The sequence below is a fragment of the Zeus faber genome (assembly GCF_960531495.2).
Source record: "Zeus faber genome assembly, chromosome: 8".
NCBI classification, from domain to species: domain Eukaryota; kingdom Metazoa; phylum Chordata; class Actinopteri; order Zeiformes; family Zeidae; genus Zeus; species Zeus faber.
The window spans coordinates 9,923,464-9,994,071 of record NC_137195.1 but is presented as its reverse complement, the minus strand read 5'-3'; the positions used below and the strand labels follow the sequence as shown (position 1 = coordinate 9,994,071).

Below are 70,608 nucleotides of genomic sequence, written 5' to 3'. Positions count from 1 at the left end.
AAGAGGAAAAACAGGGACAAAGAATATAAGAGCAGTCACAATTAAATCAAAATGTCATCTGCATCTCCGTTTGCGGCCGCCCCCAGGAAAACCGTTGTTTTTTGTGGGGTTTATTTTACGTCCATGGCGATAAATAAACGTGTTTCAGACCTCTGCGTGATATTGCGAGCGCCTGTGCTTACCTTACCAAATTACGCACTTGATGCTGTTGTTGTTGTTGCTGTTGTTGTTGATTTGCAAGCTACGGGAGGCGAGAGTGTGTACAGTCATTAGTCATGGTTTCACATACAGTCAAGTTTGTGGCTTCGGAGTGCGTAGCGAGTGACTTGAATATCAAAGCCACAATGACACACATCACAGTATGTTTCCACGCCAGTCATCTGGAAACTGACGGTTTTTCTGCAGAAATAAGGAAAGACTTCCGAATAACTCTTTGAATCACACTGTTCGTGTGCGACTCGAAAGCGGCAGCCCCTCGGTTCAAAGGCCTTAGAACAAAAGCTAGTCAAAAAGCTGACGTCATGTCATAGCTGTAATACCTACTATGCCAGTTTAACGCTACCCTACGCTGAAGATTGTGATATAAAAGTGCGATATATAGAATGTAAAATAATAATATTACTAATAATAATAATAATAAGAAGAAGAATTGGCAAGTATTAGAAGCAGTAGTAGTCGTAGTTGTAGCGGTATTAGTATTAGTATTAGTATTAGTATCAGTTCAAATTCAAGTTCAAGGGATTATTTGTCACACACATTATTAGTATTAGTATTAGTATAAGTATTTATATCGCCATTGTACCTCTAGATGCCCTGAAATTAAAGACAAACAATGTGTTCATTGCAATTTTGTCAAATGTTGTTTGTTTATAATTTACACTGGTGACTCTTTTATTTACGATAATAACTTCTAAGATTGTCAGTATAAGAGTTTTGTGGTGCACCTTGTTATGCATGAGGCAGTGAAATATCTGGTGCTCAAGCCGTCGCCGTTGACTTTTGTTCCCGTGATTCCTTCTTTTTAGGGCTTTTTTGAATGTTACGTTGGACTTGAGATGATTCAAATCAACAACACCCGATACGGCCACTTCCTGCAGCAGGCGGACGCCTTCCGTCGCGCGGGCTCCCTGTGCGACCTCACCGTCTCAGTGGGGAGCCTGACCTTCAGGGCCCACCGGCTGGTGCTGGCCTGCGCCAGCGGCAAGCTGGCCCGGCAGTTCGGCCGCAGCGGCGAGGACGGCCCCCTTCGCTGCTCGCTGGACCTCTTCTCCCCCCACACCTTCCAGCAGGTCCTGGATTTCACCTACGGCCAAACCCTGGCGGTGCCTGCGGACGACTTAGCCCCCCTGCTGCGCGCCGCTCAGCTGCTGGAGATGCGGCCCCTGGAGGAGCAGTGCCGGAGGCAGCTGGACGCCCTGGGCCGCGGAGAAACCGGGGAAACCGGGGAAAGTGCGAGGGGGCCGGCGGCCGAGACGAGCGGCGGCGAGGAGGGGAGTCCGGTGCCAGAGGAGAAGCCCCAGAGGAGCTCTCCTCCGGTTGAGCAGGACGGCAAAGATGTTCTCCCCTCATCTGCTGCGGAGAGGCCCACCAGCCCCACCCGGTCAAGAAAGAGGTCAAGACCATCGTACACACCATCAGTGACTTATACCAGAGACAGTGTCATTAGCCACCCCTCCCTCTCTTGTCCTCGGGCTTTGTGTACCAACAAGTGGCACCCCTCCACCGCCCGGAGACGAATGGCCCGGAGCTACTCCAGTCTCCTGGCGGCCCATGCGCTGCCGCCCGCCCACCAGGGGGCAGCGTACCCCCTCGCCACCTACCGCATGTACCCGCTGTTAGCCTCCTCGTTTGTGCCCCAAGTCCGCAGCGCCCTCGTGGGCTACCCGGGCCTCGGCCAGGGCTACCCACAGCCCTTCTCGGCCGGATCCCCGGCGCCGAGGGACACGGTGAAGCAAGATTTGGAAATATGGAAAAACCCGAGCCACAGAGCGACGCTTGGCGCCGCGCCAGCCGGGGAACAAAGGTAAACCAACATCCTGACAAGGGGGATGAAGAGAATTTCATTTTCTCCCCAAGCTGGGACAATTCCCCCTCAGATTCCCCTTATTTGCGTACGGCACAGTAATAGCTGAAGTGTCTGACTCACTGCGGCCCGACGAGAAGCCTCTCTGCTCTTCGTTCTGCCGACAGCACATTCAGATGCTCCATCGCTCTCCTCCAAAACTCAATTATATCACATGAACTAATTTTCCATGTCAAATTAAAAAAGAAAACTCTTGACAAAATACAGCGTGCAAAATATTGTATACATATTGCCCTCGTGGTTAACTGCGGTTAAAGGACATAGATGTCATAAGTGAAAACACAAGATACAGTCATAGGCCGACGTGATAATTGAGAATAATACATAATAATTAGTAATGAATATGGAAGACAAAAACATTGTTTGATATTTTGCGCAAACGTCGTGTACTTTCGGGGCGGCTGGGCATCTAAACTCACTCCACGGTTCTCATTCGTACGTCTCTCTCTCTCTAACTGTTCTATGGCCCCCAGTACAATAGAAACAAGAGCATTTTAAGGGGAGTCCCCTGAAATTCTCCCCTCCTGAGCAAACATTATAATAAACCCACATCACAATGGCGTTACAGTGCAGGTAGATGTTTTCAATGTGAAAATAAAGGTTATCCTCCAGCTTCCTCTTTCGGTCTGAAAGCTCGATAAGTGGCTAAAAATACCTCGAGTGGAAGGAGAAGAGGTGGGGGGTGTTGGGGGGGTTTCGCAGGATCAACATTTTTCGATCGTTTTTTTTCAATAAGTCATTTTGGGCAGAGATAAATGTGCCTCCATGGTTCTGAGAACACGTGTTTGCCGCAGGTACGCCGCGGAGGAGAAAGCCCGGAGGGGGAGCGCTCCAAACTGTCAGCATTGCGGTGCAGGTCCTCACATGCATACGTCAGGTAACCGTGTCGGATCAACACCTTTGATTTGTGACGACTGGACCGACTTGTCAGACACATGAGACACTGACTGGTGTGTGTGTGTGTGTGTGTGTGTGTGTGTGTGTGTGTGTAGGAGGCGGGGGGGGGGGGGGGGGGGAGTTAATCAGGCTGCACAGGACTTATCAATTTGAAGTGTTTCTTCACATTTCTTGTGAAGGATGACCCAACCATAACCCTAACCTTTGCCGGTTCCGGCCGCGTAATGGAAAGTGATAATGAGAGATGTGGTTTTGAGAACACGGTGCAGCAGCAGGGGTAGTGTGGTTACTAGGTACAGCAAATAGTACAGTATGTTCTGCAGTGCATTTGTGCACTGCATATATATATATATATATTTAAAAAAAAAAAATATATATATATATATATATATATATATATACACACACACACACACACACATATATACACGCACACAGAAACTGGTAGAGCACAGTCCAAAATGCAAGATAAGATGTTATTGGGAAAGACAGAGGATTGGGTTGTAAAACACTATGGTAGGTTTTTATAAGTTCTTAGAACATGAACTGAAGTATTTCACATTCTTTCTATAAATTATGTTGTTATAACCTAGTAGGAGCATCATGAATTAGTATTATAAAGGAGCAAATGTTCTTTATATATATATATATATATATATATATATATATACATATATATATATATATACATATATATATATATACACCTGGAGGAAATGGTTGGAAAAAAGTGTCACTCATGCAGACTTTAGGTGTAAGGAAGTGGAGCCTGAACATGCTGTTTGGACAGGAAACGTTCTAATGAAAGGCGCCTCGGTGCGATTAGGGCGCTGGGTGCCTCACTGCTGTGGTTTTTACACGTTGCCCTACTGCAGCCACCATTTTCTGTAACTACAGCATCCTGTGTCTGCATCACGAGGCTGTACAAGCCTCCTGTGAACGGGGAAAAGAAAGAAACTTTGACAATTAACAATGTAGTTCCCGATGTTAGCCCTTATTTCATGTTATTTAAAAAAAACTTTTATTTTTATTTATTTTTTTCCACGCCCTATCCCCGCAAATGCCGTCAAGCGGTACATGCTCGCACGCAATGTCAACACAGCGACCCCTGATCCTGCACGCCATCCGCGCATCCACATAACCCCCTCCCATAATCAGGCTTTGGCCAAAACAAAATCCCATTATGTGTCTTTTTTTGTTGTTGTTGTTGTTTTTTTTTTTTGTTTCCCTGTCCTATGAGATTCACCTCCTTGGCCGTTGCCAAGAATGTCTCGCTGCACAGCGGCGACAGCGGCGGCCAAAAAGTCACTGAAACGATGATGATGACCGTGTGTGCCAAGCCGGTGTCTATTTTCCAATAGACACTTCTAATTTCCAACTCTCACTGAATCCATAGAACACGAATGTCATAAACTCAACGTGGCTCAACAGAAACAAGGTCAACGTAGTGGCCTGCATGTCCTCATGGGGCACCCATAGCAGGTGGACACCGGTGTTGAGTGAAGATGAATAACACCAGTCATTATAAGACACCGGGGGAACACAACATCCCATACACCCGGAAAAATAGCAATACGCTGGCGATATGATGCCAGGACCCAAACACACACACACACACACACACACATGCACGCACGCACGCACGCACGCACACACACACACACACACACACACACACACACACACACACACACACACACACACACACACACACACACACACACACACACACACACACGCACACACTCAAACAAGCACACATTCAGAAACTTTTAAGGGTTCAGAGACTTTCAGGTTCACACCTGCCCTGAATGTCGTAACGTCCTCCTCTGTGGAAGGCGAGATAAAGTGTGTGTGGTAGTGTTGACGTGTGATGTGACGGCAGTGGAGTCCGTCGGGGGAATTTTTTCATTACAGTAAAAAAAAAAAAAAAAAGAAAGAAATCAAAATCTTTTTCTTTCAGCTGAAGTCAAACGTGAGATTCAAACAAAGTCATTCCAAAACGCATTGAAATAGTAGAGAAAATGGACTGAAGCAAATTTATAATTTTGGATATCGAATTTCTTCTCAATGCCGTCATTGACTTTCTGACATATTTTGTGTGCAGCGGCACAAAACAGAATCCACTGGATGGAACTGGGACCTGTTTGGGATTAAAACTCTCATGAGCGTCGACGAACAAATGTCAAGTTTCGTGACTCGTCAAACACAACGCACATTCACATAAATGGAAGTGTATATTGAGGTTCAAGTTTCTATGGTGGTTTTAATTTCTTAAATATTTCCATAAACCAACTTGAAACTAGAGTCAAAATTGAATCCTGAAATTGCTTGGGGAAAAAAAACAAAACTCATTTGAGAGGGTTGAACTAAAAGTCACCTTTTACCGAACCACGCTGTCGACGATTCGCTGACGCGTCGGAATAGGGAGTGCCGAACGGCGGTGTCTGCGCGGCGGAGCGCGCAACGCAGGCCGCAGGCCAACTCGCCCCTGGGGCACCTTCCCAAGATGGCGCCCGGCGGGGCCGACGTGTCTTTATCTGCGTCCTCGTCTGTTCAGGTGAAGTCTGCCAAGGGCCGGGCTGCTGCGGCGGGCTCCAGCGCGTGGCGGAGAAGCCCTACCGGTGCCAGCACTGTCCCAAGAGGTTCAGCCTGAAGCACCAGCTGGACACGCACCACAGGGTTCACACAGGTGGGGTCAGCGAAGCCCCGTCCGTCCCGCCCCCCACCGCGGAGGGGGATTCTGCGTCACGATGCACAAATGAGTCGTGCTGTGTGAAATCAATGTGGCGTCATTTGATATATGGATTAAATATATTTTAATATGTATTTCACTCTTTCCGACGTTTTTCATGGCTTTGAACTTTTATACGCCTAAACAAGCATTTAAATGGTCGATTCAATGGTGGAAACATTTGCATTCGTAATTTGTGTTTTGTGACGCACCAAAGACGAGGTTACTATATTTGTGGGTGGAGGAATATATCTGTTTGTTTGTTTTTTTGTTGTTTATTTTGCATTTAAAAATCGTTACACAGATTTGCGTACCGTAGTATTTTATGAATATTTTTGTTTATATATATATATATATATATTTTTTTTTTAATATTTACTTTATTGATGTTATTATATATATTTGTGGATCCTGACACGGAATCCCTTCCATAAAAGCTCATCGTGACATTGGACGCTTGCATATAGTGACCAGATATTTGAAACCGCCGCCGGGCTGTGTCCAAAACACTCATGCATCCTCTTTTCCCCTCCAAAGGAGAGAAACCCTTCGAGTGCCGGCTGTGTGGCCAGCGCTCCCGGGACTACTCGGCCATGATCAAGCACCTGCGCACGCACGGCGGGGCCATGCCCTACCAGTGCACGGCCTGCCTGGAATTTTGCAGCAGCCTGGCGGCCATGCAGAAGCACCTGAGGAGCCACTCTGCCCAGGACTTCCCCTCCAATTGGAGCATCAGCAGCACCTACCTGTACACCTCACACACCTGAAGCACACACGACACACACCCAAATATATCGACTATGCATATAGAATATATATTTTGACATTATTAACGATTGCTGTGTTAGTGTTCTAAATAGTTTTTGATACAGTATGTAAATTTTTTTTTCTTTGTTTCACGTTTTCTTATAAAATATAATCCAGACTACCTCTTTAATCTGCATTTCCAGGTACCGAAAAATATATGTTTTTAATTTACTGTAACTTAAACAACTCAAAAATCTTGCATGAAGAAACCATTAAATAAATGCCTATTCTCCACAAACAACATGAAAACAAAGGAATCTAAGAAATTAGACATGAATGTGAAGAATGCAAAATCTGAAAGTGCAAAATTCCTGGGGATTAACAAAGTTTCTCATTTTACAGTAATGCTGCTTACATTCATGTAATTCAGGCCTTTATTATTTATTTTGGTAACTTACGCCAGTTTCAACATGAAACACTTTCTTCAGTTCCTGCGTATCGGTGTTGGTAAGAGCCTCGAAAATCTAATGATAGAATTAATAAAATCTCCAAAGTAGCCTAGTGCTATGACTTGCATGAAGGGTTTGTTTTTTGTTTACGGATTTTATTTATTTTCATCTGAGGTCTATTTTGAGGTTTTTAAAGATGTTACACTTGTCTAACCGCCGCGCACTCTGTTGTAATTGTGGCAAAACTCCTACTCAACAGTAAATGTCAGCGCTGCGACACGAGGAGGGATCTCTTCGCCTTCGTTCCACCTCTTTTCGATCAATGTAGGACGTTTCAATCCCTTTTACGGCAGCCGCTACTTCTATCTTCTTTATATTTGCAGGTTTTTAATGAATGATCAATTTGAAGTTGGAGGGCTGGAGCTATCCTGATGTCTTTCTCTACGTCTGAGTCTTAAAACAAAAAAAAATACCTATTATGGTTCTGATTGCTTAGCAAGGTAAAAAAAAGGACGTCTGTACATGAGCACGAGGACATCACACCCAACGCTGCTTCTCCACAACAGATCACGTTAAGTCCAATAATGTTTAGAAAGATAGCTTTCATTTCTTGGTACTCAGTTTAAAGCCCTGTCACCTCATTTTATGGGAAACAAATAAAAGGCCTGCTTGCTTTATTCAAACATCGTAACATCTTTATTAAGCAAATAACATTATAAATAAAAAAGTGCATAGAAAAATTAAACAGTTTTAGAAATATGTATACAATTATTTACAAACTCAAGGTTTATTTGTACAAGATAACAAAGACACATTTAAAGTCCACATATTTTCTCATTTTTATGTCTTTTACACTTTTTATACTTTAAAATAACCCTACTGTATATATATATACATAGATATATATCTATAGATATATATCTATATATATGGATATATATATTTATCATACAACTTTCTGAACAAATTCTGGGAGAGATGGTCATGGTAACTTCAGGTTTTGACTAGTGCTTTGCATCCTTCAACACACACACACACACACACACACACACACACACACACACACACACACACACACACACACACACACACACACACACACACACACACACACACACACACACACACACACACACACAGAGCTATGCAGGACATTAAAAACCAAGCTACTCTTTAAAGTATTATCCTCTTAAATTATCCTCTTTTTGCAGTATTCACAAAATGTCTGTCTAATCAACTGAGGTAGAATCCTTGTAAGAAGTTGAGAGTGACTTTCGATGGCATGACACATGGAACTCCGGGCTCCGCTCCAGTGACTGGACATGCAGGAAGGGGAGGAGACAACGCATCTAGACAACACTTGTTTCTTACAGGAACTTGGCTCTAAAAAGGTTGCGTGACGGGGGAAATCAAATGACGGGGCGTGAGCGGGCACACTGCTTGCTCCTTACCCCCTGTGGATGACTAAGGCTTTTTAAGTATTGTGTCCAAGAAATCTTTCAAACCAAAACCCCAAAGAAATAAAATGAAAAATAAATTAAAACTTGTTTTAAAAGACCTGCTTTAGAATTACTTGTCTGATAAGGTTGCCAATGCAACACGCGCCTGTCCTGAAACAAGATTCAAGTAAAAGTATGAAAAGAAAAATAAATTGCTAATAAAAAATAAAAAAACAAACAAAAAAAAAAAACGGGGGAATAAATCTCCCACGATACTTTCGCTCAATGATTTATACAAAAAGAATTTAAATTTTACCATTCCAAATTTTGAACACGTGAATAAATATGTCTGAACAGTGTTGATTCAATTATTGAACATTGACTAAAAACAATAATTTACATGATGCAGCCGAATGCAGCTCCATTTCAGACTAAAAAAAAAAAAAAAAAAAAAAGGTCCTGAGACACGTCGCCGTAGCAACATCTAGACTTTCTGTACATTATCTCAGGGCGTTGGGGGGGGGGGGGGGGGGGTCTGACTGATGCAGCTGAAGTACACTCTGGGTTTAACATCCAGGGAACATTAACAGACTCCAAGAATATATATTTTGTACGCCGTTGGTGACTACGTATGTACAACTGTCGGGGCAGCAAAGACTTATTGCAATTAGGTAACCAGCAATTCACATGCGCATTGTAAAAAATATATATTTAAAACAAACAAAATAAAATAAGAAGAAAAATAAAGAGTAATAAAGACACCGATTACTAGCTCGGCCACTCTTGGCTTGATTAGTGTTTGCTACATAGACTGTGCATCGACAAGAAAAATAAAAAAGTTCTGAACGAGATACAACTCTTTTGTTTCTGGAAAATTTTGTTTCTGGACACCGTCTCTAGCTCAAACTGTTTACACTGAGTAAATTCTCGTTTTCTAAGGAAGGAGAGGAAACGGGTGAAAGTGGCAGACCTCGACTGAACGTTTGCCTTCTGGTGGAAATGTCTCGAGCGCGAGCAACTTAAATGTGAGTGCAGGTCGGATGAACATGATTTTAGGAGATTAATGGCTTCATGCTGGATGCCTTGGTCGAGCGTTAATGCTGAAAAAGACCCTTTCAGATATTAGCACCATAGTTATCTTATTTGGAAACAAAAAAAATATATATATGTATCTACAAAGAAAATATTCACAAAAAACATAGAAATATGCAAATGACGGATGACTCGAGTGTAGAAATGAGACAAACTAAAACAAAGTGATTTCCGCCACCGCCCAGTGAGGAGTAACATCACCCCCTCTTCGCCTGGAGGATGGAGCGGGCGCGGTCACGCGCGGTGCAGATAAGATGTGATCCGAAAAAAAAAAAATAAAATAAGGAAATGAATCAAACGTAAGAGGAATCTCTCAAAGCCAACTCATAAGCGATCACCGATGATTGAATCAGATAAGGCTTGACGTGTGCGTCAAAGAAAAAAAAAAAAAAAAAAAAAGAAACTTGCAGGGCGCCGGAAAACTGCCGAAACCCCGGGCCAACCCCTCGAAAGACTTAACGCTGGGTTCTCGTGCACACACCCGTACGCCCGCGGCGGATGCCCGAGCCACGGCTTCCCAGTGTGGTCACCTCACTCGCCGGCCCGCGGCCCCGTGCGCGAGGCCGCGGGCCCGACGCGTTCACGAGAGCAGGCAGGACACCGATCACCGGTTTGGCGCCGGCTTCTCTGGCGCGTGTCCCTTAAAGCGACACCCGTCACCGGTTGTCGGCCCAATCCGCTCCCAGACCCAAAGCCGTGCATCCCCCCCGCCCACCGCCGCGCGGATCAACCCCGCTCCCCGTTCCGAACCGTATCCAGTGAAACCTTAATTTAAGGCGCGATTCCAAAAACGGGGAGGGGGTTCAGTTGAGGAAGCGTCGGCATCGCCGCGCCCCGCAGTTACAGCCCAGCTTGCTGCTGGCGTCCTCGATGGGGAACTTGTAGTCGTAGGTGAGCTCCTCGCCCCGGTAGATCTTCCTCAGGGCGAAGATGACGATGTGCTTCTGACCCTCCACGTTGATGACGCGCGAGTAGCAGTTGGGCTCGCAGGAGTGGTTGATGAAACGCGCCGCGTTGCCATGCATGGTCGCGTCCACCACGTCGAAGTCGTCGATGCGGAACATGTAGCAGCCGATGCCCTGCCGAGAGAAACCAAGAGGACGGCGCCGGTGAGTTTGCCGGAAGTGCGCTCACACGCGCGGCTTTAAAACTCCACGTCAGCTTTCGCGACGCGCGCCATTTTTGCGGTGACGCACTCACCTTGCCGTCGTAGTACTTCTCCCTTTTGTCGCTCAGCACCGATCGGATGACAATGCCGGCGTATTCGATGACCATCTCCCCGGATTCGATGTTCCTCTTGCAGAACAAGCCGCGCCCGTGGATAGCAGACCTGCACCGGGGGAGGAGGAGACCACACCTCAGGACCCTGCACAGTGTCATGGTCCTAACGCCTCCACTGAGACCACACTGAAGTACAAACCTGTACGGCGTTTTTTAAAGAATTGATGCTCAAAGCTCGCGGTACACTTAAAAAGAAGTCAAAGTTTTTGACCAAAAGCACACATCTTCAGAACAAGGACAAATAGACGCGGTGATGTGGGTTCTGGCTGTGTTCTCCGGGCACGCCCCTGAGGAGGACTTTGTTTTTCGTCTCCCTCTCGCTCTGAGAGCTCCCCTCGTTGCGATGGGTCCAGATGCTCTTGCGTCATGGCAGGGGGCGGACTTCAACCTGCCTCTCCAGGGAGCTTGTTTTTTCCGGAGCCACAACATTTGGAGTGTGTCTATATATATATATATATATATATATATACACACACACACACACACACACACACACACACACCGTATCTCCTCAAATATAAACTGTTAAACAAGTTTGAATGTGAGTCATTGTGAGTGTTTTGTTTTTTTTCAGCGCCGAGCGCATCCCATGCCCTTGTGTTCCAGTTTTACCGTGTCTATATTTTACATCTATTTGAATTGTTATGGAGCATCCTGCTGACGGTGTTCTGCCACACGTTCTCCGGTGGCTCTGACGTCTTTTGATCTCGCGCTGAAGGCTACCTCCGCCTTAATGCCGCAAACTGACCGCACTCAACTTTATCAGAGCAGTCGATGTAAACAGCACTGCCTCAAAGATAGGAATGGCAATTGTGCATCAATTTCTATATGCTATGATAAATACATTCTGAATAGCGAGTCAAAAAAAGGTTGGGAAGCGCTGTATTTGAGGGATCTCCAAGTGTCCTGACCTGTACACGCCGACAGCCTCCTTGGACGTTTTCTCCAGGTGCCTGAAGCGCATGGCCATGGGCAGCTCCAAGCTGGTGGCTCTTCTACAGCGGAGACCATTTCACAAGAAAGAAAACAAACTCAGAAACAGAACAAGGACCAGGATTAACAACTGTAAAGGCTGTAAATGGAGAGTAATACTTAAAATGATATTTAGAAGGAGAATCTCAATCTGAAGACAAACGTAAAAAATGTATTCTTAGTAAATATTTCTATATACACACCCACACACTAAATACTTAACTTACAGGTATATTACTGACAGTTCATAATAAGCTCAATAAAAAATATTTGAATATAAAGTATTTATTTTATAAGAATTCCCTATGGCTGCAGTGTACAGGGAATTCAGTGTAGCTGCAAATTAAACAAACTGAACTCTTGACTATTGAGTTCTAGTGCGACATCTTTCTGCTTTGGATTCAAGCGGTCATAAATATTGTTACATAATAACAGTGATTTACACCACATTCCAAATTATTATGCAAATTGGATTTAAGTGTCATAAACATTACATTATTTGTTTTTCAATTAAACTCATGGATGGTTTTGTGTCTCAGGGCTCTTTGGATCACCGAAATCAGTCTCAGACACCTGTGATAATTAGTTTGCCAGGTGAGCCCAATTAAAGGAAAACTACTTGAGAAGGACGTTCCACATTATTAAGCAGCCACAGGCTTCAAGCAATATGGGAAAGAAAAAGGATCTCTGCTGCCGAAAAGCCTCAAATAGTGCAACGCCTTGGACCAGGTATGAAAACATTAGATATTTCACGAAAACTTAAGTGTGATCATCGTACTGTGAAGAGATTTGTGGCTGATTCAGAGCACAGACGGGTTGGTGCAGATAAAGGCAGAATGAGGAAGGTTTCTGCCAGACAAATTCATGGGATTAAGAGAGCAGCTGCTAAAAAGCCATTACAAAGCAGCAAACAGGTATTTGAAGCTGCTGGTGCCTCTGGAGTCTGTGAACCTCAAGGTGTAGGATCCTCCAGAGGCTTGCAGCTGTGCATAAACCTACTATTGGGCCCCCACTAACCAATGCTCACAAGCAGAAACGGTTGCAGTGGGCCCCGAAATACATGAAGACAAATTTTCAAACAGTCTTGTTTACTGATGAGTGCCGTGCAACCCTGGATGGTGCGGATGGATGGAGTAGTGGATGGTTGGTGGATGGCCACCATGTCCCAACAAGGCTGCGACATCAGCAAGGAGGTCATGTTTTGATTTGGGCCAGAATCATGAGGAGAGAGCTGGTGGGCCCCTTTAGGCTCCCTGAAGGTGTGAAAATGACTTCGGCAAAGTGTATATAGTTTGACTGAGCACTTTCTTCCATGGTACAAAAATAAGAACCGTGCCTGAACTCACAAGTTAAATGGATGCAAGAATTGCGAAAGAAGGGTCCTATGTTAACAGGGAACTTGGCCTGTTCAGATGTTTTTGATTAAAATAGCTTTTGATTTCAGTAAATATGACCTCCTAATGCTGCAAATTCAACAAATGACCATTTTCAGTTCTTTACAACCTATAAAATGTTTTGAAACTCTGTTGTGCATAATAATTTGGAACAGTGTATTTTGAGTTATTTATTTTGGAAAAAAATACTGTTATCATTGGGAGGTTTGTTCAATAATGTTTGAATTATACCCGAACGGTTGATGACTTGAAAATTATACTGACTGTCATTTGCATCGACTATTTAGGAAAATCAGAGAAAAATATCGTTTGCATAAAAATTTGGAACGCTGTGTATATAATAACGTGACTATTTCGTAAGATAGGATCATTCCACAACTATATGTTTCCATCCAAAGGGCAATTTCAAACCAATTTTGAAATGTCAAAATAAAATGCAAAATAGGTGCATTTTTATGAGCTGAGTTTAGACAAATTGATTTGACTTTCCAAATGTCCATGTTCCGTAGTTCAATGTCAATACAAGTGATGATCTTCTCGAGGTAGACGTGAATTATTACACCATTTAATGAACTATTCAAATTGAATCGAAAAAACAATTCAATTGTTAATCACAGTTATTTGTCTGACATTTAATCTTCAACTAAATTGATCGTTACAGCCTGACTGTGGATGACACATTACACTACTAAAAACTGACTATATTACAACTTGTGTTTGTTTACTGATACATAACTTCCACTTTTATAAGTAGTAATGCAAAAGTTAAGTTCAAGCCAACTACAACCCAGCATCAAATCCTCCCACACACTCGCTTGACCAAATGTTGCTAAGCTACTTACAATTCTACAGTAGTTTCAATAAGCAACAAGTTAGCGACCGTACTCCAAGCTCATAAAAGCATATTTATTATTTTTACACATTATTATGTAAAAATAATTATTACTCATGTAACTGTTATTGTAAAACAAAATGAATCACATTTGTGACCCAATAAATAAAATGAAGACTTGTGGCGAAAGACCCCGTGGCTCCAGAACGCCTCCTCATTTCTGAGCTTGAGAACCACAAACATAACATGAGAAGCGAGAAGTCAGACCTGGTGGACTTAAGAAGGACCTCATCTTCCTCATCATCGTAAGGTCCTATGTCAGGCAGCTGTCTGTGCTGAGAGGCCAGGAAGTTAAACATGTCAAAGGTGGACTTCCTGTAAAAAAAAAAAAAAAAAATGTAAATAAAAAAGACGTTATGGCTGGGTAGATAATAACTATCAGGGCAGAGGCGTTAGGTCTTGTGATGAGTGATGGACATTTTTCTTGGAGTGGATGACATGGAAGTAGAAAAAGAACAGAGAACAACAGCCACATCCTCTGTTTTTTCAGGTGTTTTTAAAAAAAAAGTAAACTACATTTAAAACCTCATGTGATGGAAAAATATACAAGTCCATAAGTTAATGTAATTTTAAATGATAATTGATCAATACTGAGGGAATTTATATTGATAGGAATATTATCCCAACAGAGCCCAGTCACATCAACTGAAATGTTGATTTGCTTCAAGGGGAAATTAACTCCTGGCCAAGATGAGATGCCAGGGGATTTCAAAATGTTTTGGCAATTTTAAGTTTTGAGGGAGAAGCTGCAGAAGAGTAGCAGCAACATCCAAATGCATTCAGCACCAGCCAAAGCAATACACTATATTCTGCTAGGTCCTTGGTCTTAAATGAATGATTTCATAAAAAATAATAATTACAGTTAATTATTCGTTCCCGTTGGCCAGTATGTTAATAGTTCTTTCAACTGGTTTTCAAATACAGTATCACATTCACATATTCTTTTGTGTGTTTTGTTTGAAGGAAAGGAATTGAAATAGCCACGCGGGGACAAAGTCATATTGTTCTGCCATAATTCCTGATTTCACCATCCAAACCAAACTACTGAAAGAACCAACTAAGAAGATGCTTTCGACTACATGAATGAATGCTGCCTGAAATTGAACATGTCAACGGATGGGTACGGGAGAATGTCAAGACCTCAGGTACAGCTCGGAGCGGGCGCAGCCGCTGGGGTTGACGGGGAGATCGTCCTCCTGGGTGAACTGCTTGAAGAAGCGGAAGGTGTGACGCTGACAGCGGTGGGCGCCCTGGAGCTGCTCCACCAGGAACACCACCGCGTCGTGCATGAGGCCCACCATACGGACGCCGGTCATCCCTAGGAAGGTCAGCTGTTTGAGCTGGGCGATGGCCCGCGCCTCCTGCACGCCATCGATGACGGCTCTCCAAGCCACTGCAGGGGGAGAGCAGAGAAATGAGCGCCAAGAGCCTTCCAGAAGAAGGAAAAGTAGGGTGGATGGACCTCCATGACGATCAAACATTGCAAGCATCATAATAACGCCGCCAACTTCAACGGACCACAATTATAACGCCGGTCAAACATAATTTAACCCTTATTATGTAAAACAATCAGATTTTGTAATTTCTTGCTGCATTTTGTAATAACACACACACACACACATTATAATTAAAAGACATTTTGCATTAATACAGCACCATACACAAAGTGTCAAACTTTACCACTTTGTTACATTTTCCTTTGTTTCAACCCTCGCAAAATGTAATAACCACCATTAAGAAATACATTATTGCAATATGCAGTAAATACATTCAAAATACAGGTGTTATTAATTAATACTAGTCATATTTATTACATTTTGGCCATTTATTACAAAATGCTGAATTCTTACATAACGTGTCATTACAAACCTTTGTAATAACACATTATTGTAGAACTTTGTTAGTAAAGCGTAACCAGTGACTGATTTGTTCAAGAGCCCTACCCTCTATGCAGTCCGCCTCCGTGCTGAAACCATCATCGCTGGTTATCTGGAATCGTAGATGTGGCTGGTCTCTGCTGGGGGGGCACTTGTCATCCTCGTTTGATTGAAAGCTTTCATCGTCTGAGCTCGAGGCGGTGCCTGGTGCAGGAGTGGTTTTAGTTTACGGAATAAACACTTTCTTCTTGACTACTCCGGGTGTTTTAACATGGCACAAGAGCACACAACAAACAAACAAACACATAAATAAATAAATAAATAAATAAATAAATAAATAAATACCTGAGTACTTCTTCCAGTCGGTCAGGCCGCTGTGTCCGACTGCATCCCAGGCGGGTTGTTTCCCTGCGTCCCACCGTGACTGAGTCAGACTGTCCCAAGACCCTGACCTGCAGCAGAAAGCACTGTGGGATTTGCAAAGGACAATGCAAAGCAGTGCAACACAAACCAAACAATCCAGAGAATAAAATATATATACTACCGTTCCAGGCCTATTGATTCTTGAATATCTTCTGTACATTATGTAAACAGCTATCTTAAAATATGTTATCTTTTTTGGGCCAATATCCACATCATTATCGATGTTGCATAGATATATACCTAACGGGTGTCTTCACTTAGATGCTATTTTTGTGAGAAACACATAGAAATTATATAAAATACAACGTACTATGCATTGAGAAATATTTCAAAGATTTCATTTGTTTGGTTTTAGTGGAAAACCCATACATAGCAATTATGTTAACAGCGTAAAATCAGAAAAACAAAATCCTGTATCAGATTGAAGAAACAGGGCACTGCAAAAATGTCCACTCTGGCCAAAATATCAGACTCCTTCAAAAGGAGGTAATGTAAGCTTGACATGCACAGTATTTTTAAAATAGTGCTGTGTAGTTTTATATGCTCAAAACTAACACTAAAGTGGTTGCCAAAACTGAAAATATGGTTGCCATTTTTAGTCACCTTATATTTTGAGTAATTAAGATATGATGCGGTTATACGTCGGATTAATAATGAAAATGTGACAAAAAAGCTTTATCACAGTAAGTAGTAAAGTAGTTTTGTTTTATCCGATACTTTACAGAATGTGAGTCTTCAGAGGAGAAGAACCACAAGTCAAGACAGACAAGAACGGTGATAACACCAACTCCTCTGGTCTCCAGGGGTGCAACAGATCACAAAACTCAAGGTTCGGATCGTATCACGGCTTTGAGTCACAGATCGGATCATTATTCGCATCAGCAAAAAGAAAAAAGGGAGATAAATATAACTTTGCTTTCCATTGATTCTGTAAAACACTTAAAGCAAGGATCTTTTGCCCATGGTCTTAAATTATAACAACATTCAAGATGTCCAATGTTTAAATAAAATCTTAAAAATATTCAATCATTAATTGTTAAAAAAATATGACTAGAGCCACCCCCAGTCACTAAATTTAATTCCAGTAAGTAACCAGTATCATGATAAATTGCTCATGTTTTTTAACAAATGTAATGTCATGAAAATCGGTTCAAAATTAAGCGAGTTGCAGTCGATTTTGTACAGAAGTCTGCATCGCTCAGGCGTATAGGTGAAATACAGCAGCTCATTCACGATATGTCGTAAAGTAGCAGCAACATAGCACAACGCACCGTTAACCAACCATTGTGCTCCAGAGTAAAACGCAACACTCATCTGTCTTGTCTCTTATTTTCACTGCAACTCTGCCATCTACCTTGAGGAAATTATTGCTTTAAAAAGTAACAGCGGCAGTTAAACTGTATTTCACTACGATGGCTCCATTTTGCAATTGATCTGCGGTACAGTTTGACCAAATTGACTCGAGAAAAAGACATTCGTCTAAGACCCAAAAGAGAAAAATACCTTTTCTGTATATTTTTATTTTTGTTTGTTTTGTAGGTAGACACTATCTTTTCAGTTAGTTTGGGGTTTTTTTCTGTCTAGTTTTAACTATAATGTTTTTTCAAACCTAGTTTTAGTTTTTCGTTTAAGTTAACTGTACAGGGACGCAAACACATGAATGGTGAAAAAAGGTCTGAAATATACTTAGGGTGGTAGCCAACGGTTTTCCGAGTTCCCATGAACGCATCACTTCAACAGGCATTACAGTTTTCAGAGCCCGTGAACACAGCATCACTTCCTGCTTCGGATCGCTTTCAACCGAGACAAGAGCCGCATCCGTGTCTGTGCTAACGTAATGTATCAGAGAACGGGTGCACTAGTTAATTGAACGCGGATGGTGTCGTTCTCCCAGACAGATACAACCTTTTTTTTTAATAAAATATGCTAAATTGCCCCCCCCCCCCAAAAAAAGACTCTTCAGATCGGTTTGGATGATTCACACAATTAAGTCACCCAAATTGACGTGAACAAAGCTACGTTCACCAAACAGCGAGTTGTTTGCATCTGATACTGTAATAACCTTGCTCTACTGTCGTCCAATAATACAATAATTCACTCTTCGGCTGACAGCAGGCCGGAAGGAAAGATGCTCCGCGGTGCACTGGGATTTTATAACTGAACTATGAGCAGGAGGCACACTTACTTCTCTGACTGTGTGGAAATCGGATGTTTACACATGACAGATGACGAAGAAAGGCATTAAACCGTGAACAGGTGCAACCGTTACTGTCGAAGCCTGTCCTACATTAAATAACTACGAGTACTCTTACCCTGAACTGTCGGAGTCGCTCATACACTCCTCCTTCATATTGTCCAGATTTAACACTCCTTTCACAGTTGGCGTCTTGATGCGAACCCCTAAGGCTCGGCTGGAGATGCTCGGAAAGCTGGGTGTGTGGTGCTCCTCCACCTCCACCGGAGGTTCCGGTTCCAGGAAGTCGCCTTTGGACTTTTTAGTGATGATGCGGTCTGAAAGCGAGGACACTCTTTTCATTCGGACATGGGTCCGAGTGCGGGGCGCCGAAGCCGGTGGTTTCCCATCTGGAGGCTCTGGCTCAATTAGCAGGTCTGGAGGCAGAACCAGTGTGGAAGGGCTCAGCGTTCGAGGCCCACTCCATTTTGGGGTGTAGTTGCTGGCCATCGCTTGGTTGATAATAGCTTGGGCACTTTCAGCAGGAGTCATCTGAGTTTTCTCAGTCAAAGGAGTAGGTAGCACTGAAGTCTTGGCCGACTTGGACTTCCGAGACCCACTTGCCTCCTTCTTCTTCTTCTTCTTCGGCTTCTTTATCTCAGGAGTAGGAGACTCTGATGATGTTTTTGAACTCTTCATCAGCTTATTGACTTCAACAGGTGCCATTGCCCCATTGCTATTATGAGTGAGAAGCTGAGTAATAGTGGTTTGATTCTGAACTACAGGAGTGATCATTTGAGGAACCGTTGTGGCCATGCTGGCCCCGGGAGCTGGGGACATGTGACCAGCCGCTGCCAGGGTAGCAGATAGGGCATTGCTCTGCAAAAGGCTGGCTATCTGAGTGACGCAATTGTAAGAGGGAGAGTTTGGTGTGGGCAGCTCAAAAGTGTTGTTCTCCGGGTTCTTTACGAAGATCTGGCCAAGGCGGTTGACCAGCAGAACGTGCGGCGTAGAATCCACGTTGGGGCCTCCCACTTCCTTCACAGTAAGGATTGCGTGTCCGGGAAGAGCCTGGGGAACCAGTGGTTGTTGGTGCTCTAAAGCAGGCCTGGGGGTGGCAAAGTTAATGCAGATCGAGTGACCGGATGAAGTTTCCTTCTGTAAAGAGGATGAGTTGTAGCCATTTATCAAGACAGGGGTGGAGGTTGGCTGAGCGACGGATAAAGTCGATGGACCCTGCGTCATCAATCCGGCAGGCACCGATGATATGGAGGGAGAAGACGAAACGATGGTGATCGCTGTAGAACCTAATGGCTGCACTTGCGTGGAGAACATGGGTACCGGGACAGATCCGTAACTTCCCCCCGTGTGATTGTTGCTGGGCGACGCTGACATTAACGGGTCATTGTGAGCGTCCACATTCAGTTGCATTTGTGTTACATCCCGAACTGTACTGAGGGATGTTAGCTGGTTACAGAAAGACTCTGGGAGGGCTGAGTTTTGTGAGGATGTCACTGGCTGGAGTGTAACGCTAGTCAGCGGAGGCTGGTTGAGGTCGGGCAACGAAGGAATCATGTCCACAACCACCGGTGAAGGGTTGGGCGTGTCAGTCGGGATTGGAGAGGAGAGCTGGAGGAGATCCATCAGTGAGCACTGTTTATTGACGGTTGAATTTTCAGACGCTTCTCCAGTGTTTGTTGTTAAATGGTTCACGTACACAGTTGACGCATCACTTGATTGCGCAAATTTGCTACCGTCAGCTTTAGAGAACTCCGATTTCTGTGCCTCCACCGGTACGCCTTCTAGTAGTGGAACCAGTTCAGTGAGACGGGTGCCTGGAGAGGTTGTATCACAACTTTGTAGAACAAGAGGTGTCCCGATGGGGAAGGCCAAACTAGAACCTTGGAATAAATCTCCCTGACGCTTGGCATCGGGTACATTTTTATTTTTTGGGTTGGGCGTCCCATCGGTAACAGATTGGGAACAGCACATTTGGATGTCTGGAGGAGTTAGGGGGCTGCTCTGTTTGAGTGGCGTGACCGTGAAAGTCTGTGGAGGAACAAAACTTGTGGCCAGATGGTTGAAATTGGTAATGTCATGTGTTTTAGCCGGCTCCTGTGGAATTCTGTTCATATGAATTTGACTGGAGGAAGAAATGGCAACTGAGGAACACTCGGTAAGCTTGGATGACTGTTTGGGAACTGGACTCTCTGCATCCGCGCTTGGCCCATTTCGTGACGTTTCGGATTCGGGGCGCATGTTGAGATTTTTGGCTGGGATCTGAGCTTGAGTAGAGCCCTTCATTTTGAGAGCATCATCACTGTTGGTTATACTGGCATCACTCTCTGTTCCGTCATCGACACCATCGAGCTGAGCAATGGGCCGGGCAGAAGGGGAAGGCGGAGACTTGGGTTGGTCTCTTGAGCCAGGACAACTCACTATTGTCCGTGAAAAATCAAAATAGTGCTCCATGTCATCATCAGATGACGTGTTCTCCAAGTCACCCTTGATTGAGGCTCTTGAACGCAGGAGGGATGGACCACGAGTCTTCCTCTTGTGCTCCTCTTGGGTTTCCCCCCAAAATTCATCCTGGCCATCGCCCTCCACCACTATCTGACCCCCACAGTTCATCGCCACGCCTTCATTCAGGAGTGTCTCCTCGATCTCTGTCTTGAGATCAGAGCCCAGACTCATATCTGGGTCCTTGTGGAATGACCCGTAGGGGGGTTCTTGGTCTTTGTGTTGGCCTGAGTTCCTCAGTGGTGATGTTCCATTTGCGGTTGAAGGCTCTGGTTCAGGTTCAGGTGAAGCAAGGAAATTGTGCGGTACCTCAACAGAGTCGGACTGGCTCAAGTCGAACGCTAATCGGGGTCTAGGGGAATGCTGTATGGGTGAAGAGAAGGACAAACTGGGCGAAGGCAAACTTCGGCCAGCATCTTGCCATGGAGAATGAGGAAACAATGATGAGGTAGAATGGGCCATTGTATTCCCGGGGCATCGGACAGAGGAAGCACTGCGACCTCCAGCGGGGCGGGGTGGTGGAGAGGTAAGCAGGTTGTCAGTAGCACCAAGTGGGAACAGTGCGGAGGAAGGAAGTGAAGACTTTCCAGCTCGGAGGGTAATCGGCCCAGGCAAGGGTCCGAGAGGAGGGGGTGCGATGTGACTTCGAAGGCCTGAAGTCTGGGAGTGGGGGCTGTGGCGACGAGGTCTGCGTGTCTCTTCCAGATCACTTATAGTTAATATGTGGTGCGGTTTAGACTGCGTTACCCCTTCGAAGAAAAAAATAAAAAATAGAGTTGATGAATTCCCACCTTTTTTGCGCTCTTGATTTATCAACAATCATTTGAAAAACGTTTTAAAAGGAATTCACTTCCCACGTTTACCTGGTGATGGCAAAGGCCGGGACATTCCGCCAGCCGGTCTCCTGGCTTGCGGATAACTGGGAATCTTTGGCTTTGCTCCGTCAGTCTTAGGTTGTGGAGCGGGGTTTCTGAGCACTCGATCAGTCAGGGATTGGAATTCAGACACTTCAGCAACTTGGCCTTCGGATTCTAGAGTAAAGTTTTATAAAACAATACAATCAATACAGGTAAATTCTCAAATTTTCAAATTCAAGGCTGTCATCTTTTCTCTCCTGTACTTGTATTTTCATTAGCCGGGAGACCCTGACCTGATGGTGAACATGGGCTGTGAGCAATGGTATGATTGTCTCCCTGGTCGGGCATCTCTTCAACAGGTTTCTCGGGGACAAGTGGTCGGTCTTCCCGAACTGTGCAAGTATATTTGCACCGGCGCAGTGGGTTCACTGTACTCCAATACCAACGCGAACACCTCAGAAGGAGAGGAGAGTTTTTCAAGTGCTACTCATTCATTGTGCTCACTATGATTTACGACCAAGTGAAACATTGAAAAGATTAACTAAGTAAATAATGTACGCAAACAAATACATAAAAAGAAGAAAAAGTCAACTTACTGGAAACCCACAGGAAATAGGTTTCCTTTGCTAGCTGACAGCTCCGTGAGAACACCCAGCTTGTCAATCAGTAAAGAACCTGGGGAAAAAAGCCAAAGATATTTGGAATTAACAGTCTCTCTCTCAACCTTTATAACACATTACACCTAGCCACCAATGAGTCAAGCAGACAATATAACAAGTTAATTACCGATCATCACGTTGATGGATTCTGGCTCAAGCCCAGTCAAGAACTTTCTGCGAAGATTAATACCCTCAAAGTCCACGTACACTCTACGCTTGACCTCAAATCCTTGAGCTGTTATCATCTGTTGGAATGGAACAGCAAAGTGACAAATGTCTGTTGTTTTAGGTTTTAAGGCCAGGTGGCACACTTCAATATCTAAAGAAGCCGTTGGGAATGACAGTATTCACCTTGCCGCTGATGAGCTGTCTATGTTTGTGGCAATAGACCTTCTTGTCGTCCTGGAACACACAGTGGCGGGAACGAGCACACATGAAGTGGTAGTTGCTCTGACAAGAAGTGAGGCAGCAGCCCACCGTGGCGCCAGTCTGATTACAGCGCTCGCATCGCTGTTGGGAGGAAAATGAGACTGTCAGTTCAGACACCGCTACGTTGAAAGAGCAATTATCTGAGGAGTATTGTTAAAAAACTTCCCATTAAGATGACACATAGGATGGCTTACATGACAAATAACTTTATTCTGAACATAAACTGAGGAACTGACCATGAGGCGACCCCTCGTCACAGCACTGTGCACGTGGAGCAGAGAGCCGTCGTCCTCCTCCAACACCTCCGCTGACCACAGACAGCAGTTGACGTGCGCCCACTCGTTCTGACCAAGGTAAAGCAACCTGCCCGCTTCCTGTGAGAGGACGTGCAGAGGAAGGTGCAGAGCTGTTCAAGGTGCATGGTTGTAATGCATTGTACTGCACACAGACCACATTGTGTAAGACTTCCAAATCAATATCAACTGACTAGAAATTGGAATGGCATAGTTCAAACACTCAACATTGTCAACCACATCATGATGAAAGACAAATCAATATACAACCCTGTCTGGACTCAATATTGATGTCAAATAAGTTGCATGTCTGCCAAGAGTTCCAAACCTAGTGCCCACTCCATGTATCTATAGTAATGTAAATGCTGAATGTTGATGCCGGACAGTGCGACATAATTCTTGCGCTGATATATTTCCATCATCTTTCCATTTCTATCATTGATTATGCCAACTTTTCAAATCATATTAACAGAAAAAAAAACACAGAAAAAGAATCCATTCACTAGAAAACAAAACAAAACAAAAAAAAAAAACAGACTATGAATGTTGAACATGTAAAACCGAAACGTTTTTTAAAAACAATGTAAGTCTGGGGACAACCTTCCCATTTGGCATTTTCAATGTTCAATGCCCGGGCACTTACTTTTTTTTTTTGTTGCTGACAGAAATCACTAAACAATTGATCAAAATCCAAAAAATTTATCTTTGATTTAAAGTGTTTTATTAATCAATTATCAGGAATGAATCATTCTGAGTTGCTCAACTTCAATATAAACATTGAAGCTCCATCACCATAGTGATTCAGACCATTCAAACCAACGCCATCTCCAATAACACGGACAGAAAGCAGCAGGACCCGCCATGTCGCATCCACTGCATAACTTTGTCAGGTATTTAGACAAACAGCCTAAAGGCAAACTTACATTAGGTTTGGCATCGCCATATCTTTGGCACAAAGAACACTGTCTCTCATCCTCTTTAGTCCACCCCGTGTCTGGATCCGCCTTAGAGAGCCTCCCCCTTTTCCCTATGTGAACACACAGAAGCAATGATTTGCAAATATAAAATAAGAAAACAAAGGACCACAGGATGCATATTATTGCACTTACTATTCATTTTTCACAACTTCCTGGGTTACCTTTGTATTTGAGCCTGAAAGCTCGACTGGTCTTGAAGTGGTTTGTGCTGGACGCTTCACTGGACAGCGGAGAGGCCACCTCTTCCTGCTTGACTTGTAGGTTCTGCACATTGGCCTCCCTTAGGACGCCCAGCGGAGCCCGAGCTCGCACTTCCTCCCTTTCCCGCCACTGAGCATAAACATGCTCAGTCGTGGGAGGATAAACGGCATGAGATAGCATTCCCCTATGACAGAAAGTGTGCAGGTAAATAAACTTTTTCATTAAAGATGAGTTCTAATATAAACACTGTCATATGACCAAAACTACAGCTTAGCAATTTGATTCTTCTCTGAAAGTACGGACAACGTTTGCAAAGAAACAAAGCCAAAATCCAATTGTAAACAATCCAAAGACAGGAAGAAATCACTCACAAGGGCAAGTCTTTGGTGCAAGGCTCCCACACTTTTGGATCTTGACTGTTGAACCAATTGAAGACTTCCTCGAGAAGCTAGAAGCAAAAATGTGATCGTGAAGTTTGTACACCATCAGCTCCACAAGGTGTCCACTGTTTACTCAGAACACGAGGAGTCACTTCACACAAACATCACATCACTCTAAGTTAGAATAAACCATCAACTGGAGGCAGGTTGGACTTCATTTAGGGACCTATATATTGTAATTCCTGCTGTCACATGTAGTTATGTATTTTAAGAAATGAAGAAGCTAAAGGAAGAGTACTGACATTAAAGGAGCATGCCATTATTTCAGACACTTATTTTTTCATTGAAGGACTCAGAGTATTGGCTGAAGCCGATGAAATAAATGTTAATAGTCGAGTATTTATTTTTATTTTTTTTAAGAATATGTCCAGATAACTACCTTTAAGTAGTATGAGCGTGCCAGCGCTGTGGGTCTCTCTTCCTCTGGGAGATCCTCCTCGTGCTCCAGCCTTTTCCGCACCACTTGCACCACATCTTCATGGAACGTTTTCTAGATAAATACATACATTTTAAAAGAACACTCCCTCTTAAATTTTTAATTACTCCTCGACTTACTTATTTCTACACCCTTAGCAACCAGCACGGCAAAAGCTATGAGGTATGGTGAGTTGCTTATTTCGAATTTAATTTTGTGAAATTGTGCAACACGAGGAGCGGGGACTGCACTGGAAGAGGATGTTGAAGTCTCACCAAGGTAGTGTAGAGGCCTTTGTCAAATTTTTTCCCCACTGCTCGGAGGTCACAAGCTGGCCGACCTTCTATTCCACTGTCAGGGTCAACCGAGTTTTCACACTGTAGTACAAACATTTTTATTTCTTTGTTTATTTTGATTATATCCATAAACATTTAAATATTGGCAAGATAAAAATAACAATATTAAATTGGCACAGCAGATAGACCTGTGCTTACACTTCCAATGAAGTCTCTTACCTGTGAGCAGGTGACAAGGTGTTGAGTGAGGGTGGAAGACAACAGGCAAGCCAGCACCTTCTCCACACCGGCCCTGAGCTCGATATAAAGCAGTTCCCTCCAGGCGCTGGGCTGGGTGAGACTGCAAGGCCGGCATGAGTACACCACACTTTCTGGCAAGCTGGACAGTATCTCATACAGGTCATCTGAAATCAACACACACACACGCGCACGCACACGCAGACGCAGACGCACACACACACAGTTGACGTTCCATTTCCATGTTCTTGTCTTGTCTCGGTAAGTGAATGTTACAAAAGAAAAAAATCACAATTCAATTTCAGCAACACCTGAGACAACAACCTTCCAACCTTCCTTTCTATTAGCGCGGAACAAAGTCATCATCAGTAGGTACCTACCATCAGGTAGTAGTACCTGTCACGATAACTACTTTTGTTGGACGACAATACATAATTTGTGGATTTAGAAATAACTTTGTCTCTGATCTTCGAGTATTCTTCTTCTGTAGTATTTATTGATCTTTTCAGATTTGTAATTATTGCATTATATGTATTTGTGAGTTCTACCCATCCAATTCCATCCTTCCATAGTGTGTTTTTATAAATTTTAAAACGTACAACATTTTGGCTACATTACATCATTTAGCTGGCACTTTTGCTCAAAGCCATTTCCAAATATATTTTTCCATAAGTTCAAATAAAAGAAGAGTAATTATGGATATAAAAAACTGATTGATGATGAGTAGCAAGTCAGCAAACAGCAAGTCGTTTAGAACGTAAATTCCCACGTGACTTGAACGCAGCATCTGCAGGAGTAACAGTGGCAGAGAGTCCAACAAGGATGTTAGCGTAGATGAAACTCAGCCAGGGACTATGATCGTGGTCACTGTGAAAACTCCAAGAAATAAGGAGGAGAACGCGATTTCGGAGGATTCTTCTGTCTCCGAGGTACTGTTCAGGTTTGTGTCCCGTTGATACTTGGGAGTATCGACGTCAGTCCCCCACGCTGTGGAAAACCGCTTAGCCACTGCGTCCAACAATATAATGGGTGGGAAAACCCTGCTGTTTACTCTGCCATCATGTTGGCTAAAATGTTGGTGACATTCTTATGTAAACAAACACTAATGTAAACACAACTGGCAATTATCGGGGTCAGAAAAACTATCGTGGTCATGTCCATATGTCATACAGTCAATATTGTAATTGTCGCAATGGGCCTAATCATCAGTCAACTATGCACATTTAATTTCTCACCTTCATTCTCATAAACCCCAGGAATGCTCACCTGTTAAATCTTCACACTTGGCATGCACCCAGTGGTTACACGTGCCACACTGCATCATCTGACTGTCATAGTCGTTGTCTTCGTAGCATTTGAAGCAGATCGGACAGTAGTTGCCTAATGAAAAAGACAGATGGGGAGAAAGGAGGTGAAAAGACACGACTAACACGGACCAGATGTCCAGTCCCCGTGCCAGAGGAAGTGCAGGCTCAAAGCTGGAAGTGAGAGCTTCCCCTACCCTGGGTGTAAAGGTTGGAGCAGTCCGGACAAAGCCCTTTGTCGTGGTTCCAGTCGGTGTCCCAGCTTTTTCCAGGAGTCACTCCACAGCTCTTACACCGAATGCACGTCATACACACCTAATGTAGAGAAAAACCAGCCCAATCAACCCATGGATTTAAAAAATAATAATCATGGATAAATACATGAACGTAATAGTTTGCTAGAAACATATTTAAAGCTAACAATTACAATTCACTCCCAGCCTCCTTGTATGCCTCTTCCATTGGACACACACGTACACAAGTTTTATACACAATCAAATGCATCAAAACTTGTTCTAATGAGCTATGATTGATGGTTAAAAACAGGAAGAATATGAGGGCCAGTCAGAGTGAGGCAGGAACTGGGTGAACTGCATAAAACAGTGGTCATTCTCGGCACGAGCACATGGCCTCGCAAACCGTCCGCCCCCAGCACTGTGTCCATTCCACCCAACTGAGTGCACATCCCGTGCACCCCACTCACCCAGGCTTTCCTTTTCTTGTTTTGTTTTGGATAGTTGTGCCCCAGGCAGGAAGCGTGGTAACAGTTTTGGCAACGCTCACACTCCAACAATGGCTGAAAAAGTGAACAGACAATAATCGCACTGACCAGACCTCATCGCAACTGAGACGTCAGACGGAACTGAAGCACGGAAAAGAACACAGGTCGTACCTTGGACTGCTTGTTTTTCTTGCCACACACATGGCAGAACTTGCAGCGGCGACAGCACCAGTTCTCTTTGTTTTCCTCAGACGGGCGATCAGCTGGTTCAAGGCAAAACTGGTGATAGGGCTCACAGCACACTTGGCAATACAGCATCTGCCAGAGAATGACCGCACAGCCAGGATTGCCTCAAATCTTCAGAATTGGCTTAATATTTCACAATAAGTAGACATATCGCAAAATTGTCTTTAGGATCATCATGAACCTAGTGGCGCAACTATAAACTAGAAGAGCGGACCGCAAACTCGGACAAAAAAGAGATTACAGAGGGGAGCAGTTACCTCATGTTGTCCTTTACTAGCACAGAGAAGGCAGACACAAGGCGGCACCAGTGGAACGGAAGTCAGTATGCTCAGACCGCTCATCATCCAGACATTCTCCAGAGTACAGTCCTCCTGTGAAAACAAAAATTATCCTCAACACATTTGGATGCCAAATAACATGCACAGACAAAGGCATGGCCAAACTTTTTTTTTTTTTTTTTAATCTAAAATCCACACACTTGTTCCTCTCCACTAAGGGAAAGACTTTGAGTGTTTCCAAAACATGAATGAGAAAGCATTTGCAGAAAGCTAAAAACAAACACTGACCTCTGGTGGACAAACAAAGACATTTTGTGAACCTGCGTTATAACAGGAGCATAAAGGGCTCTGAATTCATTAAAGCAGCTGCTTATCTAGGATTTAATAATATTGTATGTATACATGGAACTCACTCAATGAAAAACAATCAGATTCAGGTGCAACATACAGACTGGATTTAAAAACACAAAGTCAACAACACCCAAAGTAATTTGATTATGCAAATATGTGGGATTAGAGACCTCAGTGGAGATGTCTATAACGTACATTTAATAACGGACGGGTCCTGGTGGATGAAATCACCCAAAAGTAGGCAAATATTTTATCTATATATAAAAACAACAAGTAGTCACTCACCTTGAAATCTACCCTGATCTTGTGACTAGGTTCAGAAGGCTCCCTGTCTCTCTGCTCGAACCCGTGGGCCAAGGCAGCCAGGACACTCGGGGGCGTCTGCTCCGAAGGACCCTTTGGGAGGAGACTTCCATTATGACTTGCAAATGAAGGCTACAATCTCTGAGCTTCCCTGAAGCTCAAATTAATTTAGAAAAAATTAAGCACTAAAGGAAGTATGGTATCGAGTGTTAAGCCACACAAACTACAACTACATTGTCGAATGTGTCTCCTTCTCCACGACCAAACTGAACTCAGACCAGACTTGTGCCCTCAAAATGATAACGTGCTGACCGCATTTAAGTTCAATCATTTTATGTTAAAAAGGTAATATGTCAATTTCAAGGAATTTTAAATGTTTAGAAAAACACAACAACAAACAGTAGCTACAGCTAGCTTGTGTGGCTAACGCTACAGTATGTCAAAAAGTCCAGGGCTCCAGACTAACATTTTCCACTCATAGCACTGGTGCTCCCTACTGAAGATCTTAGGAGCACCAGGACAAAAAGAAGGAGCACCACTGAAATCGACATGCAACACAACAGATTCATATTTTTTTCAGTTTGAACTGTATTATGCCTGGTTTATAGTCCTGGTAGCCGTAGTGTTGTTTAGTGCGCGCGTCATAATAATACATAAGGTATGTGGTCAGTTCATTACTGTCACTAACAACCATGATGAGAGCCTCAACTCTCCATCTCTATCTCACACACACGTGCCGTTCCATGCACTATTTGTTTTTATTCGCCACCTGAGCAGGATAGGCAATATAAGCAGCCACCGAGGGCAGCATCCCGAGGAGGGGCGCGAAGAGGGAGCGACCAGGGAGCATTTTGCACACCTGTCTCCCTCTCCGTCGGCGCCAGCAATTGGGTGCCTGCAATCGGTGCGCTCAAACAATGTGTTTATTTTAGATATAGATTATTTTATTTGACATCGCCTTATGGAACGAAACAAGCACCGTACATAATGGGGACACTTTCTCTGTGACTCCTACTGATATACGATGACTATTAAAAAAAACAAATAACGGTCTTCAATAACGGTCGCAAAATGCGACTTAATGGTCGCAGTCTGGAGCCCTGAAGTCAGACCTCTGCATCAGTTTTGAACTTTTTCTGGAAAGTCCGAAGCTCCTTACATCTTTGAAATGATGCACCAGTGTTAACTGCTGTTTTGGCACAGGCTTGGTCATTTAATTGTTTGCCTTAGAATGAAGCTTTTGAGTCTTTGTAGGAGAGGGGTCTAACCCTGGTCACTGAATGTTCGTCCGTGCCTGTGCAAATGAAGTCAACCAAGTTCGGGGGTGCGTGCATGCAAGGGAGCACAAGGGACGGGGCTTGAGCAAAGACTGACAAGACCTGTCAATCTCACCTGGGGGTGAGTTGAATCACAAACAGAAATATTCACATAAAAATAGTGGTAGATGATTTGAGTACACAGGAACACAAAACCACTACAAACCAATTATGTTTCAGTTTCTGATCAAACATCTTCCATTTCCACACCGACACAATGTGTGATTTCCATCCGACAACTGTGGTCAAATAAACACAATCAAAGTCATCATGTTGGGCGTAAAGGTTACCCACCTTCTCAACTTTTCGTCGCCCAGGTGGGATCCGGTGTGAACTGGACCTGCGATGCCTGACTTCATCATCCGAAATGTCCTCCAGGAAGCCATCCAAAGACACAAAGTCTTGGAGAGGAACCAAAAGATAATTTCATTAGTTTAGTAGCCAACTGAAAAATGTTATACTTTCAATTTTAATGCTTAACACTACTTTATTACCAGTGACATTGTTGATAAACAAATATGATTTTCAACTTAATTCCAGCCTTTGCCGGATCTGGAAATTGATCAATACTACAATAGAATGCAGTAGCATTGTGTACGATTCAGGTATACTGCAAATGTATGCTTTGGGAGCTTTCGGTTTTGCCCGGTGCACATGCCACATAACAAGAGGATCGAGTTGCACTAATGTGCAGACAAGTAAAAAGGACATTTAGAGTCTTTCCCAAAGAACGCAAAGGTTGTCATTGACCCAGTATGCACGAGTCAGCTGAAGCCATTCTCCCAATAATGGATTAATTTCAAAGATTCTGATGCCAATCACTCAGCGTGAATCCCATTTAGGGCTGAACGATTAATCAAACTCAAACCGACATCGCAATGCAAGAGAACGCAATTTTTAAATCACAAAGGCTGCGATAAAAAAAATTAAAAATTAAAAATAATAATAATAATAAAATTATGTTACACAATCTAACCAATAGGGCCGTCCAGGGCCGGCTCTTCCTATAGGCGATATAGGCGGCCATCCCGAGGGGGGGGGCACGGAGAGGGAGCACAGATTGCACACCCGTCTCCCCCTCTGACGGAACCGACGATGCGCGCCAGCGATCGGCGCACCAGAACTGTGTTTTTATTTTCCGTCTCTCAGAAATCGCGCGTAATGGGGGCACTTTCTCTGTGACCCCCCCTCCCCCCCCGATTGTTCTAACCAAACCTTTGCGCTGTCCCCCGGTGAAAACCGGTGCTCCAGCCAGGGCCACAGCACGCGGTGTGGGCCTTGTGCTGCTGGCAGAGCCCGGAACACCTGTGGAGTCCGGATAAAACTTCTCCCAGAACACTGCGTATCTGTTTTTTATTTTTTGTCTTTTTTATCTTTTTTTTAATTTAATGAACATAAATCTGTCCCTGAAGACATGGAGCGGTGCTTGGGAAAAAGCTCATTCACCTACGCGCACAAAGGGGATGTATGTGGACGTATATGCGCAACATTTTTATTAAAAAAATAATCCATTTCTGCTGAAACACTGCATATTTTTTGATTGTTCATTTTCAGATTCAAATACTTACAAGGCTTGAAATTAAATCAGTCAGTATTCTGTGATTAACGTTTTTCTTATTGCAATTCAATAGTTAAATAAAGATATGTTCATACCAGTTCAAGGATCAATTCATCTCATTTCATCATAACACCTAGGCCTGGCCTACAAGAAAGAGCAGTTTATATGTTGAGTGGATCCAATGTTGTGTTGGTCATACTATAGAAATATCTATTGCTTGTGTTAAGTGAATAATACAGAAGATAAAGGACAAAATAAATCAATAAATAAATAGATAAATAAATATAAATAAATAAACCACATACTAAATCGCAGTATTGGTCTGAAATTTAAAAAAAAAATCGCAATTCGATTATTTTCCCAAATAGTTCAGACGTAATCCCAATGATAAATCCCAATGAAAAAACAACAAAAAAAAACGGCGCTTTCCTTTAACCAACATCAGTTATGTCGCATCGGCATTTTTGTTTGGAAATCATTTGATGAAATTGAAAGATTTTTTTTTTGCACTACAATCATATGACATTTTCTAAAGGTCTCCGGGCAAAACCACCTTCCCCTCTGATCTCTGAACACTTGAGTGAGTTTTGATTGGACCCGAGAACAGACTTGACACGAAAGCACCATGCATGTAGTCAGTCGGCAGATGAGAGCCTTGTCCAATCTAGCTAGACCTGTATGCAGTGACTGTTTTCCTACCTTATTTGCATCATTTGAATAAACACAGCACTACAAGCAAATAAACACTGTTTCTAACATTTGAGTATTTAAAATATTAACATATCTTAATAAAAACTGCATAAATACGGCTGTCTTTTGCATGCTTTCTCCGCTAGAGTGAGTGGCCCGCGATATTTATTTTGTTAAAGCCAATTTAAATTTTGTGTAAACATCAACGGAGGCCAAAAATTGTATTGCCCGCAATTGATACTTCTTGGTTTACTGCCATGGCTGACGTGTTCATCTGGGCATTAAAAGGATCTCAGAAGAATTACATTTCATACATTGAAGGAGTTGTCCCCCAAATTAGAGATATGAAGAGGAGGCTGCCAATCACTTCTCATCTTTCCCTCCTTCCCCCGATTGTGCCAGAAAATCCTCAACTGCCCCACATTACCAGGCTTCCAATCATAAACAGCAGACATGTTCGGCATTTACAGTTTGAGATCTGGGTGTCCCCGATGAGTCAATCAGAATGGTAAAGATTCCAGCTGTAATGCCGGCACAAAAGCACATAATTCCTTCCAAAATCATTTCCGGCAAAGCTCAGCTGAGGAAGCAAGCTTGACTCTTGGTGGGGTCAAACCGGGGTGTTATCAGTCAGATCCCAACCTAGTGTGTTCCAGGGCTTGAGTAATGTCTTTTCAACGTACCTTCGCTAAAACGGGACCCAGCGCCTCGCCGCCTGGCTGGGGAGGTCGAGCTTGCTTTGACATCAATGTCAGATTCATAGTCCAACAAGTCGAAGTAGATGCGCGGCTTCACAACACGCTTGGGCTGTTTCCTAATGGACAGATTCTGGCTGTCACTGGGGAGACCAGATGGCGACCCCGTGGTGCCCTCGTCCGCTTCCTCGTTACTTGAATGCCCGCCACTGATAGAAGGTCGCCGCCTTTTGGAGGAGCCTAAAAGAACGGAGCCAGAATTTAGTGACACGCTGGAAGGGAAGAAATGTTGTGACAATCCCACACTTAGTAAGTAAGACATTACTGGTACTAGGTTTGGGCAACCGTGCAAAATTCCAATCACTCCAACTGGCGATCGCTGGGGGGCAGCGATCGCCAACTGATGATTTTATCGGGAAAATGGGGCGCACGCAGAACGTAATGTGATGTGGCAAATGCAGTCTCCCCGTTACAGAAGTGCAGGATTTATTATTAACAAGTAAAGCATTTCCACAAAAGCATCCAGTTTTTACAAAATCAAGTCCCAAAACAACAGAGACACAGTGGGGGGACAGGTTTTTTTTGTAACGAGTCAAGTCCCTTGACTAAGTTGTGTTTAAAAATGTTGTTTCATACAAAAAAAAACAAAAAACTCTGCTCCGATTCTCAAGGTTAGGTTTACGTTTTTGAGAAACTAAGGAAACAAAATAATTCAAAATCGTACTCTCTGAGATGATATCATATATTGCTATATTATAATCACAAGATTTGAATATAGAGCGGGGACGTGAGACCCGATCACATGTGGTTATATGACAGCTCTGAGCGGAGAGGGACGAGAGCCTCTACCCCCCCTGCTAAACTGCACTCACACTGTTTCAATGCTCAGATTTTTCCTGGCTGATAATAAATAAATAAATACATTTTTTAAACGTCTGTCATCAGTGTCCATTGCGACCGATGCACAGCACTTTACAATACTACAATATTTAGACTGAGCAAAAGTATTGACAACTCAATACACACTACACGTGGATGCTGATGCAAATACTAAAAATGCCAACAAGAGCTACCATAAAAATTACAATAATAGTGAGATCACCGATTTTGATGACCCTGTGGGTTTATTGTTTTAAGTAATAGATTGATTCACTGCTCTGTGGCAAGCGATGAATAAAAGGCATTGAACATCATGGGATATAAACACCAGGAGAGCGCAAGTAACTGAAAGATAAAACGATTCAAACAACTAGATCAGCAATTCCAAATTAAAAAATAAAAAATAAAAAAGAAACAGCAATGTCAACCTATATAGAGGTGTGTTACATATTCACCTTTCGGGACTGTTCTGCCCATCAGACGGCGGGCCTTCCGCTCCTCAACCTGATCGCATCTTTTATACCTTCAGACAGACAGAAAAACAGCCGTTACACAAGTATAAACCAAAACAATAATACTAATAAATAAATATAACTTATACACATCTGTAAACAACCCTGCATAACTTAACTTAATTACTTGAGTACACCCAATCAAAATAAACCAAGGACTGTACTTACACACAACACTGCCGCTTGGTGTTAGGACCACCAAACTTGGGTTTGTCCAGGCAGTTTATACACTTGCCACAGTCGACCTCATGGTGGCAGCCCTTGCACACGCCGCATCTCCGAGAGCGGTACCCGAATGGCCCAAGTCCTTTTCGTTTCGAAAAACTTGAAGGTTTCCTGATCTTTGTGACCTTGTGATCCGACAGCGCGGGACTATCCGATTCTGATGGAGACCCAATATCTGGAGCAGAAATCCCAAATGGGAACAGAAAAATGTGAAGATTAAAAATAGTTTTCAAAAAGGAGGGAAGGAAAAAAAAAAAAAAAAAAAAAAGAAGATAAAATAAATCCCGTTGGAAATAAACACGACTGCAGCCCGACAAAAGGTTTTAAGATTCATTAACGGTGCTTATTGCTTTGTGAAAGGCAGTCAGTGGATTATGGGATCCACCGGTCCCTTGTCAGGTAAAAGAAAATGAGTAAAAGCAAACGCTCCATAACCTGCATTCAAGTCGCATGCATTAAAGACAAACACTGTAAAATGTCGTGGGTTGACATTCCCGCTACCTTCCGTAACGGCCGAGGGTGATATTCCCGTTCTTTCGTGCAGCGGCAGCGCGCTGAGCCTGGGGATATCATCGGGTACCAAGGCTCGAGGCTGCCCCAGCACCACGGCCGCAGCGCGGCACACGTGTTTGATACGCGGGCCGCCTGCGCGACGGAACTCCTGGCACAGAGGGGGCAAATGCTGCGGCTGAAGGAGAAGATTGAGAACAAATTAAGAAAGCTGACTCAGTACCTGGAAATGCATGCGTTGTCTGAAAAAGTACCCTAACGCAGTATAACATGCTCAAGTGGAAACGGGGTTGCCACTAATTTGGAGATTTATGCACATCTGACCGCATTAATGTGTATTTTAAGGGGCGGCAATGGTACAGCGTAAAACATGGGGAACTGACCATGATCTGCCCCCCTCCCCATTAAACCTATAATTGCACATGACATCTTACAGCGAGGACTCATTCACCCAGTGCCTAACTTGTAAATCAGGAGGTGCCGGAATACAAGAGAGGTTGCCGATCCGGCGGGTGGAGGGGGGGTGGGAGTCACGGAACGTATGCATGGGACGCACAACAGGCGCTTAAGCTGCCATGCGTGAAACGCCACGGGGACACAGGGCTTTTTTTGTTTCGTTCAATTAGGAAACGTAAATGAAAATTAATAGAGCGGCCCCCTGAAAGCCGACGAGTCGAATTATCAGTCAGAAACCCGTCAGTCGACTGAGATTCTTCAAGTAGAGCAGTTGTTTTTTTTTTTTTGGAGAAACAGGCCACGACTGGTAGACTCGTTGAGATTATTTTCTGCTCATAGCGCACGTATGGGGGGGTGCTTGGGGAGAGTCACGGAGAGACTGTCCCCATTACGCACGGTTTTGTTCCATACCCACGTGTACCGCAAGGAGACGTGCAATAAAAACACACTGTTGGGGCGCGCTGACCTCCCATCGCTGGCTCGCGCATCCTCTGTACCGTCGGAGAGGGAGACGGGTGCGAACCCGATTCCACTGACAAATTTCGAGTCGGTTACAGATCTAAAAAACACACTATTTGTCTTTGTTTTGTTTGGAGCGACGGGGAACGCGAAGCTCGCAGCTCGAGCCACAGCTGCTTGGGCTTTTGCAGAGGGGCCTGATCCAATAAAAAAAAAAAAAAATAGGCGGGGGTCCCCGATCTGGGAGGTCCCGGAACATGTTCCGGCGGGATCCGGTACAAATTAAGCCCTGCATTGACCCCAAACACCCTGATAAGTCGCAGGTTTTCAGACAAAGATAATGTCACCTTGACAACAGCTGCGGCATGAATTTTCAGGAAAGCACAGGAAGCCACAGGAGGGTTCAAAGGAGGGTTGCTGCAGTGTTGTAGCAGGATGTTTACATCCCAGGTGTCTTCAGGTATGAGGGAGTTCATTTTTTTATTTTACCCTTCAAGACATCTTTTTGTGAAATTTAAGACAGATTTTGGGACAAATCATCCCGCCCAGATTCAATAAAGTTCTGCAGCCAAGTACAAAGGTAAGTATAAAATATTTGGTACATTCTGCAGAGGTAAGCATAAGGTATGAACTAGATGATTCTATAAAATGTTATCTAACTGTTTGCTTTATGGGGCAGGTGAGGGATTAGGTACTGGAATAACTCTGACCACCATTACCATTTATTTTTCTGCTTTCTCACTTCCATTCCATGCTTCTTGGTGTAGTCAAGCGCTAAGACCATAACCTCTGCTTTTTTGGGGGGGAGGTCAGTAAATCAGTGACTTACTGTGTTGACTTGCACTCATTAAGTCCTGGTGCACGGCAGGCTTGAGATACTAAACACGTTAGCTAAATCTGGGGAAACAACAGGGCTATTTACACAGGCCACATGTAGCTCAGAGCTCTAGATTTGGATTCTTACTTGTCCCTGATGCAGCTCGGCCTTGATGGGGACGTCGGCGTGAAGCTGCTCCTTTTGTTTCCTCCTCTGTCTCTTTGAGGTCACGTCTCTGGACATGGTCGCAGATGGGCCACACAAAAGCTGCAGGGTTTAGAGATAAATCATGAAACATAACTGCGAGCTGTGGGGAAATGGAAATGCACATGCACAATATACGTAGGGATTTCTTTAAAACAACTCCTGTTTTTCATTTCAACCAGATCGGATTGTGTCGTTTTTTGTATTTTTTTTTTTGACTATGCTAACTGAGCGATGCGCAATGTCTCACCCCAGACGACTTTAGTTGTTTCTGCTGGTCGATTTTAATGAGCTGGACCTTTGCTTTCTTGAGGAGGTTGAACATTCTTTTATTTGCACCGGTGAGGCGCATTTTCTGTGACGCCCCCTTGCCCTGCGACGCCGGACGGCCGCGTTCCACGGCTCCACCAGACGCCTGTTCCGACTCCATCGTTTCTGCTTTGGGTGAAGAAAGCGATAGTAAACGCTACCATTACATTCTTAATAATTAAGCTTAAAAGTTGCTTGAATAGGATCCACACTTGCTATCACATTGAACTTCATTTTTATTTATTTTTTTGGCCTACCTGAAGGAACGGCGGCCTCCTTCCGTGTTAAGTCCTCCTGTTCGCCATACTGAATCGCAAGAAACTTGGAATTCATAGTCCTGACACACACGGACACCTTTCTAACCACGCCAGGGGCATCGAGGTCTTCTATCTTCAGCTTGGATTTTGCTTTCTCTGTATTGGTGGTTCGTTGTCTCAGGCTAATGCTTTTGACCTCATCGTCGAGCCCCTCCGCTAAATCAATGGGAGGCTGAAGGGGTTTGCTGACACTCTCCGTCTTTGTCATTTTTCCACTCCTGGGGATTCCCGGGTGCAAATTCCTCAGCCTTTTGTAAATCTTGAGGTGAGCAGATTGTTTAATCAACTTATTCGGCCTTTTCATTTTCTGAACACTGTGGAGATTAGCGGATGGACGGCAGGGTAATTCGAATGGATTCGGTAAAAACACATTCTCCAACTTGTTCTCCGGAGGTTTGTCGAGCGCGTACACCTCCTCGCCGGACTCGTGCCACTTGAAACTCGGGTTCCTCAGGAGAGACCTCCTCTTCTCGGACGTTCCCAGCTGTTTCTCAGAAAACAACCCGTCGCTCACGGCAGCGTCGTCGTCCAGCTCCTGAGTCGAAAACAAACCGAGATCCAACTGCGCGTCCGTCTCAAAGTCCTCCTCGTCGAACAGCAGAACGGGGGACATCTCCCTCTCCGTGCCGTCATCGCGCCTCTTTGTCGGGCGCCCCGGCAAGCCCGGCTGCAGGCCTTTCTTTGGAGAGTTTCGCCGCGGCAGGATTGACATGCCCACGTCGTCCATAAACCGCTGTGGGGTCTTGATGACCCGCGAGGACCTCGCACTCACAACGGGCATGATGAAGTGCTTGATGCTTTTGAGGGACTTTGATTTTTCGGGCAGGGCGTTCTGCACGTCTACCTGCGCTTCATCCACCGAGGTGTCCGTTTCCTCCTGCTTCAAGCTATTTTTCTCGAGCTCAACCTCTGCCGGTTTGGAGACGGCCTTCTGTTGGGCTCTCTGCCTTTTAGACCCATGGAACTGTAGACCTCGGTGTCTCCGCTTAAACTTTTTGTGCACTCCAATTAATTTAGATCCCGTGGTGGGCGTGAACGTCGCCACTGGCGTAGAAACTTCATTGTCCCTCTCACTGTTTTCGCTCATCTGGTTGTCGGGCGGCGCGGCGTCGGAAACCTTCTTTTCCCTGGACTTCTGCCTTAGTTTCTGCCGCTGCCCGATTGAACTTTTCCGCCTCTTCTTCCCTTGTTTCAATGGCTGCGTCGGTGGACACGATGTGTTATGATCACTCGCGTTGGTTTCCGATAGCAAAGTCTCCTGACTGTCTATTAAGTGAATATCCGTTTCCTCTTTTATCACCGGCTGAACGTCCTCTTCTGCCGGCAACAAATCTTCCCTTTCCTCTAGCCGAGAGCCCTCTTCCACTTCAGCCTGCGTGTCTTCCTTTACCTCGGGCCGAGTGTTGACAACCAGCTCAGGGAGAGTGTCCGCATTAACTAAAGTCTGCATGTCAGTGTCTTCAACTGGAGCCGCCTCTTCATTTAAAGTTATTTCGGGTGAGGCCACCTTCTTCCTCGGCAAAGACCTCTTCTTCGTCGAAAGGTTCGTTTTCCGCCGCCGGGGCTTGGGGGGCGCCGGTTTGGCATCTTTCGCCGGGGCTTCCGCATCACTCGCCTGCTTCTGCGCGGGAACCTCCGCGTGCCTAGGGGGGGAGTCGTCAGACACCGGCGGGGATTTCTCGTGCACGCCGGAGTCTTTGTGGTGGAGACGGGAGGGCTCTTCGGGCGAGGCCAGGCGAGGGTCTTCGTGGGGGACGCGCGTGGGAGAGCCTTTAGGTGACGCCTGAGCGGAATCCTCGACGGCAACCTGCGGGGTCGGATCCTTGTTGTCGGTGTTCGCTCTTAACCTCCGCTTCGGAGTCGCGGGCGGCTTGGAGCCACCTCGCTTATTTTGGGGTGCGGTCGGGTTTGGGGCTCTCTTCCTTAATCTGGACGTGAGCGTGACTTCCGTTTCCTGACAAACCGATGTGTCGTCCTGAACCCCACCGGAATCCTTTATGGTCTCATTTTTCTCTTCAATCAAAGGGCTCACTTGCTGAATTAAAAACGATGGCTTTGAACTTTTGTGTTTACCCGGCGAGGAGACCTTTTTTATTTGAAGAGGCGGGACCTTTCCGCAATCCGTTCTAGTGGCGTCTTGCGAATTGGAATGAGTTATATGTTCGACTTCAACCTCCATCTGTAAAGTGGACTTGTCCTCAAATGGCATGTCAGACATTTGTTTGGAAACCGTCTCGTTATTATTGACCGTTATGTCGACCTCTTCGGGGGGAGAATTTTCTATTTTTGCATTTTTTCCTGACCCGTCTAAACACGAAATGACACCGGTGTCAGAGAACGAGGATTGAATCAACTCCCCGGTGCTCTTCTTGGTCTCCGTCACACGGGGAGTCTTTTCAGCGTCCCGCATTTTGGTCCCCCCCTTGACCAACGTGAGAGTCCAGATAAACTTGCTTCGCTTTTTCTTCCGAGAATTCTTCGACGGTATATCTAATTTGGGGTTCCTGATTTTGAACAACTTTAAACCCGGGACCCTAATTTCTTCATTTTTTGGCGGCACACAATCACCGGGCTCATTCGCTTCTTCACCGTGAAACGTGGACGTTTTGTCGCAGCTTTCAGGCGCCGCATTCTTGTTTAGCCTCTTGCTATGCCGGCGCCCATCACTTGAAACCAGTGGCTTGTCCTCCACTGTCCTGGACTCCTTTTCATGAGATTCAGTTGTACTCAGTTTCTCTGCTTCTGTCGCACAGTCTGTGACTCTTTTCGGTGAGACATTTGTAGCTCTAGTACGCCGACGGATGACCAGTTTATCAACTTCAGTGTTCTCTGCCATTTTTTCCCTCTGCTTTGTTTTCTTTATATTCTTTTTGGGCTCCGTATCCATGACCTCTGGTGCAATGTTAGGTTGGCCAGCCGATTTCTTCTCCTCCAATATTTGGTCGTCGACCTCAACTTTGGCGCTCGCCTCAGGATCGGGTCCTGTTGTTTTAGACGCAGACCTCCCGCGTCTCCTTGCTGAATATGCTGGCGCGGTTCCCGCTCCCTCGCCCTCGGTGCCATGTCTATCACTATCCTGCTCAGTTTTTAATTTGACGTGAGCACTTGAAATCTGGTCACCTTGAATTTCGTTCGCTTTTGTCTGATCCTGAAATCCTTTGATCTTCAATTTCTTCACAGATTTCTTAAGAGACCGCTTTTCAATTTTAACTTTCTTTTTGGCCACCAACTTAATAGTAATCCTTGGGGTGGTTGAGGCTTCATTTTTGGTGGATGGTCTCTCCTTAGCGTTTTTTCCTTTAAGACATTCCTTCATATCCTTTGCAGGCTCTGAATTAGGTAATAAGCTATAAGCCTCCGGCGAAGATTTTAAATCTTTTTCAGGATCTGGAAAGGAAACCTCTGGCTCCACTGTCACATCAAGTGTCGGCTTCTCTTTTTGTCGTTTAGATTTTGTGTTGACAGGAACACCTATTGAATAGACCCAACATAGAAAATATATACTTATTTTACTTTTTTGAATGCCATGCAGAGAAAAACGGCAATATCTCTTTTGCATTATACTTCATTATATTTTGTGGTTGGTGCAGGTTCAAACCTCTGGAAAATACTTAAATTACCACAATACGTCAGAGCGATTTGGTTTCATACCTTTAGAAGGATTTTGTCGAGACCGTAAAGGTCCTTTATAGCCTTTTCTGGCAGCTTCAAATCCTCTGAAGTCATCTCCCTAGAAAACAATAGCAAATAATTAGCACACGAAGTAGCTGGAGGTAAAACAGTGTTCCATGCTCAGTCACTGACAATTACTGAACTTTCAAATGGCTTGGACAATGTTCTTTCCCATTCTTTTTCCTTACAATGTTTATCTTGACATGGTTGCTAGGGGCACAAACCACGGTTCATTTAATTGGCTGATATCCAAAAATACATTTAATTTCTAGTTGGATATAGGCAGAGTTGTATAATAAAAATATAATAGCACAAACAAGCCCTTGATCAGATATAAAATAATACATAAATACACCATATTTTTATTTCGTTTACTTTCTGAACTGTCTTGTGGGACAGGTCATTGGAATGCTTATTAATGCTTATGCTCAGATAATGCCCTCAGTGCTAGTCAGTGGCCTTCCTGTGGAAATGTTGATTTAAAACATTAAGCATCTAACTGCAGAATGTATAGTTACTCCAGTTAACATATGAGTTTATTGTAATTAAATACAATTTTGGTACAAGTGCACAGTCATACATTACTTACATTGTTATTAATACGTTATTTCTGACAGACACGTGACTGGCAAAACTCAAGATCAAGCTTTTTTTTTTTTTTCCCTTACAGAACACGTGAAATTACTTCCATCCACTCTTAACATACATACCAACATGTATCCATTCATGACATTTGTTTACAATAATAAAAACACACATGTCCACAAACAAGGACCATGCCCGAGGGGGCTCTCTGCGGATACATCACTTTACAGCCAAAAGTTACCGAGATGAATGTCTGGATCGTGCAAAACGAGCTTCCAGGGATTGCAAATAAATAAAATGTGGGTAAGTCAGATCCAGTGACTATCACCACTCCACACGTTTGAAAGGTTAAACTCACTTGTGTTTGAGCAATAAGTTACAACGTAAATACGTAAAAGTGCACGTTTCCCCAGGGCACAAGACGGTGCTGTGTATTACAATGTTGTTCTTCTTATTGTATATTGCGATATTTCTCTCCCGTTTTAAATTCTTTCTTTAGGTTTTCATGTTGCCAATTTCTCTACTTTGTAGTTAAACTTCAGTTTTTAGCCACCTCATTATTATTTGTATTATTGTTAGTATTATTGTCTGTTGTTTTGACGCGGGCTGCTATAAAAATCACAACTTCGCCCCCGGGAGTAAATAAAGTATCTACCGATCCAGAGAGCTTATAAAAAGCACATTGGCGTGCAGCCTCCGCACTGGACGCAGCTTCTTTGTGTTGGCTAACGTTAGCCGCTAGCTTCCCGAGCGACATGAGAGCGTACCGGGCCATTAGGTTGAGTGAAACGTTAGCCCAACTAGCCGGAAGCCGAAGCTAACACAAGCGGACATAGTGTTGACATTTCTCCGTAGTAATAAAGGAGCCGCGGTAGAACACACGCCACCCATTCAGACACACCACTTGTCCATTCAAAGTGTAATAAAAATGAAAGTAAATATACTAACTCCTGGGCCGGTTCGGGACCTCACCTCTTCACTCCCACTCGAGCTGTACCCAGCCTGGCCGAGGCTCTTGTGGCTCGCCTCTATCCCCAGTAAACGTACGTGCGACTGGTCTTCGTTTAACGAGAGAACGGGGTTCGCGGGCCTCGGGCCTCCGCCGTTCGTCACATCGTCGCCCTCCGCGCCCGATCGCCCGAGTTGCCACCGCTTCTCGGAGCGCAAACGACTGCGGGAGGACCAAGGCCGGCCGGGGAAGCGGCCCCGGGCCGCGGCGGTGCCGCCGCCCTGGCCTCCTACGGCAGCCGCGGTTGCTGATCCGCATCCCGCCGCCGCCGCCATCATCATCGCATCGACAACAACACGGAGCTAGCAGCTCGAGGAGACACAAGAGGGAAGAGGCGCGAGATGGGCGGGGGGGCGCGATGCACCCTGGGAAGGCGAGTTTTTCCAAATGGTAAACAAAAAAAAATAAAATAAAGACCCGCTCCCAAAGCCCGTGGTAAATGAACCGAGTCGACTCCATTCGCCTCGAACAATAAATGAACCCCTGTGTTTTATGTACATACGTATCTTTGAGGCACCGAGTGGGCATTATTTTCAGACCTTTTTTAGACCTAATGATATCAGAGTTCAAATGAAGAACAACATAAAATAACTTGCATAAAATTTAATTTGAAAAAACGATAAAACTTTATATATATATACATATATATATATATTTTTTTTTTATTATATAGGAAAGTAAAACAATATTTAAATGTGTTTAATATTCGTACACTACATTATTATTACATCTACGGATTTCAATTTAATTTTACAATCGCTCCCAGAATAGCCATTTTGTGGTTTATTTTCAGCAGGGCAATCCCCACCATTACTTTGAAAGCTAAGCAAAGACCGGAAGTTGCTCGGACTTGCAGCTTCCGGTTACAGCTCGGCCATCACTTCCTTGTTGCCGTTGCTGGTGCTCGCGTCCGGGGCTCGTCGACAAATCCGACAAAGCCGACCGCTCCACAAGCGCCCGGGTGAAGCGCCCTTCACGCCCGCAGCCCCCTCGCTCCGCGCACGGCCGCCCAGCGAATAGCACACGCAGCCGTCGATTGTGGACCTGGTAGGTTTCATGCGAGCGACGTGATCTTGTATGTCGCTGATTTTGGGATCGTCTGACCGGGCACCACCAACTGGTGGTCAGCGGTGGTGTCTTTTTTTTTTTCTTTTCTTTCTTTAAAGCTCATTTTATTGTGTGCGCGGATCTGTATCCGGTTAGTTACAAGCCTGTATTTCTATATATAATATATTGCAATGGTTTTGCAATACAAACACACAACACAACACAACACACAACATTGTAATAATTTAGTAATAATAACATCGTAAAAATCTGGATCTACTCATATATTGTTACCCATGACCGTATTCGTGTATACATATTTATTCATCCTGTACAAAATATCCCATATATATATATATACCTATATGTATATATCCCATATTTATATGTATGTATACATCCCCTGTATATATATCCCTATATGAATATGTATATCGCCCTATATGTTTATCTATATATCCCATATGTATATGTATATATCCCATATGTATATTTATATCCAAAGCATTTTAACTTATTTTTTTCCTGTGGATAGGATCGCATTTTGTATATCCTGTATATTTTTGAAAAATTAGTATATTTTTGTGCTTTTTTTTTTATGCTTGTAATCTGTACAACAATGAACCGACCCAAGACAAACTCCTCGTAAAATGATAATGCACTTGGCGCCCCGCTCCGTATTTCTACGCGGTGCAACTGTAGCCACAAGCCACCACTGATTTCTGTCTCGATCTTCAGATACTCCAGTGAATCACAATGAACCTAGAGCGACTCCCCAACGAAGAGAAACTCAGCCTGTGCAGAAAGTATTACTTAGGTGAGTGTCAGCCGGGACTCCCATTTTTCTGTGGCGAGTGGGAGAGCACATGACCCTATCACAGCCATGTTTATAGTATTCACTCATGAAAGCCTCGGTCACAAGGTATATTTATCACAATGTGATCTCCACATTGACTACTTTAAATTCTTATGTAAGTGTAATGATCACGATTTTTCACTCTTTCTCTTAGGGGGGTTTGCGTTTCTTCCATTCCTCTGGCTGGTGAACACTGTTTGGTTTTTCCGAGAGGCTTTCATGAAGCCGGTCTACACCGAACAGCTCCAGATAAAAACATGTAAGTTTTTCATCTACAACTCACGTCCAAATTCTTCCCGTTGTCTTAAGACAAATCTGCCATGTCAGTTACTCCATTTTTCATTAAAATTGAAATAATGTAGTGATGATAACCGTTCCTCTTATATGTAATTATCCTACAAATGTAACCACACATTATTACTATGTTAGATCACTGTGGTATGTACAAGACTTTGATTATAATCTGGGTATGTGGTGTAATGTGGATTCTCTCTCTCTCTCTCTCTCTCTCTCTCTCTCTCTTTCTCTCGCGCGCGCTCCTCTATTCAGTATTGATCATTATTAGGCATAGCACTATTTCTAATGCGTTTCTTCTCCCTTCCCAGATGTGAAGCGTTCTGCATTGGGATTTCTACTCTGGGTTGTCGTACTCACTACATGGATAACCATATTCCAGCACTTCAGAGCAGAGTGGGGGGAGGTGGCGGATTATCTCTCCTTCACTATTCCACTTGGCATTCCCTAAGACGTTCACCAAATGTGATTCCACTTAGATATAATTCACGGTCCACACTGGGCCTGAAATATTTCCCATGTTGAACTGTAGAGGAAAACTGTGCCTGGTACAGCTACACTTAAAAGCTTATTAAAATGATTTTTGAAAGGGTATCTTTTATTGCTACATAACAAATGTTTAAGGACAGACAGAACATGCTTGGACTCACTACCTTTCATTGCACTAGGCTTTTGGATAAGTTCTTCGACAATGATCTTTTGAAGATAATATAAGCAATCAGCTACTGTTGTTTTTTCAAAGATCGACAATAGGGGCTCTGTATTTTAGTTGGACTATCTGACATTGTTAAAGCTCAGCTGTAAAATGTAACTGATCTATGAATGATATTTTAATGATCATTAAAATGCAAAGAATGGTTTCCTTCGACTAAATGAGATTTAAACGCCACTGTTTTGTTTATTGTTATATTTTATATCAAGATTCAATGTATTTGTGTTTGATGGCACAGTTTCTTTTTTTTTTTTTGTACTTGCATATTGGTGACGAATAAAATTTCGATTAACTTTTTCTGTTTTGTGTCCCTGAATAATACATGGCAGGAATACAGCACTGTCGAACGCTGCAGGCGACAGCAGGTGCCACAGTTTTACCACTTCTGGTAATAACCTTTATTTGCCAGTTAGAAGGGCATGCTATCACCTGGCAGCACGCATCACATCCGTCACAGGTCGCACTTGTTTTTCTAAATACTCTAAAATAAATTGGATTGGATTTAACCATTAACATGTATGTCGCTATTATTTGGATTTTTAACGGTTGTCCAAGCAGACATTGACCGCTATGATGTGACCGCATCCATGTTCTCAGGTTGATGATGACAGACAATTATGACGGGAAGCACTGCAGCCAAAACGGCGAAGGACAACTGTCACCGGTTTTGAGCAAAAAGGGAAGATTCACACCAATCGCCCAAAACATGTTTCGACAATGCGTCCCGTCATGTTTGCCCCGGGAGTTGCCAGGTGCAAACGTAACCCTCAACAGAAGTTCCCTCTCAAAGGTTCCGGCCAATCTCCTCGGCGCCTGTTATGAAACCCAATCCTCCTAAATGTCTCCACCTCCTGAGCCCCGGCCACATGGAGGGACCAAGTCGGTGCCATTTTTAGGCACTCATGAGTTAAAGCTCGGGTGATAGGGGATGTTCCCGACAGTAGTTGACGCCGTCAGTCATTAGTCATCCGCTGAGTCTGCCAGCAGCGTGCTCCGATGTTGATGATTCCGACCGGCTGGTGCAGACTGGAAACGTGATTTATGCGAAGTGCCACTTGATATAAACTTCTGGGGTGTATCTTTGACATCCGATGTCCATGACTGCGAGTGTAACTTTGGGTTGGGTGGGTGGGTGGGGGGGGGGGGTGATGAGGTCTCTACCCTTCCAGAGGGGTCCGAGGGCATGAACCCCCGGGGGAATTACTTTGTTTTTGTTTTTTTTTAAGGGTTGTTTGGTCTTTTGGTCGGGTTATTTTCGTTTTGTGTGTTTCCGAGGTTACCCCATCTCACTGTCTTTGTTTTTTGTTTTTTCCGGTTTGCTTATGAGAGTTAAATCGAGAAAGCCAACAATGCCAAAGGTGTGTTTGGCCAGTTTTAACTATTGCAGGAACCACAACCATCTCCCCACTGGAATCTACGCCCTTGGACGATTGTAAACGTCCCCATTCCTCAATAATAATAATAATAATAATAAGATAAGACGACAGATAATGCTTTATTAAAAAATTCAGGAATAATTAACCTTTGTCGTTCATGTATGACAAACGGCGTGGGGGATTCAAAGGATTTAGTGATCAACTAACTGTGTTGTCACGTTTTGTTTATGTTCAAGGTTTCATATGTTTGACGCTCTTGGTGTGTGTGTGTGTGTGTGTGTGTACATGTGTTATTACACGTGGCCCGGAATGTGAGCACCACTTCCCTGCTGTCACTGTCGCTCTGGCTTAAGCTACACGAGTGCCAACAACATCCCAGCATCATAGGAACATATTTATGGATACATCTGCACGAGTCTATAGGCGGAACGCAACAAAGAACAAGTACTCTTTCTTTTACTTCAGTACATTTTTCAAGTATGTGTACTTACTTAAGTATATTCCGTTTCGGAGACTTTCAACTTTTACTCCACTACATAAGAAAGGCTATATCTTTAACTTTTACTCCACTCCATTAAAAAGAAAATATAACTTTTACTCAACTACGTTAAAAAGCAAATATCTATAATTTTTATTCCACTCCATTAAAAAGAAAATATAACTTTTACTCCACTATGTTAAAAAGCAAATATCTATAATTTTTATTCCACTCCATTAAAAAGAAAATATAACTTTTACTCCACTACATTAAAAAGGAAATATCTATAACCTTTACTCTCCTAAATTTGTAACAGTTGCATTTTGTTTTGTTTTTTTGAAATCAGAGGCTGCATCTATCCTACTGCTGATTTAGGAATGCCGGTCAGCAATGTGTTAGTTCCATATGCTTGTGAGTTACTAGTACGACTGCACCTACAGTTTTCTTTTATAAACTGTCATCAGGATACTGTATGTATGAGCAGAAAACAAAAGGTACAGCAGCACTTCACCAAGTATTATGGTCTCTGTTATATCAGGGCACTGGATACGATGACACACTTTTACTTTCGATACTATAAGTACATTTAAGAGAAAGTACTCATATACTTTTACTTAAGTAACAATGTTAAAGTGATACTTTGAAAGGGCTGAGTACTTGTTCCACCGGCGTCACCAAACCTGTGATCCAGAACAGCCATCGACGCAGACGGCATAAGATATCACGCCGCTGATAAAACATGTCAAAGTTAAGCCTGCATTCTTCAAAGTTAATCGGCGTCCATGCCTCCAACAGCTGCATGACGATACCAAAACAATGCACTCCGATCACGTGACGCCGAAACACCCCCCCGGAGAGAATCAAGGTGCCCCACGGTGAATTCCCGGCCCATTATGTAACTTGGGTATAAAATGCAGACTCAGAGGGAGAGGGGCGAGTGACAAGAAGCAGGCGGGAGCAGATTTGTTTTCCAGACACCGGCGGCGGCGCATTTCCAAGCAGTAAGTGCAAACTCAACTGACGGGACTTGACGCCGCGTGACCCCCCCCCCCCTTCTCCGTAGGCCGCGAGAGGAGAGAAGGGCTCGGCGGATTCCTTTCCCCGCCTTAAAAAGGGGGCTGCCGCGATAAGAGGGGACGAGTGGCCGGTCGAGGCTGGAGTCATTTTTCTGTTTGTTGTTGTTTAACTTCCCAGGTCTGAGATGGACTTCATTCTTCCGCCCGACCTCCCCGCTCACGGCATCCCCTGGGAGAAGGTCTTGCCGCCTCTAATACCCCGCTTGAATGGGACATTTGGAAGATACAACTGGACGCCGGAATTACTACTTGCAGAAGCCGACCAGAGCGGCCCTGCGCAGGTCAGTAACAGTTTCACCTCTCGTCAGATCATTTGACAGTATCTTGAAAGCACCCGACAAAGATCCCGTTGGAAGAACTTAGCCCTGAGAAATGGCATGACAACTTCCACGTCCAATATTTATTTTATAGGTATTATTTCAGAGTGAATAAAGTCTAGCACACTGCTCTTACAGTCAAGACATTTGATATCGATGGATTACTTTTTTTTTTTTTAAATGATATTTGACAGTTTGAGAAAATAATCTATAATTTCATCAAGGTCTATGCACTGAAATGTTAAGATTTTAAATGGATTGGATAATTGTGTTGACTATGACAGCAGCGTACAGGAATTTCTTCATTATCAAATGTAAAACTTATATTTGAGACAATGCTAGTCCTTGTGAGCCATCGCATAAGACCAGAGTTTAATATATTTTTTTCCCCTCGTGTCGATAGGTTAATTGTGACCAAAGTGGTTTTACGGTTCACGTTGACGTAAAACTATTCAACCCAGAAGATCTCATGGTGAAGGTGACGGGAGACTTTGTGGAAGTGCAAGGAAAGCACAAAGAGAAAAAGGTTAGTGTTCTCATAAACGGACGAGTCCCCTCAATGTATATTGTTCTTACATTGTTGAAATATATTGTGATTATATATTGTTTTATTCGGATTTGCCAGAAGGATGGTCCTGGGATGATCACAAGGCAGTTCAGCCGCCGCTACCGAATCCCAGAGGGAGTGGACACCATGGCCCTGCAGTCTGCGGTGTCTCCAGACGGCATCCTGATCATATGTGCACCAATGCTGCAGATGAAGGGCTAAGGATTACAGACCGGAACACATTAAGAAACACACATCCTAGTTGCAGAAAATTGAATACAGACTACAGATGTTTATATTATCTTACAGGTTCAAAAAGAAACCAATAGCAATAACTCTCACTGTGTGCCAAAATATGCAGTTGTGTTCCTGGCACCGCGTGGATATTCCCTGCTCTCTGAGGTTTGTATATACTATTCTTCAGTTACTCATCAATCTTAACGTTTCCAGAAGCCAGTTGTTGTAAATATTATGCCTTCCTAAATAAATTGATTTGTTCATGCTGTTCCAGTGATGTAACATGCACTATGACATTATTGCTTGACAATGTCCAAACACATATTTACAAATGTATTAAAATGCCATTTTTTTATTTGTCATATACATACATACACACACACATTTTGTTTCTATATAAAAATGAAATAAAAATATACTTAATACTGTATCAAGTGTCAATTGCTCATGTATAGGCAAATATTAATTCTCTCTGGAATCAATCCAACATGGAGTCCACTTCTCTGAAAAATAAAATTAAAAACGTCAGTTAAAAAAACCCAAAAAACTTTCATCTTAAAAATTCTCAAATGTTATTTAAATGCAATTATAGGAGACATTTGACATTACACGTGTTTCTAAAATGCTGTAGTACACAGAGATAAAAAAATAAAAATAATAATCTAATTTTATGTCATTACAGAATACTGGTGTTGGGTTATAGATGTGTTTACCTTATTTGTTCCTTCACCCATTTCCTCTGTTTGCGTAGAACTTGCAGTAAAGGGTCATTTTCAAATTCCTTTTCATCTGAATCTAAAAGGAAACATTCACTTTTTTATTATTAATTTACCTCGCTTCCCCCTGACCGTTTGATTGCATAACGCTGAATCAAAGTTAAGTCATTTTGGAACGCTCAGAAACTCTACACAGCCAATCAAATACTCTTCTCACATGGGCGCAGGTTAAAGGGCAGTGCTCCCACCCTGCTGTGTTCTCACCTTCAGCATCTCGCAGCAACTGTGAAATCACCTCCCGGGGCGTCTTCACACTGACCGGAGGAACTGGAGACGGCGGACGTGCAGGCAGAGTGCATTCTGAGGAGTCAGCCCTTAATGCGGAGGACGAGTCCGGCGTGGGGAACAACACCTCCGAAACCACCTGTCAAGGTCAGATGAGAACCTCACTCCATGTTGGAGCCCAACGACGTCACGACAACACGGCACTGGATGTGTAAAGAGTGATGTGATGTACTTTATAAGATGTTGTCACCTCTAAATACCGTTAGGTAAAACACTTAGTGAGAATCTGACCTTTCCTAAGGCAGTGTGGATTGGAGACGCCGGCGGGGCGCCACTGCCCCGCTGGGATGATCCTGGACGTTGGCTCTCCAAACTCCCGTCCTCGCTGCGTAACTTTGCCCGGCCTGATGCAACATTTTTGGGAGCTCTGTTTCGATGGCTATGCACGTCTGTATGGTCGCCCTCTCCATCGTGACTTCTGCAGAAAAATACATTAACATTACATTAAAAATACTTAAAAGCATCCAGGTACAGATAAGACTTTATTAATAATGAAATTCAGGATTTATCAATTAATCAACAATATATACAGTATGGCACCTTGTTTTTTTCTTCTGCTTTCTGTTGGACGTCGCAGTCTTTTTCTCATCCTTCTCATTCCCTGATTCATTTGTTTGTACTTGCTGCTTGTCCTTTCTCTCAGTTCTCCTGCGCACAGGAGCCCATTCTTCCTCTATTGTTCCGGATGAGGTAAGTAGTGGAGACTGCTGTTTACTAGGGGCTTCGTTTTTCTTGCTACCTGGGCTTTCTTTCAGGACTGGATGGGCTTTTTTAGGTGCGGCGATTGTCTTAGACCCATCTAACATAGTCTGTAAGCTCTTGTGCTGCATAGTTGGAGGGGATGACTGGGTGGGGCACCAGTGTGCTTGGAGTTCAGCATCCGTACGGCTGGAATGAGGAAGATGAGCGGGCGTAGAAGGGGCTACTGCTGGGAGACACAGCTGATACAGTTCTTTTTCTCCAGGCTGTGGGAGTGGAATAAAAACCTGCATCATTCTTTGGGGTGGGTCGGGAGGCTGGACAGTATGCTGCTGCTGCTGCCACTGCTGCAAAAAGTAACAAAATAAAAAAATGTAACAAAAGAAAATGTTATTTCTTTCCATTTTTGAACATTTAATCTGTTTAAATAGTATGTAAATGCGACTGAGCAGCTTCTACCTTGCTAACCCTCTGGTCCAGGCATCCAGTGACTGTGGCCGGGTGGAGAGGAAGACTCAAGTGTTGCTGTGATTGGGGCTGGACCCCGAGTCTGGCGTCATCGATCTTTCTCCTCAAACGCCACTGGAACAGAATGTCTTCCGCTTGGCGCGTGTGGCCAGACGAGGAACGAGTGATAGGTTTTTGAGAGGGGTCAATATTGCTTGAAGCTGAGCTTGGGTTCACTGCTGGTATAAAAAAAAAAAAAAAGAAGAAAACACAAAAAAAACTGCCTTAGTGATGCAGTGTTAAATATATAATTTGGACAAAAAGAGTCAAGAAGACATGACTCCAAGTGAAGTTAACACTGAAGAAAATAGCACAAAATGTATTTCTTTAACAACATTTCACTTTAAATTTCACAGCTTACCTGTCGTATAGCGCAAAAGACTGGAAAGCAAAGGCCTTCGGACTGGTTCATCTATACTGATGGGGGAAGAAGAATTGGAGCGGCCCAGGCCCTCAGCGCTAATGGGGATGGAGCCACTGCTGATAGAGCTTTCACTGAGATAAGGAGGCCAGGTTATGTCCAAATTAAAAATGAATAATAATAATAATTCAAAAAAAACCAAAAACAATAATAATAATAATAATAATAATAATAATAATAATAATGGCCCATTGAGCATCCTACCTCTTCTGCTGAAGTCTGCTGGCCCTCTGCTGCAGTTCAAGTATCTCGGTGTCATCAAGGTCCCCATCGGATATTTCAGGTGAAGACTGGTGAAGAATGAAAGAATGAAAATATTTAGGGTTTCGAATAAAAGCCCTGTCCTTCCCTGCAGACATTCTAGTTCCAAGTCACTTGTGTGTAAATCAACCATATAACCCTTGCAGCAAAAGCAAATCATCCAAAACACAACACAGATAACAGCAAATATGATTCCCTTGTTTCTCTCTAGATGGAGGAAATGTCCTTGTGTGGTCAAATATGAATAGTATATTAGTATCTGCTACAAACAATAAACCTACCATCTATGGAGATAGAATCAAGGTAAGGCAAACTATTAATAATTTTAACCCACCAAAGCACTGATATTAAGTGATTCTCCGCACATGTTTGGGGTACTGGGTCGTCGACGCTGCTCGACCGGCCTGGGATTGGCGGGTGAATGGATGCCTGTCAGGGGTAGCATATCAATATAATCAGTCGGGGAAAACACAACGACAGATTTCAGAGCCGATATCCCCCGCCATTTAAAGTTCCGCAACTTTGAAAAGCCACCTTTGTGTGACGGTGGCCTCAGCCGGGACGCCGGCCGCTCCTCTCCCAAGGCGGATGTTATGGGTTGGCGCTCTGCTCTAGTTGTTGGTTGACCGTAGCGAAAGCGTTCCACATACCTGGGAAACGCCAAATAAACAACCAACCGATCATTACCAGTTTTTTGAGCTAGCAGTCCGTTTGAAACCTGACATAAAGTAGGTATTCGAGAAGCGTATTGTGCCATTACAGATGAATTGGATGAGACATTACCACCCCCAAATGTATAGAATTCGCCACCTCCTTCAAAGTTACACCCAGTAAACCTCGTATTACAGTTTACCTACCAAATACAAATAAAACCCCAAATATAAATATGACCAGAACACAATTGAAAGCACAGCTTATAGTCAATCGTCGAGGCGTACTTTGCCAGCAGTGGCTGTCGTCGTTCGGGAGAGGAGCCTGTGGATCCTCCGGCTGTTGGAGGCTGCGTGGGCATCTCTGCTGTGGAAGAGGCCGCGGCCTCGGCAGGGGAGGATATCAATTCAGTGGACGGCCAGGACTCTGGGAAACCGGGGTCATTGTCCGAGGGGAGCGCGGGGTCCCCGAGGCGGCGTTTCCCGGGGGGGACCTTGGGGCGTCTCCGAACCCTCGAGCTCAGCTTCGACTGGGAGTCGGCGGTCTGTTTGGGGAGTTGAAGACGGTAAACACAGATGGAGAGGGGGGTCGGTTGACATCAAAACGCAAGCCCCGCGTCACCAAACGAGTGGCGTGGTGTTCGGCGGCGCTGAGAACGCACCGTCTCGCTCCCCATGTCGGACACGCTGCGTGGGGCGCCGCGGGACGGGTGGTACCACGCCATGGGCAGAGGGGCGGCGGGCGGGAAAGGACTCTCCCTGGCGAACACAGCATCACTGCAAGAAACAGCGGGAAACCCGCCGCGGAGTTGCTGAGGGCATTCTAAATAAAACCCGACCGGAACGGAACGGAATTAAACGGGCGCGTGTTGGAACAAAAAATGGCCAGATATTTGCACCTGGACGTCATCACTCCCGGCAACCCGTCACGTCACGTCACACAGAAAGTCGAGGGACTGGGCGACGTCACGCTCGCTCGCTCGCACGCTGCTCGTCCGGCCGACTTCCGGGCTGGTTTCCAGCGACCGGGGGACGCCCGGGCGTCTCGAAAGGATTCGCTCGCTACGAACGGACCCGTGAAATGACTCGGGCGTCGCTCGGCTGAAGATGATCACAGAGGACTGAATTGAACTTTAATTTAGTCCTCGGTAATATTTTTCAGACTACTAGCGAGGACCAAATTGTACTTAAATTGAGTCCTCAGAAATAATTCTAAAGGAAAAAAAAAAAAGACCAAGGTATTTGGCGGAAATAATAGGGCCCCCTCCCTGTCAATATATGGTATTTGGGAGAATTAGGCTAAAATATTTTGTGGGATCCAGAATTTGCGTTGTTCGCCCCAAATAAACTGCATTTGACGGGATTTGAAAATGAAGTCCCCTTGGGAATACTATCCACAACCCAAGTGTTGAACAAACGCACTCGCACGTCAATGGCAATCGAACGACTCCGTTTAGTGAGTGACGCGTCAGGGACCGAGTCTGAAAGCACGAGTCCAACCTTTCGTCGCTGGTCGTTGCGGCTTGTTTTGTCGCGTTACCATGGAACCGGCAGATAGAAAGAAAACCACCGACACGTAACCTCTGAACTGTTGATACCTTTCCCTGCGCGTGTATCAAGGCGACTGTCCACGTCGCGATTCGCCGAGGAGTAAAAGCGACCGCGTATTTCTCTGCCATAAAACAACAACAACAACAACAACAACAAAACCCCAAAACACCTACCGATCGTTGTTGCGCTCCGCGGCGAAGCCAATGGCCGTCGAGTTTTAAAATGACGGACAGGACACTCAGCCAATCACGGGACAGGAAGAGGAACGGCCGAGAGAAGAAGGGGCGGGCGGGCTAACCGGGCTAACCGGGCTAGCGTGAACACAGCAACCAGAGCGACGTTTTGACAATAACACACACGTTCTCACCGCTATCGCGAACGTATCAGGTCTCACGAACGTACCGGGCACTGTCCGACGGCCAGCAAACGACAGCAATACGTACAGATAAGATTTCGACCTGCGTCGCGCTGCGTCCGAATAGTCCCGTCGGGTCCAGGGACGTGAGCCGTGCCGACGTTTGGGCTGATACACAGCGGGGACTCGATTGAATAGGTGTAAGTGAACACGGACCATGCACCACGTCAGGATCAAGACGGAGAGGTCCGGTAAGTTGTTGTTTTTTGTTTATGTTTTTTTTTTACCGACGGTTTCCGTAGCAGGTGTTTGTTGTTTGTGCTGTACTGCCGCAGCACTAAAAGGCAGCAGCAACGGTCCAGTCTGAGCAGCCGGAACAGGGCGTCTGCGGATCCTCGTCGTCCCGCTCCGTTTTAAATTGATCTCTGGCCTTTTTTTTTTGTTTGTTTTTAAAAAAAAAAATTTAATTGAATGATTCATTCCAGTAAATAATCACTTATCTCGCTACCCGGTCTGATAGAGGTTTATAATGAAGGCTCATAGGATAATCTAGTTCATAACCTTCCCCATTTCTGCCTAAAACTTCCCTCTGCCCCGTACCAAATATATATAGGCGCCGACCTTAAATACATAGTTGAAGAAGGGAGATGGTTTTAAGATGATTATTCAAAAAAACAAGTCTTTCAAATCCCGTTTAATGTTTGTTGATAAAGTATTACGTTTAACTCTGATACACCTACTTCTTCTGGCCCTGACGAAGGGCCTAGTTGAACACCCCCTTCTTCTTTCTTAGTTTCCATTCATAACATCGCTGCATCCTGACCCGTGGAGCTCACTGGTCTTCAGATGTCTCCCGTCCTCTTTCTATGACCTTTTTAAACATGAATGTAATTGTTCAGATTTAGATGGGAGTGGCGCGCGCAGTCGACTGGACGCCGTCCTACAGGTTCTGGTTGAAAAGAATGACACTGAAAGGTGAGTCAATTCTGAATCCCAACCGCGATGATGGAGCACGGCCGTCCTAATTATGCCCCAACGAGGCTAATGGTACCTTGCTTTGTTTAGGGAGCAGAATGAAGATGATACCGGAAAGATGGCGGCTGACTCTTTAAACAAGTATGAAACTAAAACAATATTCATATACAAGATTACAGCCGCTGCTATTATATACTCCAGACGTGTATAGTTATGCACATTCATACAGTGTTTTTTTTTGTTTGTTTGTTTGGTTTTTTTTCACAATTGTACTCTCATTGACCCTCCTTAGGGATTTATCTCCATCGTCTGCTGGGAAACGGTACGTGTCCCCGAGCAAACTGTGACATGTGATGTGATTTATTTATTTATTCTTTGCAGTTGGAGCTGTAAAAAACAATGTGTTATCCGTCATGTATTTCCATACCGTGGTGTGTGACGGTTTGTGTTCATATTAGGAACTGCTCATCTCCATTCCAGGTCATCCTCGAGGTTCCCACAGCACCGGAGGAAGAAGAGGAAAGATATGGACGAAGGCTTGCCAGAGAGCAACCAGCATAAACAAAGTAACTGATTAAAACGGTCCCTGGACCTGTTCCCCGCTTTGCGAGGGTGCTGCTGTGCTGCGGTCGTCTCACATGATCTGCCGTCTTTTTCCCAACCCCCTCCTTGGTCAGATGCCTACATCATTAAGCTGTTTGATCGCAGTGTGGATCTGGCTCAGTTCAGCACCAGTACCCCCCTGTACCCCATCTGCCGCTCCTGGATGAGAAATAATCCTTCAGTCCGAGAGCAAGCCCACTCCCCAAGTCCGCCTCACAGCATGGCTGAAGAAGAGGTCTGTATAATATGACCTTTTTTAATATAGTTGTGTAAAAAAAAGTGTGTGTGTGTGTGTGTGTGTGTGTGTGCATGCGCACACTACTGTAATTAATTAGTAAGAATACTATTAGGAAGAACACTTTGATTAAATAATAAACTTAATTGTTGTTGTTTTTTTTATTTGTTTTTTTTTGTCTTGTATCTGTCTGGAGTCAATTTACTTTGTCTACCATTGTTGTTGTTTTGGTGCAGTCTTTTGCCAGAGCGCTCTGTAAACACTGCATTGTATCCTTAGAGTTACTGTTTTGTTACGTTAGTAGTGTTATACGGCACAACGCTCTGGTACTATCCCCTCTCATTTTTCATTAAAAAAAAAAAGTATATTCTAGGGATGACATTTATGAAGCTTAGTCAAATGCAAAAGAAGCACAAGGTTTAGACACAATGTCCCTGAACCACAATACAGTTTAACCAATTAGTTTCCAAATATCTTTTTGTCTTCTTTGTTGAATTTTCTGTTTCGATAGATGACAGACATGCTCAATGGTAAGGCTCAGAATGTGTATAGACTCCCTCCGCCAACGTCTTGTCCTGTCAGCCCTTCTGGAGAGCCCATCAATTTGAGGATTCCACAGACGGAAAAGCCCACCGTAACCAAGGTACTTGTAATATGTGAATGATATATGAATAAGCACTGTAGTTGGTATTTTTTATGTTATATGTACATTCAGGGATGCACATTACGGGGACCAACTACCAAAGCTGTGAAATTTTGTCATAAAAATAAAGCAGTTTGCCTATCACTTGACAAATGACAAATGATGCCCACTGCGGATCCATCACTGTCACTACAGCGGAGCGTCTGCTCTGGTTGTTGTTTGTTGTGCACGAGCTCTGCTAGTGATGAAAGGTTCAACTCAACATCACCTGGTGCTTCCCTTAGAACCAGACCAAAAAAGTTATGTGCACCCCTTTTCCTATTGTCCTATGATTTTCTTCCTCTGTAGCTCATGGATCAAGTTCCTGTATCAGGTTCCACTTTATCTGATCACATGGAACGTTGGAAAAAGATCAGGCAAAAGTATGTCCATTTAAGTTTAATTCTTTTAGTTACTAGTATTCTAATTTGAATTATCATGACACATCATGTTATACTAACCTCGGACCTTTTCTAGGTGGAAGGAGTCATCCAGCAAGAACCAGTTGAGATACAGTGAAAGTATCAAGATCCTGAAGGAGATGAAAGACATGTATGACCGCTAATTGGCCAGCCATCAGTTTTTCTACCACAGGGTGGAGGCATTTTAACAGAAATGGAGCAATGGAATGTTCAGCTGCTGCCACTCAAGTTCAGAGTTTTCATTCATTGATGTTAGGAATTATATGGAAGCCCTAAAATGCAACAACAAATATGTCTGGTGAAATAGGTTTTGTCGTCTTCGACTCACCAACAAGGAAAGAAATGCAGCTTCATTCCAAAAAATATTTTTAACTTTGCTCTCAGTCAGTCATTTTAATTTCCTTTACTCGTTAGTGAGTAAAAAAAAAAAAATAGAATTGTAGAATTATGTTCATACTGAGCTTTTGTTATTTGCTTTGTTTATGTAAAACTTCTGTGCAGAGGGGGGTTTTGGCCAAGTAAGTCATTAAAAGCATTTCTCCCAGCACACTGATATTTGAGGAATTTGATTTGAGCCCGTTGTTATCATCTAACATAGTATTTTCGCTGTGTCCAGATCTGATAAAATTCTATTTAAAGTGTTGAATGCTATCAGATATGTAAAATCTTTAATTATTATAATTAAAAAGTATAATTTCAAAGTTCAGTCACATCAGTTCTAACTCAGTCTGCTGTGATTAAACACAGTGAGGATCAAGTCTGCCGTCCCTGGTCGAGGAGCACCAGAAACAGCAGACTTTAATTTACTGAAACACTGTACTTTGGTGTGAATTTTAGTTAATTATGTTTCTCTTTGAGTAGCTCAATTTTGAAGGGAGTTTATACATTTCTTCCTTATTTGAACGCCAATAACTACTTTTTAACCCGTCTGTCTTTTGGTGCATCTTCTATAGCTTTTTTTTCTCACCAAGGCCATTTTGAAAGGCATCCGCAGACGGGGCTTGAGCAGGAGGCAGACTTGCAGCGAAATACCCGGTATCTGCATATAGCATAAATCGCGAGTTATCTTTAACAGAAACATTACTCCGGGGGGAAAAAAAACACACTTTCACAACCAAAAGCCCCACCCAACCCAATTCTCTTGCTTTACCAGAACTAGTGTAAGAATATCTCAGTTTCCTCTCAAACGCTCGTGTTGCCATGGAGTGAAAACAGACAAAGGGACATTGTAACATGGATGTCCTTGCATAGTCAGTATTCCAAGTTGCACCTCCCTGGCAGTTTGTTGACAGCTCAACAAACCAAAGAGTGCACCGGGCATGGGGTTAGTAGCTCCTCACCTTTTGAAGTCCAAGACATTGTTTCAGGGGTGACAAGGTTATCTGTAACAGGAAGCTGCTTTGATGCTAAAGGAAATGTGATTGGCTGAAGAAACTGCACAATTCTTACTGGCTGAAATCTGTTCTAAGCGTGCATTTTACTTCAACTCACATAATAGGTTTTCCTTTTGACAGTCTACATCTATTTCTAGGTCAGCTGTCTTCTCCTGATGTAAAATTGCAATGTAGGAGGCACAGTTTCTCGATGATATAGACAATGTTGTCATGGCGACACCAGCTGAGCAGGCAGCAGCAGCATACAGGGCTTCTCACTGTCAGACTTTGCCTGCTATTATCACGCCATGCCACAGTGACACTACCGAATAAGACAGTTGGCAAGGACTATAAATATACAATAAAATGAAACTTGAAAAGTAGAGTCAATAGTAGTTAAGAGAATACATTTGTCCGAGTTATTTAAATAAAATGTTAAAAAAAAAAAAAACCTGCACTCTTAAGACAGGGTTTCCTATACCTAAAAATACTGACTCAGAAACAGGCTTCCCATACCTCAAACCAACAAAAAAGTCCAACAAAACAACTGGTCCCCTTCCAGGGCGCCTGGTTCCCCGAAACAGCACGGTCCACCGGCGACCCTCCCCCAGGGCGACGACAGACTATCTCCTCCTCCCTTCCAGAGCATGGAGCCTTAGGCTGCTGTGGGGGCTGGTCGAGGTGAGGCCTGTCTTGGCTTTTTCCAGGATGGCCTGGCTGCTGGATGGTCCTGGGGGTGTCTCTGCTGGGCAGAGCAGCTAGCTGCAAGCGGTCACCCGTGGTGGTTGCTGCTGTTGCTTCTTCCGCGGTCCTGTGGGGAGAGGGTTGATGCTGGCACACGCCACCCGAGAGGCTTTTTCAGCGCCCTCCGACACGGAGACACAGACAACGGAGTAGCAGACACAAGTTTAGCAAAGAGAGTCGCAGGGGCTCCTCTCTCGAGCAACAGGGGCTCCTCTCTCGAGCAACAGGTGTACAGCCACACTGATCCTGGGCTAAATTACCTGGACCCAGGACAGGTGCGGCTGCTCAAACCACACCATCCCCACACCACAGTTTACAACTGTTAGATAGTTTATATTACACTTTTACCTTAAAACTACATTTTCAAACACAAGATAAATTCAATAGCATTATTATGTGATTAGTAATGTGGAATAAAGCAACAAATCAAGATTTAAGCAAAGTTATTTATTAAAAAAGAAAAACTGCAAAGCTGAAAAACAGTTATACTTCATTACATAATATGTAAATATTTGCAATACAACATATTTGCTAGAAAATATGTCAAAATATGTTACAGTATTAATATGAGCAGTCTTAATATGAATAACTAATTGAAATAGCGTGCAGGTTTCCAATATACCTTGTATCCTATCTTCACATTTTGTGTAAAAAAAATATATGATTTAATTATTTTGTTGGTTGCATGGACAATGGATCAGCTATTTGTTAATGCGCTGGTCAAATGGCATTGGTTGCTAGATGTTGGATGTCTAGATGTCTTGCCCTGTATTTGTTGGATTTGTTTGCCCCCTCCGGTCAGCAGTCGTGACCTGGGTGTATGTGCATGTTGTTTGTGCGGTAATGCACGTGGCTGAGTCCTTCCTCTGGATAGGTTCTGCGGTGACTGATTTCCTTGAAGTCGACGATAGATGTGACGAAAAAGAGTAACTGGTGGCAAGCGAGAGGTTGTCCTCCGCAAAGGCACTCTCCAGCACGTGACACACAGACTTTTGCAGCTTCTTCTGGAATTCTTCACACATGAACACATAGAGGATGGGGTTCAGGCAGCTGTTGAAAAAGGCCAAACACACTGATAGTTTCAATCCAGTCGATATAATATTCCCAAAGGCTATGTCATGACCAGCCTTTAGTTGCAGAAACTGAAACACATGGAAGGGCAACCAGCACACGAAGAATGCAAGGATAATGGCGATGATAATGCGGAGAGACCTCCGCTTCCTTCCTCTGTTGAAACGCTGGGCGCGTATAACTATGGCAACATAAGAACTCGTTATGAGCACGAAGGGGATGAAGAATCCCAAAACAAATCGCAAAACTGCCAGGCTGAAATGATCCGTGGAATGAGAGTAGACACAATAATACATCCCACCGTCTTCTACGACCTCTCTAAAAATGGTGAAAGGGAGGCTGCAGGCCAGAGCAGCCAGCCAAATGGCAGCACACATGAGCTGTGCTTTGCGGGGGGTTCGTTGATTTTGTGCCCACACCACCACCCACGTGGAGAAACAGCGGTCCAGGCTTATGGCTGTCAGAAGGAAGATACTGGCAAACATGTTGATTATGGACACTAAACTGCTGAGCTTGCACATTACATCCCCGAAAGGCCAGTTGTAACCCCGGGAGGTGCTAATGATGGAGAAAATCAGGAAGCCCGTGAAGAGGAAGTCAGCCAATGCCAAGTTGAGGAACCAAACTGGGTTGACGGTTTTCTTCATCTTGAACCCTGTCACATAGATGACTGCACCATTTCCAATAGTCCCGATTAAAAATATCACACAGTAGATGGCGAGGGCGAACTTGTCTACGATTTTGAGTTGAACTCCGACGGAGTCCTCCGAGTCCTCATATGAATCCGCTGAGGAAGAAAGAAAAAGTGTGGTTAGAAGTGTTACTGGGTCATTCTCAGAAATGAATTGGTGCACATATTCACAGAGAACGTGAATGAAGTCACTGAAATATGAAAGTGCCTACTATATGGCCCAGTTGTTTTTGCTGGCAACAACTGGATTGTTGCCTGTTAGAATTCTGCAAGTTATACATTACTGATAAACTGTAATTCAAGATGCTCTTTAAAGCAGTGAGTCTGTGTTGGAAATTATAAATTTTGCCTGATGCAAACTTCAACATTCAATTTTTACACTAGTTTTTTGATGGCTCTGGGAGTTTACATCAAAGAGATTTTTATCCATTATGTGCACTTTTTGAGGGGTTTTTTTCATGGTGAAATTCAGTTGCAAATAACTTTACTGCACTGGAATTTGATTGGTGTGCCACAAATCAAGTTTTTATTACATTGAGTTTAAGTATTTTATGACAACGAATTCAATCTTTAAAAAAACCAACACACACACCTGTACATGGAATCGCTCTGTTATTTTCTGACCAGTTCCACAATAATACATAGTAATAAACTTGGCCAATACATAAAAAAAAATAATAATAAAAATACAAATAACAATAATAATAAAAAGCTGTCGCTATAACTTTACGATGATTTGAAATTGCCATTATTAATGTTCTGCTACGCTTTGTAAACGTTTAGTGTAAGTAATTAGACATTTCCAAATGATTTAGTGGAAGCATCACCGAGTGGTAATATTAATGAACATGCAGACAACATTATTGACTTGCCCATTTATAACTACATGACCTGACACAACATTTAAAGTCAGTGTTGCATGAGGATGTATAATGCAGAATTGAGCTTCTTACCCGCAGCCATTTCCTAGCTTCACTCTCTGCAAAGTGATATATGATGCAGCTTCTGGCAGATCAGTCTCGTGCGCTGTTTTTCTGATTCAAGCACTCCTAGTTTGAGAGACTATTTGGCTCTGCTTCTGCTGGCAACTTATATGGGCGCGTGCCATGAACATGTCTTAAAGGTCCGCCCTAATCCTCTTGGGCTAACATTGTATGTTATTTCTTTTGTTATTATCGTCCATGTGTTTTTATTTATTTATTCTATTTATTTCCATTTTGCAATAATTAACAAGATACTCCTCTACGCGCCTCTCTTTCATTCCAGTGTCGTTTGACAAACTGTCTTGAAAACTGTCAGACTTTGACAAACTAGATAGATGGAAAGAAAATAGCAAGTATGTTGGATGGCTGTTCCTTCCAGCTCAATGAAGTGTCAACTTTATTTAACTGGTACTTGAAGTCTTCCTCCTGATCCTTGTTTTACATGCACTTTACACAAGTTATTGCATTATGAGTAAACTTGGCCTGAGGTGCTTTCATATCACAAGGGTGTAATTACAAATCTTTGACAGTGGGTTAATAAAAGTGTCTATTAACCTTTTTACATTTACTCCTGAGAATTTACAAATTCCTATTACTGTAAATTGTGAATACAATTGTTTATCCAAATTACGCCTTCAAATAACTACCAAATAAACCTCAGGTGCCCTGAAATGTATTTCACCTTTTATTTTTTTCTGTAGAAAATAATCTCGAGTACTGCAAGAACAACGAAAAGAGCTGCAATTCCTGGAATGCAGATGCTGATACGTAGGATTGTCCCAGTGGACTCTTCAGTGGGCACTGTGAACATCATTTAAATTGGGATGGTATATTTCCCTGAGAAAGCTGCAGTTAAGGATTGCATTTAAAGTAGAAGCCTGGAAAGATGAATTCTCCTGTATAGGAAATCTTTACTTACACCCAGGGAAACTATTTAAGTCACCATCTGAAAAACACAAATAAGGAATTCTAAAGATACGGCACAGACACAACCAGACGTTATCCACATGTTATAGGCATATAGGACCAGGTGTGTATACTGTATGTGTGGGTGTCGTGCAGAAGATCTCAACACGTTACCTGAGATGCTGGTGACGAGGATCCCCTTTAAATCTGAACGGGGAAAAGTATATGGTGTTTAATTGTAGTTGTGCTTGTGCTCGGGTTAATTAATATCAGCTACATATTGACAAAAACGGATCCTTACCATATACTTCAATTATGACAGGACTCTTTTTGAAACTATAAAAGTTGTCTCCTAAGGCAACTCGTAAATAGATGGGCTCTATAGCGCGTGTGACATCCTTGATCATGAGGGAGCAGTTTCCTTTTGAAATATCACCGATAAGCACTGTTTTCTTTCGGTACTCCTCCGCCACAAAGGTGTCATTTGGGTGAAAGGCGAACGCATTCCTGTCTTTGTTGTGGATATTTAGCTTACTCCTCTTTTGTAGTTTCCAGAACACCCAAATTGATCCTCTCTGCCTATAAGGAGGATATGTGAATTGACACTGTACGATCACATCATCATGCAAAGTTGCATTGACCTTTTCTGGGACTGTAATTGTCCATTCTTGACCTGCATAAAAACACAAACAAATGCAGCATGATTTATTTTGAATGGAATATCAAAACCAACAGATCATCTATACAGGCATAAAATCAGCCACCTACCGTTTGTGTCAGGGGCAACAAACAGGATGAGACCCATCACAATATACAGCGACACTTCCATCTGATCTGGCAGAGGCACTTTGAAGTCAATAAACCCAACCCTGAAAATTTGGGTCACGTTAGTTTAGGTTTCTAACAGTACCATTCCTGTATTCATTATAAACTTAAATGGACGGTAATGTTTCCACAAATAAGTAGTCACAACTTCACTGTTTCCAAAATAATGGATTTATCAATTCCAGGATACTTACAGTACTGTGGATGTGTGCTGTTCACCAGTCAAACCACAGTCAGTCCAAGCAGTAGCTAGACCTATCTATAAATGTAAAAGAAAATCTCAAAATCTATTGGGTGTGTTTCCAGTGACTTGATCTGGCGATACCAGCCCTCCGTATCTAAATAACGTAGGTGTGAAGAACTTCTCGTCAACACCTTTTGGATAACTGAGCTCTGGATTCCAGAGGCAGCTCTGAGTTTGAAAGCAAATGCCCCAGAAATTGCACTTCTGGTTTGCCTTCCTGTCCAGAAACCAGTCTCCTTTTTTTAAGTTTAGATAAACTAATAATGAAAATACATGAAAAGTCAGTCGAAGACTTGCTTCTGTTTCGCCAGAAATATAGTCTCGACATCAATTCGAGTCTATCAAGCCTTTACAGCTTCCTAGCTCCAAAACAGGGATGTAATGGCGTGTTTACCCACAGGTCGCAGTGAAAGTCTGATTTATCAAACCTGGCCGTGCATTACATAATAGAGAGATTGAAAATTTTAGTAGTCAATAATGATGAACCAGGTCCTAAAGGGTAAATGGATTAATGCTGCATATAGTGGTCGAAGTTAAGTGAAAGACACAATGTCTCCGCCATTTTCTAAGCGACAGTTTAAGATTTAACAATTAAGTAACAGTTTTTCAGACCTGTTATCTAGATACGCTTTAAGATAAGGTCTGGCATCGCGAGGTTACCTGTTACTTAACAGTGGGTTTATTTCTACCTCAAATTATTATATATGTAGCTTTAATAAGTTTTGGTCAATTACACTATTTCTTACCACTACTTATTTTACAACTACTTAAAACACAATTGAAATCCATAATGAAATCAATGAAGCCATCCTGGTTTCATTTATCACTTGTTGGAGAATTCTCACTGTGTGGTCGGTGAGGTTAATCTGCCCGCTACAGGAAAAGAAACTGAGAGTATTAAAGATATTTATTCTGCAGAATAAAGAGAAAGATACAGAGTACTTCAAAACAGTGATCTGATCAGTCTGCCCCTGCTTCTGTTGAAGAGGCCTATATAACGATGAGAGGTTGTGTACCATTGGCCAGCTTGTCATTTACAGGACTATGCCGCCCAATCATATCCCTGGGCGCTTCTCTCATACAATGATTTAATAGCCAAAGTTGGTCACAGGGACAAACGTACTGTGCTATAAAACAAACTACAATGCTCTGTCAAGCCCCCTGGGGGTTATGCTTATCTCCACACAAGGTTAAGTGAAAATGGAATGTGGTCAGTTGGAATGTGGAACAGTTCCAAAAGTGGCAGAGTTCCAGCTTTCCCTCCGGAAGTCTCGATCACCACCCAGTAATGTCCATGTCCATAAAATATTGATTAGGCTACAAAATAACCGACAGTGTGAAAATCATTCAGGGTTTTCAAATTTTCCTAGAATGCATTTCTCGAATGTTGCCTGAACATAATCCCATCTACACAATCCAAATCTAAAAGTGATGAATACAAACTGGACAATCTGATCACTACTGGTTTACGTGATGTAATTCATATGTGGCTTTTGTTGACAGAAGACAGGCCGAACCGCATTGGTCTCCTGGTCAGCACTTCATGTGAGGACTGTTCGGTCACCCCTTGTGATCATCCTTGCATTCCCATCATCACTAATGGCAGGAATGAACCTTAGTCGAGCATACCTTCACTGGGATTCCATTAAGAAAAACACGCACTCGTCGCTGGTGGGGCAGGCTATGTGTGGGGGGATGTTTTCTGCTAAACACCAGTAGTTTACCATAATCACACAGAGCACTATTTCACTATTGGTTAAATCACTCAGTCCAACAGTTTTTTCGCTGCTGAACCAATATCTTACTAAAATGACGTTAACAACTCTCTATGCTCCAAGTTCTAGCCTAAATAAAGAATCCCAAATGCATCATGAGCCGACTTCTCCACTTGCATTGCCTTTTTTATCAACTTCCATAATCCTTTCAGTCAACTGAAATCATCAACTAACTTTACAGCCCTCTCTCGATGTGCTTTCCTTTTTTCAAATTAATTAAAAGCATCACAATATCCCTTCCAGCAATCCCAGATATATGAGATATATTACGCTACTGTTACACCAAGGACTCATGTGTGAAGCTAGTTTGACATGTTATGTACAACACACATACCACACACATCTTGTGTTTATTGACACACACACTATGCTTATCTCGCGTTTATGCATTCACTCGTTTCATCGTGATTTCTATCAGCCAGGTAGCTAACATACCCCAAGACACTGATAAAATCGCTCCAAACTCATTTCATCCATACGTGTTCCAGAGTGATCTACTGGCCAGGCGGTCACAGGCCCCAGACATCAATAAGATCACCCAGGATTCATTTGCAAATTGAGTAAACACAAAAGCCAACCACACCAATGAAACATCATTCAAAGCATTGGTCATCTGCATTTTTCTCTCACACACTATATTACTCAACTATATCATGTACTCATACCATGTGTTTACTACCAAAAAATAAACAACGCTCTTTTAACAAATCCTTCATTTACAAGACATAGATGCGCAGATAGAAACTTTATTCATTCCCGGATGGAAATTAAGATGGTAAAGCAGTACAGGTGACGAAAATCAGCAATAATAATATAAAAAAGATAATGACATAGACCATACATAATAGACCTCTATAAACCAACATGAAAACTCAAACCTTATTTATTTACTTCAGGCATACATTTGTTACAATTCCACCAAACCTTTTTTTTAACACTGAATGGATTTTACAATTAAGTGTAAAGGAAACAGCGGCAGTTTTATGTTGAGTAATGTTAATTAGCATGTGCAGGAAACTGGTGGCACTTTAGTTGTAAGTAATAGTACATAGTCTGATCAATCCATTTGCGCAGATTGGACACACAGGGGCAAGTCCCTGCTGCCAAAGGACACAATACCAACTATGTACCACAATCCTCTCTTCTTACAGACCAGAGGTCCGCCATAGTCAGCCTAGGAAACGAGATGCAATCAGTTATTTTTTCAACTTGAATGGAATTGGAAAGCATAACAGATATACAGTACAATGAGGGCCTCATTTTCAAAACAAATATTCATAAATCTATTATGGCGTATACTAAATATTTTAGATTTGTACTTGAGGCTGTAGGTATGACGTTACCCTAAAGGATGGCACTTGAGAAGCGCCAGAACAAATCATGGCGTCAGTGATTACTTGAGGAAACCAGAAGTTCCGACACTGAGCAGGGCTAACCAGAGGCAGGGCTGCCTGCTGTAGGAGACGGGCGCTTGCTGAAAATTAGAGTCCAGGCACACCCCAGTCATGTCTCCAGCACTGGAGAGGACAGCTTCAGCAGAGTGATGTCATTGTTTACAAGTCGGCTGTCATATTTTGGATGAGTGATGGCCTATACAGGACACGGATGAAACCGAAGAAGCACACTCGGATTATACATGGACAACAAAGCGGTTGACAAAAGGCATCGAGCAGCAGAAAAACAACCACGTGCCACAAAGTGCCAAAGGTTTGCAGGCTTTCATTGCAACGGATCACGAGAGACAGATTTGTTCAGTGATCACAATCCCGAAGATAAGCCGTAAGCCACCGTGATGCATTTTGGCCCTATGTACTCAAATGTCTTATTTGTCGAATGATTTAATCAGAAACATTTTTAATCTGAGTAAGTGCTTATCTTAACATGGACTTGACCTGAACTCTCTTAGGTGACCAGATCATATGCTTCCAATACTACACGATAGGGTGGTACTGATCTAGAATAGAGGGAAAAAATAAGAAAGACAGTGTGGTTTGGGGATGGTGTGGTTTGAGCAGCCACTCCTGTCCTGGATCTAGGTAATTAGGGATCCATGATCAGAGTGGCTGCATGCCTGGTGCTCGTTGGTTGGTCTGTCAAAGCAACAGGTTAATACTTCCATTCCCACACACACTGAGGAGAGAGGAGCCCTGTCATGACCTGTGTCCATCTGCTCTGGGGCTTGTTCTACCAAGCTCCCTTTCCACAATAAACTTGTGTGTTTTCGACTTACTGGCAAGATTGTTCAGAACCCCTTGAGGCGCTGAACACAAGAACATGTTTTTTGAGCTGTAAACCTGAGAATTTCTATATATATATACAGCCCCGAGGTCCCTGAACACGTCACTTGGGTGGAGTGTGGTAGGCGACACTGCCACAGACATTTTTTTTCTTTTGGATTCTTAAACAGGGACTTCTCCTTTCGAGATTGCATAATGGAGAAAATAAACATGAATCACCTAATTCTGCAGTGAGCTGCAGTTACAACCCAGTACTTGTTGATCATAGATCCACACAAATGTGACCCCAAGCATTCTAGTAATAGGATTGTGAAGACGGTGGTGAACTACAGCCGTCCTAAAAGCTACTGTAGTGGGTCCAATTTGTTACGAGTCACACAACAGATCAGAAGGACAGAATATCTGGTTCAACGTTTCAATTTTTTTCATTGCAATGGTATATTTCATCAAAAAATGTTGTGTTTGTGTGTGATGCTGTGCAACACTGAATGAGTTTCTGTGCGTCTACAGGAGAGAAACACTGAGTTTACCTGAAGTGACTCCTGCCAGGGCCAAGACCCAGGTACAGCATTCTCTCCATTAACAAACTTCACTGCTTCCAATAGGCTCTCACTTACATTGGGCTTGATAGCAGACTGTCCACAACCTACACAACAATATAGTATATACTGTACAGTCAAAATATATTGAATATTAAAAATAAAAATGTGATGAATAAATGTCTTATATATATATGTACAGCGCAAAACAACTGATGATGAAGAGCATGGCTATGATGTAGACTAGGCTTCTTGTCCTCTAGCCACAGCCCTATGTGTCCCTGCTCTTATACCTACCAGGGCCACGTTCAGGGGCTGGCCAAGAGTGGCACGCCACCACTGTAACTTGAGATGCTAAACTAGGCGCCACCCCAAATTTATAGTTTATGATTGACGGTAAGAGGAATGACTTTTGATTATGTGGGTGCTTCCATAATAGACGGCAATAGAAAACTTATTTTGGCTTTTACTTATCATTATGAATGAAATGTTGATTTATAATGACAGAATAATAACACCATCTGCGTTGGGATCGGTTCCCTATAAGCCTTGATTTCACTATGCAATTCCGACAGCCACCTGGAAGGATCTCCTGGGAAAATGAAGGATCGGTTTATGGCACAAAAGTGTGTGTGGAGGGTGGGTGGGTGTATGACAGTGACTGA

General features: G+C 43.5%; 6 protein-coding genes across 7 annotated transcripts; 3 read left to right on the top strand and 3 right to left on the bottom strand.

Moving 5' to 3' along the window:
• Positions 1 to 10,244: 10,244 nt before the first annotated feature.
• kmt2bb (lysine (K)-specific methyltransferase 2Bb) lies at positions 10,245 to 43,471 on the bottom strand (the record flags this gene model as incomplete). Its single annotated transcript, XM_080004691.1, has 36 exons — positions 10,245 to 10,520; positions 10,642 to 10,771; positions 11,634 to 11,717; positions 14,188 to 14,295; positions 15,121 to 15,373; positions 15,924 to 16,061; positions 16,203 to 16,309; positions 18,593 to 21,722; positions 21,837 to 22,004; positions 22,124 to 22,284; positions 22,427 to 22,505; positions 22,617 to 22,734; positions 22,841 to 22,999; positions 23,155 to 23,292; positions 24,135 to 24,238; positions 24,350 to 24,573; positions 24,761 to 24,837; positions 25,209 to 25,319; positions 25,520 to 25,621; positions 25,760 to 25,944; positions 27,044 to 27,157; positions 27,279 to 27,396; positions 27,785 to 27,877; positions 27,974 to 28,120; positions 28,306 to 28,419; positions 28,963 to 29,073; positions 30,591 to 30,697; positions 33,228 to 33,479; positions 34,574 to 34,641; positions 34,799 to 35,030; positions 35,357 to 35,543; positions 37,245 to 37,364; positions 37,552 to 37,736; positions 37,868 to 39,855; positions 41,602 to 41,657; positions 43,157 to 43,471. 36 exons carry the CDS (start codon positions 43,469 to 43,471, stop codon positions 10,245 to 10,247), a joined length of 10,059 nt encoding a protein of 3,352 aa, XP_079860817.1.
• A 608-nt stretch (positions 43,472 to 44,079) lies between these two features.
• psenen (presenilin enhancer, gamma-secretase subunit) lies at positions 44,080 to 46,395 on the top strand. The gene is made up of 4 exons (XM_080006061.1): positions 44,080 to 44,240; positions 44,979 to 45,057; positions 45,251 to 45,355; positions 45,702 to 46,395. Exons 2-4 carry the CDS (start codon positions 44,997 to 44,999, stop codon positions 45,839 to 45,841), a joined length of 306 nt encoding a protein of 101 aa, XP_079862187.1. The 5' UTR covers positions 44,080 to 44,240; positions 44,979 to 44,996; the 3' UTR covers positions 45,842 to 46,395.
• A 2,509-nt stretch (positions 46,396 to 48,904) lies between these two features.
• hspb6 (heat shock protein, alpha-crystallin-related, b6) lies at positions 48,905 to 50,401 on the top strand. The gene is made up of 4 exons (XM_080006053.1): positions 48,905 to 48,957; positions 49,151 to 49,313; positions 49,753 to 49,875; positions 49,975 to 50,401. Exons 2-4 carry the CDS (start codon positions 49,158 to 49,160, stop codon positions 50,116 to 50,118), a joined length of 423 nt encoding a protein of 140 aa, XP_079862179.1. The 5' UTR covers positions 48,905 to 48,957; positions 49,151 to 49,157; the 3' UTR covers positions 50,119 to 50,401.
• A 68-nt stretch (positions 50,402 to 50,469) lies between these two features.
• Positions 50,470 to 54,706, bottom strand: proser3 (proline and serine rich 3). Of its 2 annotated transcripts, none has more exons than XM_080006051.1 (12): positions 54,395 to 54,706; positions 54,021 to 54,277; positions 53,617 to 53,732; positions 53,417 to 53,511; positions 53,026 to 53,111; positions 52,762 to 52,895; positions 52,353 to 52,579; positions 51,735 to 52,240; positions 51,426 to 51,612; positions 51,114 to 51,273; positions 50,847 to 50,928; positions 50,470 to 50,636 (listed from the first exon to the last, which is right to left on the bottom strand). In XM_080006051.1, the coding sequence occupies exons 1-12, from the start codon at positions 54,455 to 54,457 to the stop codon at positions 50,612 to 50,614; spliced, it is 1,938 nt and encodes a 645-aa protein (XP_079862177.1). In that variant the 5' UTR covers positions 54,458 to 54,706; the 3' UTR covers positions 50,470 to 50,611. The 2 variants fall into 2 exon arrangements, with proteins under 2 accessions (XP_079862177.1, XP_079862178.1); XM_080006052.1 differs by having other exon boundaries at positions 52,353 to 52,576.
• A 580-nt stretch (positions 54,707 to 55,286) lies between these two features.
• Positions 55,287 to 59,102, top strand: lin37 (lin-37 DREAM MuvB core complex component). Its single transcript, XM_080006149.1, has 9 exons — positions 55,287 to 55,889; positions 56,538 to 56,613; positions 56,704 to 56,754; positions 56,906 to 56,935; positions 57,094 to 57,179; positions 57,291 to 57,451; positions 57,963 to 58,094; positions 58,443 to 58,516; positions 58,611 to 59,102. The coding sequence occupies exons 1-9, from the start codon at positions 55,856 to 55,858 to the stop codon at positions 58,696 to 58,698; spliced, it is 732 nt and encodes a 243-aa protein (XP_079862275.1). The 5' UTR covers positions 55,287 to 55,855; the 3' UTR covers positions 58,699 to 59,102.
• A 2,043-nt stretch (positions 59,103 to 61,145) lies between these two features.
• On the bottom strand, positions 61,146 to 63,448 carry LOC307234031 (chemerin-like receptor 1). Its single transcript, XM_080005577.1, has 2 exons — positions 63,388 to 63,448; positions 61,146 to 62,530 (listed from the first exon to the last, which is right to left on the bottom strand). Exons 1-2 carry the CDS (start codon positions 63,395 to 63,397, stop codon positions 61,425 to 61,427), a joined length of 1,116 nt encoding a protein of 371 aa, XP_079861703.1. The 5' UTR covers positions 63,398 to 63,448; the 3' UTR covers positions 61,146 to 61,424.
• Between the last annotated feature and the right edge of the window lie 7,160 nt (positions 63,449 to 70,608).

Coding starts and splice junctions, on each gene's coding strand:
- lin37 (XM_080006149.1), top strand. CDS start 55,856: ATGCACCACGTCAGGATCAAGACGGAGAGGTCCG. Junction 57,180..57,290: donor GAGCAACCAGCATAAACAAA/GTAACTGATTAA, acceptor CTCCTTGGTCAG/ATGCCTACATCATTAAGCTG. Junction 58,517..58,610: donor TGGAAAAAGATCAGGCAAAA/GTATGTCCATTT, acceptor GACCTTTTCTAG/GTGGAAGGAGTCATCCAGCA.
- psenen (XM_080006061.1), top strand. CDS start 44,997: ATGAACCTAGAGCGACTCCCCAACGAAGAGAAACTCAGCCTGTGCAGA. Junction 45,058..45,250: donor GTGCAGAAAGTATTACTTAG/GTGAGTGTCAGC, acceptor TCTTTCTCTTAG/GGGGGTTTGCGTTTCTTCCA. Junction 45,356..45,701: donor ACAGCTCCAGATAAAAACAT/GTAAGTTTTTCA, acceptor CTCCCTTCCCAG/ATGTGAAGCGTTCTGCATTG.
- proser3 (XM_080006051.1), bottom strand. CDS start 54,457: ATGGCGTGGTACCACCCGTCCCGCGGCGCCCCACGCAGCGTGTCCGAC. Junction 51,613..51,734: donor AAGCAGAAGAAAAAAACAAG/GTGCCATACTGT, acceptor ATTTTTCTGCAG/AAGTCACGATGGAGAGGGCG. Junction 50,929..51,113: donor GTTGCTGCGAGATGCTGAAG/GTGAGAACACAG, acceptor GTTTCCTTTTAG/ATTCAGATGAAAAGGAATTT.
- hspb6 (XM_080006053.1), top strand. CDS start 49,158: ATGGACTTCATTCTTCCGCCCGACCTCCCCGCTCACGGCATCCCCTGG. Junction 49,314..49,752: donor ACCAGAGCGGCCCTGCGCAG/GTCAGTAACAGT, acceptor TCGTGTCGATAG/GTTAATTGTGACCAAAGTGG. Junction 49,876..49,974: donor GAAAGCACAAAGAGAAAAAG/GTTAGTGTTCTC, acceptor CGGATTTGCCAG/AAGGATGGTCCTGGGATGAT.